This window comes from Zeus faber (assembly GCF_960531495.2).
Source record: "Zeus faber genome assembly, chromosome: 6".
Lineage (NCBI taxonomy): Eukaryota > Metazoa > Chordata > Actinopteri > Zeiformes > Zeidae > Zeus > Zeus faber.
This window is the reverse complement of record NC_137201.1, coordinates 4741126-4812088: the sequence shown is the minus strand read 5'-3', so window position 1 is coordinate 4812088 and position 70963 is coordinate 4741126. Positions and strand designations below refer to the sequence as shown.

The 70963-nt window shown below is 43.4% G+C and overlaps 6 protein-coding genes across 11 annotated transcripts in view; 4 read left to right on the top strand and 2 right to left on the bottom strand.

The window, feature by feature from the left end:
- Positions 1-264, top strand: part of spata2l (spermatogenesis associated 2-like) — a 4160-nt gene extending 3896 nt beyond the window's left edge. The window contains exon 4 of the mRNA XM_080002473.1: positions 1-264. This exon is cut by the window's left edge and continues 1222 nt beyond it. The gene's annotated coding sequence lies outside the window, so the exon portion shown is untranslated.
- A 902-nt stretch (positions 265-1166) lies between these two features.
- pdf (peptide deformylase, mitochondrial) lies at positions 1167-3732 on the bottom strand. Of its 2 annotated transcripts, XM_080003035.1 has the most exons (4): positions 3677-3732; positions 2928-3080; positions 2408-2831; positions 1167-1620 (listed from the first exon to the last, which is right to left on the bottom strand). In XM_080003035.1, exons 2-4 carry the CDS (start codon positions 3033-3035, stop codon positions 1472-1474), a joined length of 681 nt encoding a protein of 226 aa, XP_079859161.1. In that variant the 5' UTR covers positions 3036-3080; positions 3677-3732; the 3' UTR covers positions 1167-1471. The 2 variants fall into 2 exon arrangements, with proteins under 2 accessions (XP_079859161.1, XP_079859160.1); XM_080003034.1 differs by having other exon boundaries at positions 2408-3080.
- Positions 3733-3878: 146 nt separating this feature from the next.
- Positions 3879-12790, top strand: LOC307232146 (uncharacterized protein). 2 transcript variants are annotated; one of them, XM_080003041.1, is made up of 7 exons: positions 3879-4116; positions 5098-5276; positions 5452-5553; positions 5737-5838; positions 6486-6599; positions 7543-7651; positions 11025-12790. In XM_080003041.1, exons 1-7 carry the CDS (start codon positions 4017-4019, stop codon positions 12770-12772), a joined length of 2454 nt encoding a protein of 817 aa, XP_079859167.1. In that variant the 5' UTR covers positions 3879-4016; the 3' UTR covers positions 12773-12790. The 2 variants fall into 2 exon arrangements, with proteins under 2 accessions (XP_079859167.1, XP_079859166.1); XM_080003040.1 differs by having other exon boundaries at positions 5098-5324.
- Positions 12791-17942: 5152 nt separating this feature from the next.
- On the top strand, positions 17943-28769 carry tat (tyrosine aminotransferase; the record flags this gene model as incomplete). The annotated part of the gene is made up of 12 exons (XM_080003023.1): positions 17943-17986; positions 18726-19006; positions 19595-19699; positions 19803-19870; positions 20168-20326; positions 21004-21142; positions 21741-21793; positions 23973-24125; positions 27019-27147; positions 28190-28273; positions 28443-28541; positions 28629-28769. Exons 2-12 carry the CDS (start codon positions 18733-18735, stop codon positions 28767-28769), a joined length of 1404 nt encoding a protein of 467 aa, XP_079859149.1. The 5' UTR covers positions 17943-17986; positions 18726-18732.
- Positions 28770-50919: 22150 nt separating this feature from the next.
- Positions 50920-57880, top strand: LOC307231267 (aldo-keto reductase family 1 member B1; the record flags this gene model as incomplete). Its single annotated transcript, XM_080001896.1, has 10 exons — positions 50920-51003; positions 51320-51496; positions 52353-52469; positions 52750-52827; positions 52916-53032; positions 53871-53983; positions 55472-55559; positions 55740-55823; positions 56425-56507; positions 57823-57880. 10 exons carry the CDS (start codon positions 50920-50922, stop codon positions 57854-57856), a joined length of 975 nt encoding a protein of 324 aa, XP_079858022.1. The 3' UTR covers positions 57857-57880.
- Positions 57881-57956: 76 nt separating this feature from the next.
- klhl36 (kelch-like family member 36) lies at positions 57957-67520 on the bottom strand. Of its 4 annotated transcripts, none has more exons than XM_080003067.1 (8): positions 67245-67520; positions 66681-66878; positions 66029-66151; positions 62103-62324; positions 61633-61938; positions 60649-60906; positions 59709-59866; positions 57957-59109 (listed from the first exon to the last, which is right to left on the bottom strand). In XM_080003067.1, the coding sequence occupies exons 1-8, from the start codon at positions 67302-67304 to the stop codon at positions 58563-58565; spliced, it is 1872 nt and encodes a 623-aa protein (XP_079859193.1). In that variant the 5' UTR covers positions 67305-67520; the 3' UTR covers positions 57957-58562. The 4 variants fall into 4 exon arrangements, with proteins under 4 accessions (XP_079859193.1, XP_079859195.1, XP_079859194.1 ...); XM_080003069.1 differs by having other exon boundaries at positions 60649-60876; XM_080003068.1 differs by having other exon boundaries at positions 66681-66875.
- Between the last annotated feature and the right edge of the window lie 3443 nt (positions 67521-70963).

Sequence of the window (70963 nt, the reverse complement as noted above, 5' to 3'; positions counted from 1 at the left end):
GTTGAAATATTGCCTTTCAATCACGATTTTTTTTTTTTTTGTAGAACTTATTTCTTTCCTATTTGGGGCCTGTTTATGTGGAGTAGTTTTATTAATTTCTCAGTGGCCATATCACCATACCATGATCAACCTTTTTAAAACCTATGTGAGAATGTGACTTTTGAGAGTGGCTCATTCGGATGTATATGTAACTGGATGTTGACGCTGTAAAAGGAAACGTGTTTTTCAAAAGTTCTTGTTGCCAACAAACAGGTTAATAAAATAAAAGCCAAAAGGGGAAAGTTACTGTCTGTCATTTGTCTAGAAATTAAGATTTTCCAATTTACCATCAATGGGCTTTTATAGGAATCTGTTTCACTCCCGCCTGGGGGAGAACAAGCCGAGCAGGGGGACTGCCAGATTTGAAGGTACATCATTTTACATGTAGTGTTGCGACCGAGCCCTTTCACAGTCCAAGAGAAATTGGTTCTCTCATCACTCTAAAATTCATCCAAATTATGTTTGTCATTGTGACTTTTTCAGATGTACATGAATATTGCATTCACTCAAGTTTGAGTGACGCTAATGTCTTACGCTAGGTCCCCCGTGTAAGGAAATAAATACAAGTTTTTATTACCCATTTTTATTATCTGGCACTTATAGTGAACTCTCAACTCCATTATTTGATCATTGAAGTCACTAGTACTCAAAGCGTCTGTCTGGAAAAGCCACGCCTACATGAAAATGCCAGTATACTGGCGTTAAGATTGTATATGATACAATTTATGTAAATGTGTTCTTTTTGGTAATAGATTTTGACTACATGGCTGAGACCATATACTGACCACATGGATATTCTTTTCGCATTTTAATTTCACTTACCGTATAGGATATTTTGTGGGGATTAAAATTACAAAAAACCCTCTCTTAGCAATGTTTGAAAATGCTGATAGCAAATGTTTGCTCAAATAAAATCAAAATCCCAATGAAAGCCCTGTAAATGAATGAATGGATGTGGCTGACTCTTCCTTGGCTCACGCCTGCTCATGTCCCTGCTGTAACTGTTCTCTAGACTGGTAATGACATGAAGGCAGACAGACGCTCTATTCACATGTATATTAGGATGTGGACCGGTTCCTCAGGGCAAAACAATATTCCAATTCTCATGTGAAATGTCCTCTTCCATCAGCACTGAACATTCTCTTTTTATTTCTGATAATACGAGAAAAGAAAACACAGGAAAAGCATGTTTTGGTACCTGGCTCCATTGAAATGTGATTTATATATGTCAATAAATGAAGCAGTCATGATGATAAATACCTTTGTTTGCAAGTTTATCATAATTAAGGCTTCAGACTTGAGGGCATACGTGACAGATTTCCCATCTTCCACTAGTGTCTGGTCTGATAGGAACCTGGAGGTACTTCTCTCATGTACCACTCACCAGAATCCAGCTCTGGTTCCCACCCCTAGTTCATGATAACGGCGCCCCCTACTCGTGCCAGTTGATGTTGATGAAGGTTTTACTGTCCATGCGGTCCACGTAGAGGACCCCGTCCAGGTGGTCCATCTCGTGCTGGAGGATCCGGGCTGGCCAGCCGCTCACCTGCCAGGTGACCGGTTCGCCCTTCTCATTCAGACCTGCGAGAGGGGGGAAAGTGGAGGGCCAGGTTTTGGTGTGACCATTTAGGAGAGTTAAATACTGAACAAGTTTTGGAGCTTGCTCTACAGCTTTCTTCATGAGATGTTGTTAGTGTTTTGGAACTAAATGCCAGGGGATTCTATACCAGAATTTTTTTTTATTTTTTTATGGTTTAGGTTAAAATCTCAATGGACTCCCAGATCCATCAGTGATATGCATTGCCCTCTCAAGGGTATTCAGGTATTCATTTGTCCAGTCGTTTCCGTGCGGTTCCCTCGAGAAATCTTCAATTTTGAGGTTTCTTTTAACCATCTGCCATCTGAAATAGGTGTCAGTAGGAAACACCAGACTCCACTGTCTGGCATTCCTAACAAAACGGGTATAAAATCACCTGGCAGCTCACAGCACAGTGACAGCAGCGACGTCTCCTGATGGCGGGCGGTAGATCACTGTCAAGATGTTTAACTCAACTGTAATCTACTAAAGACTGAGAGGATCATCAGCTTCAGCTAAGGACACTGCTTCACATGCAGGAACCCACAGAAGTTAGAAGAGGAGGCTACCACAGGTAAGACTCTTAACCTGCTCCTTGCCATGGCAAGAAACGTGTCTGTTTGGTCTGTCTACTGTGAGACAGACAGCATCATTGCAAATGCAATAAAGATGGATAAGCACTAAGGATGACATTATTTCCGGTTCTGTTGCATACGGGGATGCAATTTTTCCCCCACTGAGCTGGGACTTGTTTCTCCGAGCGTAAATTGAATTATTTAAGACTGCGTGTACCTGACACCTCCACCGAGAGGTAGCGCGGCACCGTGGCCGAGAACCCAGAGATGCTCTCGCAGGCCTCCTGGAACTGCACCGTCCTGCTGTCCAGCACCCGCAGCTGTGGGTTGACAAAGATCCTCAGCGGCTGGACGGAGAGGCCGCGGGCCTCCCTGGACTCGGGCGAGCTCTCCGCCAGCATCTTCTCGGGATACTCCAGCGCCACAATGCGGAGTGGCACGCCGACCTGCGGCGCACTCAGCCCCACGCACTCCAGCCTCCGCATCACCTTGACCATGGTGTTGATGACCTGCTGGACCTCCGGGCCAGCGATGGCCGCGGGGTCGACGGCCGCCGCTTGTGAACGCAGCACAGGGTCCCCCACTTTGCAGACGTGGCGGTAGGGAGGAGTGGGAGGGGGGTTGACTTTGTGTTTTAAGTACTGGAGATAGGAGCGCACCTTGACATTAGTAGAGTACGAGCGTCTGGAGGATATCGTGCTGTAAAATGACATGTACGGAGAAGGGGAGCCACTGACAGTTGCTAAAGTCAAGGCCCCTTTAGTGTAGAGAAGGGCTTTTGATTGACACAGTCCATAAGTCCTCCTGGAAAGCTGCAGCACGGATCCAATGAACAGAGTGTTCATGGTTGAGTCCTAGCCGGGGGAGCTGTGTCTCCAAAATAAACAGTGCTGTAAAGGGCAGAACTTCAAGTTAAATTTGGATCATCAGACTGAAAACAGTATGATGCATTAAAGCGGTAATCCATAAGGGTTGTTTGCATTTGGTAAATTACACTACCAAGTCCAAGAATAAGAGAATTAAAAGTGTTATTTCAACATCTAGGCTCTCTAGAAAGCATGTCTTCTTCTGATCGATTGATTTGTTTTGGGTTTTTGGAGGTGACGGGGATCTTTCTTCGTCTGAGGCTGGTGTTCCTTTTTGTGAATTTTAATCTAGATCCAGCACACCTCACTGACCACACCTCTTGTCAAATTGTGGCTGCCTTCCTCGGCGTGCCCAATGAGTACACGTGCATTAAGGTTGAGAAAGGCGGACCCCGCCACCAACTGTGGAGACGGCAGATGTGCATAACACACGTGCATTGAATGGCTAATCTTAGTCATTTGAAAAGAAAGAAAGAGAACAACAATCCCGTACTTGATATGTACCCCTAATTTATTTAGCCGGCACTTTATTAGAAACCATTCAACCCTTATAGATTACCCGTGATTGTATAAGCTAATAATAAAAAGAACACGTTAAAGTTTGTACATGTCTCCGTTACCTCACAGCAGCCTGGAGGCCGCCATGCTGCGAGAGAAGAACGTCGGTCGATTGTCGGCCAACTTCACAATAAAAGCGTCGACGCTTGGCGGCCCAAGCATGCGCAGAAGATATGGCGCCCTCACGAACACAAAACCCGTATTGTGAAATGACGGATTTCGACGCGACACGGAAGTAGTCTGCAGCCTTTCCAGCAGGAACGGACGAACGTAAACAAACGGGGCGCCCGAGAACTCCGTCCCGAACATGCCGCTACATGCCCGGACAGGTTGTCCGGACACGGGCCGTGAAGAAGGATGTACCTGGATGGTCGCTGCTCAAACGGTGCCGTCTGAGTCTGGATGGAAGCGGAGGAACAGCCCAGCGCACACAGCCTCCCAAAGCTGCGAGAGATGATCGTTGAACACGCCTGGGTTCACAAGATAAGGGATATACTGGAAGGTTTGCAGGCTTGCATGTCGTCATAATGTAATGTGTCATAAATAAATAAATGACTGAACATAAATGACCATATTATAATTTTTTTAAGGTGATTTTGTATCAGTTGCGTGTTACCAGTTGAAATAGTCTTAAAAAGTCGTGAATTCTCACGAATTGAATGCTCTTCATTTTTTAAATTAAAATGTATTCATTCAACTTTTTTTTTTTATACTAATATTAGGCATTAGATAGTCTTACATTTGAATTTATGGGCTCTTAATTTCAACATAAACGTATCTGATTTATTTATCCGTTTTTTCTTTGTTTTTTGTTTTGTCAAAATGTGTCTTCTGCGTCAAAGTTAACATTGCTGACGTCCTAAAACCCTCAAAGTCTGGTTAAGTGAATATAAAGAATGATCTAGTTTACAACCTGCCTCATTTTCACCTAATAAGAACTTAGCTCTGCCCTGTGCTAAACATTGAGGTGAGGATTTGTCCAAAAATCAGGCTTAAATTCCATTAAAGATTGAATTCTTTCTAATACGTTCTAATTTAAGTATCAAAATCTGTCTGATACCCGCATTCTTCCTGTAAAGCTATGGTGTCATATCTGTGGCATCTATAGTCCAGTTACCATTGACTAATCACACTTTGTAAACAGTCCTAGTATAAACACCTCACCCATCCTGTGTCTCGCAATAAAGAATAGTTTTGTCGTTTTAAAGTGCATATCCATTCCCATTGTTCCGATTACTTTGTTGCAAAGTCCCATATTTGATTCCTTTTTTTTTTGCTGACACTTTATAAGAATCAGCCATTTGATAAATTTGCCACATGTACTGTATGTGCTCCTCTATATTAATGTCCTCTGTGCTGGTTGCACCGTTGGTGGCGGGGTCCGGCTTCGCAGGAATCCTGTTTCTCCTCATTTCTGTTGATAATTGAGCCATGTCAAATCGGTTGGTGAGTTGGTACCATGTCCAGTGTTCTCGGTTCTCAGTCGTGGAGCCTTCCCTGTTGTTCCCTGATGTGGATCTTCAATGCCTGACCCTGGAAGAAACTTGGAGACTGCGAGTGGCATCTGCACAGGTGTTGTCCATAGTAAAAAACAGAGACTGCGGAGGCTACAAGAGGGTCATATCCTTCCTGGACGCCACACATCGACTTCTGCCCGGACTGGTAGTACCCATCAAACACATGAAGATCATATTTGGGCTCAAGACGATGGTATAACATGGCATGTTGTGTTATGTGACTCCCTTATTAAATGTGGTCACTTTTTGGATATTAATTATTTAACCCCTTTATTATCAGTTCCCCCTGTTTTCCTAATTTATGTTCATTCTGCTTCCAGATCATTATGGGGATGCTAAGGCAGAGACAATGCATTGTTTCCACCATGGTTCAAATTTTACACTTTTTTCCCAGTAAACTACCGCAATACCAAGATCAATGTGTGAGTAGCCCACTGATTATTATTATTTTTTTCCAAGTGCTGTTTAATTGAGACTATTTAATAAACGGTTTGATCAAGAGTGTTTATTTACATGCTGTTTAATATCAACATTACCAAAAATGAGAGACCCAGTGACAAATTGTATTTATTTATTTCCTTTTGCACCTTACTTCTTTAATCTAGAGCAACTACAAAATGTTTCTCATGAAGAAGAACCATCTAGACTTCAAGACCTTGGCTCAGAGTCTTGCTATGGACAAGGGCAAGCGTGAAAATTACATTCAGGTAATACTGATTTCTACAAAAACAATATTATATATATATATATATATATATATATATATATATATATATATATATATATATATATATATAAAAATATATAATATTATATAAAAAATATTAAAAAATAAATTTCTTTCCAGCAGGTTGTGCTACAGACCCAGGCTATGATTGTTTTTGTAGCCAGGTTTCCTCACTTTTTTCAAGCTGAAACCAGTTTACCTCCGACAAAATAATGTAATGACAGCCATTGGCTTGGCTTGGCTTGCTGTGTGTTGTGTTATTCTCCTGGCAAACGGGTTGTGAGAAATCTGTAGGGAAAACATTAATGAACCTTTGTCAACATTTGAGCCTTTATTTGACATTTTTTCAGGAGTGTTGTGAAGTCAAATATTACCAGAGTCATAGTAGAAGGTAATCTGTAAACTTTACTTTGAACGTTATCTATCCCAGGCAGAATCAAACCCATAACCTGGCTGTTAATGTTAGTGTCACGCTATAAGATGTGATAGATTCACTTAATTTATTCCATCTTCTACCTTTTTATAAATTAAAATGAACAAAACTTCAAAAAGGGGGGAGCAGTATTATTTCGTAAAAAGATGTGTTGTAATTTGTACTTCTCAGGCTGATTGCTGTTTGCCTTTCAGAACCATGTGGAGGAGGAATATGGTGAATCTTATGCCCAGAAAGTAGAGGACAGACTTCTATACTACCTACAGGAGCTGGAAACAATGTTACCAAGGGCAACCTATATCGATAAGGTGTGTGTTTGTGTGTGCGTAGCTATTCAACAGCAGCTGTTAGATCTAGGGCCAACTATGGGCTTTGTTAACCAGTGCCAATCAAGTAAAAATACATTTGAATTGTAAATGTTATGAAGTAGTTCATATTAAAATATCTCATATAGAGTAGTAAATATTATTAAATTGAATACATTTGGTTTCAAGCTTTGGTCTATAAAATGGATTAGGGTTAAGGATTGGGTTACGTTATCATTTGCTAAAAAAAAACAACCAACATTTAAGTTGGTTGTCAGCTTGAGATACAGTTCTACAAAGAAGACAAAGAATTAACAGAATTTTTCATGATACAACCAAATCCGCGCTAGTCCACAGACTAAAAGAATAAGATTTAAGAATATAGGGACCGGATGTGTTTCAGTTCCTCGTCTTTGCAGCTGAGCGCCACGGATCAGACTCATTTTTTTCCGAATGGTTTTTTTTTTTTCCCCTGAACACAAATCATTTTCTAAATAATATTTGTAAAAATAAAAAACACTAGTTGTGTTTTGCTCAGAAAAATGCTAAATGTCTCACCATATTGTTCAAAATTTTCTTAACCTGGGAAAAAAAAGAGGAAATATTATAATATTATATGTGTGTGTGTATATATATATATATATATATATATATATATATATATATATATATATATATATATATATATATATATATATATATATATATATGTATATATATATATATATATACACAACATACATAAAGGATGGCCTGTTGACTAGTAAATGGGTTCAAACTCAATTTGACACCAGTATGGTCCTTCATGTCGCTTGGAAAGTGAAAAAGCCAACGGTCAATTTCAATAATCAATACATTATTCCATTAAACAAAACAAAAAAATGATTTGAATGTGCCGATATGGACAATGATTGTGTTTCTTTGATGTGAAACGTGTATTCATCAGCTGTTGAAGAAGGCTCATCCCCCAAGCCACGAGGAGAAACTACTTTTGGAAGTGATTGCCCACGGCTCAGTGCCCATGGAAACCTCCCTGAAGAGGCTTCTGCTCCGTGGTGAGACTTAAATCTATCTGAGCACGTGGAGTTCTGCATATTAAAGCTAAATCGAGGGAGACTTGAAGGGAAAAAAAGCACATTTACAAAACACACTTTGTGCTGATTCGATTCGAACACCGACATGCATACTGGTGATTAACAGCCCTAGGGTTATTTTCCAGGTGGCAACAACAACAATAAGACTAATTTAAATAATAATTTTCTCCTCCTCATGTTGAGAAAATTTGAATAACATGGGGTTAGACGGGGTTAGGGTTAGATGTATTTTATCTTTTCATCATCACCATTCTGTAGTCATTTAGACTGCAAAATCATATGTAATGGTATGACACCACTGAAGTTAAGCATGTACATTTAATGTTAGTTTTTGAAATTCTTTTTGACTTTTATTGTAGAGAGGGACAGGAAATGGTGGTTAGGGAGGGACAGGCAGCAAATGATGGTGAGTCTGGCCTGCAGGTCACTGCAAGGTGTTTCTTCTATATGATACATGCACTTATCTGGTTGAGCAACCTGGATGTTGATATGAGTGTTAATATACAGCGATCAGCCACAACATTAAAACCACTGACATGTGAAGTGAATAACATTGCTTATCTTGTTCTAGTGGCACCTGTCAATGTGTGGGATATATTAAGCAGTAAGTGAACAGTCAGTTGTTGAAGTTGATGTGTTTGGAAGCAGGAAAAATGGGCAAGCGTAAGGATCTGAGAGACTTTAACAAGGGCCAAACTGTGATGGCTAGACAACTGGGTCAGATCATCTCAAAATCAGCACTGGGTTGTTCCCGGTATGCAGTGGTTAGTGCCTACCACCACGGACACCTGTGTCTCTGTGCCAGAGGTGCCTGAACACGGCACTTGGGTAGCGCGTGGTAGGCAAAATTTTCACGCTGCTGTAGCACAAATTGCTGAAAAAGTTAATGCTGGTTATGATAGAAAGGTGTCAGAACACACAGTGCATCACAGCTTGCTGCGAACACAGTACTTCACCATCTTAAATAGCTGTGAAACTTAAACTGACTGACCTGCTGACAGAGCCGTTCAAAAAAATCTAGTGCGAGTGGAAGGTGGAGAGAGAGAGTGTCTGAAGATGAGTCCATCATAAAGAGGGATACTCCCATAGAAAAGCCTCGTGTAGCCGCTGGGCTTTTCCATAGAAACACCTGGTAAAACTACTGTACATAGAAATGTTTTTGTAAAGAGTGCAATCAAACAAGGTGTCCAGTTGGAAAATAACCCCCCGGGATGGCAGTGTCCCTCGTTACTATGGACGACTCTTCAGACACTCTCTCTCTCTCTTCCCCTTCCACTAGATTATTTTGAACGGCTCTTTTGTAGGAATGAAGGGAACAGAGTCTCGCTGGGTGATGAGCCCTTTTTTTTTTCCCAAGTTTTACGTTACGTTGTTCGTTTAAGTTGCCATCTCCTACCACCAGCAAATGTTTAACCCTCCACGTAAGCGATATCCTATGCTCTTCCCTCGTTGGGAGGTGCCCTGGCTGAGAAGGAGCACACCTACTGTCATGTCAGGTTCACAAAGTGGCGGCACCCATGCACAGGTCTTACTGTGAGGTTTTATTTCAACAAGTTATTTTACTATAGTACTGGTTTTATTTATTGTGAAAGTTTTTTTAAATTTTATATATACATATAAACGAAAATTTATATTTGAATTATCTACTGTGCCGGACATCTCCCCTCCAATCAGATGAACTTATGCAAATTATAACAACCCACCAATGAACTTGAACCTCTGTCTCCCCCCACAGTCATACACACAGAGCGTTACAGTAGTTATTTGGGGCAGACTACTTTAACAATTTGTTGTTGTTGTTGTTTTTTTTTTACACCTTTTAACTTTCAACATTTTTTTGTTGAATATAAAGATTCCAAAACCTTACCGTTACCATGGCCCCAAAACCGTGATAAATACCGAACTGTGAGCCCATTATACTGCTGCATCCCTAATGTGGGTGGCTGGGGTTAGGGTCATACATCCAATCCGATCAAGCATCTGTGGGATGTGCTGGAACAAGCAGCCCAATCTATGCGGGCCCCACCTCGCAACATGCAGGACTTAAAGGACCTGCTGCTAACATCTTCGTGCCAGATACCACTTGAGGCCATGTCTCAGTGGGTCAGAGCTGTTTTAGCAGCATAAGGGGGAGCGTCACAATATTAGTGGTGGTTTTAATGTTGTGGCTGATCAGTGTGTATCTTGGCCGGTGACGTCACACAGGGCATCGTCTCACTGATTGCCACAGCGCAGTAGCAGGGTGGTAGTCAGTCGGCAGGTCAGTCAGTTTTAGTTTCACAGCTATTTAAGACTCGTGAAGTACTGTGTTTGTGCAGGTTGCACAAACTCTAGCTTTAACAATACAAAATAAAATCACTCTTTTTCTAAAAGACGGCATTTCTCCGTATTGGAGTGACAGGGGCCGCTCCCTGTGAGACGGAGCGGAACACTGACGGAAATAAATCAAAAATAAAAACACTGTATTTTTCTAAGAGATCACTCTATCTTGTCACATTCAAGTTTGCAGGCAATTTCATATTTTTAGGTGCCCATGGCTAATTGCATTAAAGAAATGAGTCGAGCTGTAATTCAAAGAGAAAAAATAAATATACACACACAGTCCTCACTTAACAATCTTCCTGTTTAACGACTGTTCGGTGTTACGACCAGCTCTCTGACCAGTCTGTATTGTGTGCTGCTTACAATACCGTGGCGTGTGCATTGTGCTCAGCGTCAAGCATCTCATTGCGCATTACCCTTCATATACTATATACACGCATCTCATCACTGTTCTCAGTCTCGTTCCTGCAGTCTGTCAGTATTCACTCGCCACGGCCCCTTCCCGTGAAATAACACGGGTCGTCGCTTATCGACCAAGTCGCTGAACGACCTGGTCCTAGGAACAGAACTGGTTTGTTAAGTGAGGAGTACCTGTATATATAAGTAAATAATTACCCCACACATTAATTCACTGGGAATGCCAAAATGCAAGTTTCTCTTTAAGTGATTGTCGCTCTTCAAAACAATGATTCGGCATATTTGTTCAAAGCTGTTTAGGGTTGTTTGCCTTTTTGGTCATCTGAAGTGCAAATTTAGTCAAGCATTTGTTAAGCAATCATTTACTGCTTATTTTTTTACTCACTTAATTTTGGGTCACCACTCAGATTTGAATTTCCCTTTGTGCATTCTAGGGGGTTTTGTCAGCACTCTTATGTACAAACCTTAGGACAATTAATACTTGCATACAAAATAACAATGAATTATTTACCCCATTGCTATGCTCTGTATTTCAATCCATCCATCATTTTTTTAAATTTAAATAATTATGTACTCCTTTTCTAAATTTATTTAGATTATGCAGCCTGTTGTCAGATCAAGGTTGCCCAGAAATCAACAAGTGGAGCTAAAATTCCTGGTGTTGGTTCCTTCAAGGCCATGATGAATGGTACCTCCTCCATGGTTCTACCAATGCAAGAGGGATATCGAGCAACTACAGAGATGGTGACAGAGGGATTCAGAAGAGAAGATGCAGCTGTCCGGGACATGTCGCCTGTCAACAAAGACAGCCCTCTGCTGTTGGCGGATGATGATGAGACTCGAGATGATGGACATTGCGGGCTTCGAAGTCAGCAAACCGCAGAACAAATGGGGGAGGCGATTGTGGACAAGGTGGTGAAGGTGGGTGGAGATTGTGACAAAGAGGAAGGCCCAGTCAGGAAGGAGGGGAAAGGGGGGGGAAACGCAGTTGAAAAGGGGAGCAACCAGAGGAGTAACAAGCCAAAGCGAGTCTCTGTCGCCTCCCGGCAGTTCTGCTCAAGACATCAGCGGTGGGTGAGGAGCATCCTGCACGAGTGCTCTGAAGAACCACAACCTCAGAGGGATATTCCTGTTTCCTCCAAGCTCTTTGAGTCTTCTTCCTCCTCCTCATCATCACAGGACCTCACCCCCTCTAACCTTGTCCCCTTTGCCTCAGTCCAACATGAGCCACCCTTAAGGACTTGCGGTTCTACACGGTCAATAGCTCACGTGCCTGGACAGATAACCCTCACCGATAGCTGTTCCCTTTCCTCATCCGGAAGCCTTGCAGTGGCCCCTGTCCCTGCTGCTCAGCCCCAACGGGTCTCATCGCCATGCTTCAATCTATCAAGTAGTATTGATGTCCCTTGCACCAATTATTGTCAACTAGAGGCCCCTAGGGGCTACCACACCTCAGGCCAAGAAGAGATGCCCTTCACAAGTCTACAAACTGTGATTCGACCAAAACCTACAGGAATGACACACGGGCTGACCCTTGGTCGATCACTAGCACTAGACCGACCCAAATTAACCCCGTTTGAGCATCCTGGAAAGACCCACCTCAACAGACCATCTGCAGCCTCCCTGAAAACAGTTTTCGCACGTAAGATTGCCTGTGGGTCATCCGGCTGCCCACCAACAAGTCAACGACTTCCTTCTAGACTTTCCAGAAAGTGCAGACGACCTCCTGCCGCAATCAGGCACAATGTGCAGGCTAGTTACCCTGCCAAACTGCCTAGTTTAGATGCTGCACTTGGTCAACCAGTTACTACATCTCGGCTCTCTGGGCCGGATCTGTCACCACTCAGGGTCCTCAGACCTTCATCTCAAGTCCTCGACCATTGGCAAGGACTGCGGTCCGTGCATAACCACACAACTGTCATTGCCCACGCATCCTCAATGTTGACGAACGACCAGGCAGAAATAACAGAGACCGTTGGAACCCACAAAGCCCCCCCAGACTTTCCGTTGTCACAGTTCCCAGGGCTGCTGCAGCCCTATGTGCGGCTCACTAGACTGAGCCCACTGCAGTACAGGAGACTGATACAGGAGAGGAGATCCCGTCAGACCAGAACGCTGCAGTCTGTAAAGGAGGCTAGTAATGATGTGGACGAGGAGAAAGTAGTTGGAGGTGAGTGTCAGCTGGCCTACTCTCAGTTTGATTTGAATCTTCTCTACTCCAGTGACGACTCTTCGGGCAGCGAGACAGAAGCCTCAGGGCATTCAGACCCTGACTACATCCCTCGCTTTAAAAGGACCTTGGGCTGTTGGAACTTCAGTCAAAGCCAGAAAATAAATAAATGAATAAATATACAAATACAAAAGGCACACATGGCTTGACTTGCTACTTGACTAACATTTTTTGACATTCGACAAAAAATATTGCACCAAGGGAAATGTTGAAGGATTCAAATGGGGAGATTTTTTTTCTTTTCGCTGATCCATTCGATACTGTAATTGCCTCACTTAGAATTAAGCTCCGTCATTGCCGTTAAAAACAAATTTACAAAAATACTACAGTACAAAGTCTATAGTACACCGTTTGTAGCCCTCACGAGACCTAACTTAACCTGCATCATCCAATATCCATGTCAACTGATGAAATTGTCTGTACTCCATACAGGTTTTAGCGAGGTATTGTGACATGCCCATGAAGACATTGCCAAATCTCTAAACATGGCCCCTAGGGCAAGATAAAGCACATAAGCATTCTCCAAACAAATGCATGAAGTGAACAGTGCCTGCCTTCAACTATGTGGCAACTACGGGGTCACTTGGAGATACAGTGCATACATTACTTTAAGTGGCGGGGGGGGTCTTTCACTGCTGAAACATGGATGATGTTATTGCATTTCGGTGATTACTGACCAATAGGGAAAAGGACCACCCCCCCTGTTTGCTTGGAATAGCAAGCCAATCACGCACCCCTCTCCTGACTCCCATTTGACCTCAGCAGCAGTTAGTTGCATAAGTGCAAGTTTTACGGTAGGACGCAATGTAGGGGTGCCGAGTGTTCCAAGTGATGGCTGCTCATATGAACAACAGTCCATTTAAAGAATTGGTTTGAGGATCCAACCCAAACATACAGGCATACCAGCGTATCCCCCACTCTTTGCTCTGTGCTGTTTACAGACTTTTGCCAGGTGAAATTAAAGGGCTGTTAAAGGTGAAGGTAATCGGAGGACGCAAATCTGAATCACATGGGGGGAAGAATTTCAGAATATTTAGTGATAAGAAAATTGTAATCTACGGCACCATCACTATGATAGCTGCAGGGTACGGCTACTAATATCAGTGTATGGTTTTAAAAAAAGATTTGTTTCATTAGATCTGGTTTTGCTATTGTTATTACTAATGTGTCTATTTTCTTTATTTAGGGCTGTAAACAAGTCTATTCCTCTGCTTTTGATACTGATATTTAATATGAGCAACAATATATTTTTTACCTCCTGACTCAGATATACAAATTAAAGTAGGAAATACTTCCGCTCTTTTACTCATTTGATGTAAAGGAGTAAAAGTATACTGCACCATTGACCGTGTAGGAGGGAGGAAGGGATCCTAATTGAGGAAACAGATGTACATTCTCGACCAACAGAAAGGGGTTAAAAGAAAAAGTCAGTGAGTGGAGTTCTTTGCCAAACCAACTCAGATTCTGTTGTCACCTCTTGCAAGTGATAATAAAGTCTTATATCTTCAGACCTCGACTCTCTCGAACCTCTCTCCTTCAGTTTAAGTGTTAGATGCGTTTTTTTCCACTACATATTTGGCGTTGTCGGCAGGATTGAAGAACAGGGACCCGCCGGCTGCTGGGCTGCGGGTCGGGGACCGGCAAGGGTCACACAAAAACAGGTGGCCACCCAACTTGAAAAGGAAAGCATTGTTCTTGCCTATTAATTTAGTAAATTTGTGTGATCATTGTCTGCCCGATTCTCACGCCCGGTGGTAGGTGTTGTGTCCCTCCAAAAAGAACCAAAAGCATATATGTTAAAGAAGGAGGAGAGAGAAAGAGAGTGGCTTGGAATGAAGTTGCATGCACACACAACGCTCTGTGATTTATACACATTGTAGCGGAGTGTGGAAGCGATCCTGTATAGATCTCTTTTATATCTGGTAAGCAGGATGAACACTGAACTCATAAAATAACCGGACATGAAGATGCTGACGAAAGCTGAAGCAACGACTACAATAATGCCCAAAACCCCCCACAAACATACAGCACACCAATACATGAAGATCACCTGATCATCCGCGACAATGCATGCTGAAAGTTTGTTTAATTTTGTGCTATGTATTCGTTGAAGTACTTATATGATGTTTGTCTAGGTCATGGGTTGTGGAGAGATAATGATTTAGATGTTTTTCGCGATTTATAGAGGAAACAACACATGCGAGGCTCTACTTAAATAACAGGCTGCCGCTTACATGACATTTATAACTGAACTCATTATGCTATGTGATTTACTAAGTTAACTTGTACTCATGTTAAGATGTTTTGCAATAATATGCAATTTGATATAAGTATGCTAAAGGTTTTTATGTTAACTTTTAATTTTTGTATTGCATGTTTTTATATACGATTATGTATTTCATTATGGGTACCAACTCAGAGGATTGAAACACTTATAGGGTATCGCACATTTGGTAACCTTTTTTAACTTGCTTAAGTAAAAGGTTCAGGTTGAAAACCCTGAAACAGGTTGAAATTCCTGTGATGATAAGAAAGCAAGATGTTTTTTCCAGGTAATCAAATGTGAATACTGTTCGTTTATCTAGCAGTCCGGCAAGTAGTCATTTGTAAATTTGGGTTGCAAATGGCTTGTACTGTATTTATTTATTTAGTGCATCCTAGCTACTAGTTGCGAAAGCTTGCTTTATTTCGTTTTGCTCCTTTATCAGTATTGCATCAGGTTTGTTTACTGTATGTTCCTATTCGGCCGCTAAAGGGCAAGAAATAACACACTCAAAACAAAACAAAACAAAAATTCTGTCATCAGAGTTTTTTATATGTACGGCACGGGAGGGATAAAGCACAAACACATTTGTGTTTGTGCTTTATCTTATCTTTGTGAAAGGTCTTTGGTGTTTGTCTTTACCGTTTTACTTTGTTTATAGATTTGCTGTTGGCTCTAAGGATTATGTGAATGATTTGTTTGCATTTGCAAATGTAACAGTATTTCAGGTCTGAAACACTGCTGACATGCTGCTGCTGGATTTAAGGCCATTGGTGGTATTCAACCCTACCTTTTATGGTTTGAGCTATAATGTTGGTGATGTGAGAGTTCAAGGTTATTCCACTGTTCATCAATGTTTGAGGTTGGTGTCGGTGAAATGTGAGCCTAGTCTTTCAGTTTTTCAATGCATGCCTTTCAGTCGAGGCCGTTTTAGAGTGTTGGTTCCCGTCATTTATTACTCTTCATACCACACCCTTGCTGAATGCTTTGCTATTGAGAAACTTACCACTCTGCTGCAACTTCTCAAAAAACATTCCAACTCCCTTTTGAAAACAGGAAACTCACATTATTGGTGGTGTTGGCACTGGCTCTGGCGGGTTATCTCCCAAATAGGAGCATTTCTGTGTGGAGTTTGCATGCTCTCCCCGTGCTCACATGGGGTTTCCTCCACCTAACGTCAGTAAGGACCCCCCTCAAAAACATGCAAAACATCATCGTCTGACCAGCGATGAACACTCATCACCAGGTCCCCGGGCGCGTCCACGAATGCTGCCCACTGCTCCTGGCCGTGCCCCCGGAGGAAGGACAAGCCAGGATGGGTTAAACGCAGAGGCCTCATTTCACCTGCCACCATCCAAAGTGTGTGTGTGCGTGCATGTGTTGTAGTGTGGTGTGGTGTGCTGTGTGACGATTAAAGATTGTTCTTCTTCTCAATATATCTAAATCTATGTAATCACGTAAACATATATGCACACACCCACACACATGAAGAGCACAACCTCATAAAACCCCAGTCACATATGTTTATTTTCAGCCACAGTGTTAATTCCCAAATACAGTCCAGACGCAGCTATCAGTGTTTAGGCCTCACCAAGACGCAGCTGCGGAGAGCAAGAACAACATCCACTCTTTTCACCCGCCACAGAGTTCACCTTATCTTGAACACGTACGAATCTGTGACGCCAAACTGACCATATATTGTTTCTGACTTCCGAAAAGAAGCTGTTCGACTTAGAGAGCTGCTCGAGAGCACATCTCTGATCCAACGACCCTTGTACAAGTAAAACAAGCGTCTGTCTGCCTCTTTATTTAAGACCACCAATTGACAAACTGCAGATTAAAGCAACCCTTTAATTTCTGTATCAGTGTATGTACTGAGTTGGAGTTCCAGCACTGGGAGAGATGGGCGAGGCACAACCAGATCAATGCAGGAGTGCAGCAAAGGAGACAGCGGCCAAGTGGACCCCACCCCAGACCGGGCCGGACTGCTTGACCTGCCCTTTTAGTCATTTCTTTCACTGACCAAGTCACACCTGTTGTCTTCGATAATAGACCACAAGGTAGTTGTTAAAAAATATATATTCAATATTTCTTATATTCACGTAATTAATTGAATCATTCTTTGCGGTATTTCTATTTGATATTTTTTGGGCAGTTTTATTTTGTGGAGAGCAATGTGAGCATATGACCGCAGGCTGGATTTGAACTCGGGTCTCTGCAGGTGTTTAGCACTATGGTACATGGTTTTCCGGCTGATCCACCTTTGCTCATGTCCTTTTTGAAAGTAGGCCTTTTTCTGATTCATTGATTCGTTAGATAGGATAGGGCATTTATTGACTTTTATTTTTTCCTGTCCTTTTTTTTCCTGAAAATTCATCCATAGCGACAGTTTTCTGACCAGAGGTATGCTGGATTATCAAATAATCAGACTCACAGCGGCTGCCTTTCACTTCTTCTTATTCCCTATAGTATATAGGGGCACACACATAAAGGGAATACATTGACATGTTTCAGAAAAAGTGCCAGTTAAAAAAGTATCAGTATGGGATTTATTTTATCATAATAATCAATAATCGGATTACCACTTTAAGCGTGTGTTGCACATAGTCTATATCGACCTCAAGCAAAATACAGACGAGTGACGTTTACAGAGCAGACCGGTCATGCGGTCATTTGCAGACCTTCATGAACAAATTGTAACGTTGCGTGCCCTGCGGGCGCATGAGTCGCCCGCACAACCAGTTCCTTCCATCATGACGTATGGAGTGCGTTTTGAGTGAGTTTCATGTGATCTCCCAACGACTGGGGTGGCTGCTGGGAGAAAAAGGCGGACGACGCCGTTAAAAACCAAACGCGTGCACGATTTCGGTCGAGCAGTGACGTGACGGAGGTGTATGGCACAACCCTCATCCTCCGCCAATGGGACTATTCGCTCGGTTCAACACCCATTTCCACGGAGCGCGTATAAAATAAGCCACTTGTTTCTGGGAAAAAAAAATCACCCCAAAGATTTTTGAATTCTTAAAGGAAATTTAAGGTAATAAGAAACGACACTGCTGTTGAGGTAATCAGTTTATCTTTGATACAGAGGACATCTAACAAAAATTGCTCATTCCTAATATTAATTAATTTGGATAACTATAGGTGTGTCATATGTAATGCATGCTTTATTTCTATGCAGCTTGTAATGCATTGTAATGTGTAGTGTATTTTCATGTTATTTAGCACTTAAAGAGCAATGCACTGGCTTACAGGTTATGCATTATTTATCCATGTGGCACCATGGCAAAAGTTGTGCAGCTTGGCATGTCAACACAAAAATAGATTCATTGGCTCCGCTTAAAAGAATGCTTTAATTTGTTAAACCTATATATTTTTTAGTTTTTCCCAACTTCAAATTTGCATCTTTATTTCTCAATTTTAAGTTGAAGAAACCTAACCCTTTACAATTGAAAGTTAAAAAAAAAAAAACTGGAAACAATGACTATTCTTTCCAGTGTACTGCACAATTTTTTTTTTTTTAACTTTTATTTTATTTTTTCATGTAAACCCTTGCATAGTGAATCTTGCCTTGAATATATATATATATATATATATATATATATATATATATATATATATATATATATATATATAATTTTTTAATTTTTATTTTTTTTAATTTGTCAAATGTATTGTGTGATTGACAACATTCTGGATGTCACCTCTCCTATTGTTGCGTTAAAATACTCATTACTACTCCTTTACTCATGAAAAGGAGGGATATAACCTCTCTCTCTCTCTCTCTCTCTCTCTCACATCAGTTCCAAGATGACTAGCAAGTCCTATCTGATGCAGATGAACGACAATGGAGTACAGGGCAAAAAGACTCTCAACGGCAAGAGTGTGCACGGGAACGGGCTCCCCAAAGGCGTGAATGAGAGCGGTGTCGGCATCTATCCGGCCAAAGTCAAGAGTCGCCGGCAGAGATGGGACGTCAAGCCTTCTGTGATGGCCAACAACACCCTCAACCCCCTCAGAGCCATCGTCGAAGGGATGAAACTCACGCCCAATCCAGAAAAAGCCATGATCTCACTTTCCATAGGTAATTTTTTTTAAATCTCATGCTAGGATAAGAATTATAAAATATAAAATAACTGTTCATGAGGTGCATAGCTGTTATAAGCACATTGTTGACAATAACTGCTCATTTGTTATTTGTGCAAAAAGGGGTCAAGAAGCATTTGTGTAATGTTTTCTAAGAACCTTCGACAAAATGAGAACTTTTTTGGGGGAGGCATATACTCACAAGAAATAAAACCACCTAACTTTCCTGGCAGCTGACCCTGACATATAGATAGACCCTGACATATTCAGTGGACATATCAGTGGTAAGAAAACCCATCAGTGATAAATAAACAAATAAACAAACAAACAAACAAACAGACAGACAGACAGACAGACAGACAGACAGACAGACAGACAGACAGACAGACAGATAGATAGATAGATAGATAGATAGATAGATAGATAGATAGATAGATAGATAGATAGATAGATAGATAGATAGATAGATAGATAGATAGATAATAAAATTATAATACTGATAACAGTTACCGCCTCCGAATCAGTGCATCTCAAAGGGAAATGGTGGAGGTGGTAATCATACTTAACCGCTGTTTCTGGGTCTCAGGGGATCCCACTGTATTTGGGAACCTGCCCACTGCCCACACAGTCCTCCAGGCCCTGAAGGATTCTATTGACTCCCAGAAGTACAATGGCTATGCCCCCTCTGTTGGTGAGGCATACTGTACATTAACACCCTTATTCTGTTCTTTCTTTCACACCGTGGTTTATATATTTGCAAGCTGATTTTTCTTCTCCATCTGTATGCGACGCAGGTTACCAGGGGAGCAGAGAAGCTGTAGCAAACTTCTACAGGTGCCCAGAGGCCCCGCTGGAGGCAAAGGTGTACATTTCTATCTTACCCCTTTATACTACTTTGTGGGTCACGCACTCAAGCAGTCTGTCGTTGGATTGGTCCATTTAAAATGGCAACCATCTTTGAAACTGGCTGTATTCCTCACACATCGGTCCACCTCTGACAGAAGCCTTCATGGCGTTGTTTTTCTAATACCAGATAGAATTTGATTGTTGGTTCTTCTGGTTTTGCTACATATGTCTTTCTTTATGTTGAGTCATACTTAGTTGTAATAAGTTGTCCTTTCTTCCACGCTGCTGACACCCCACCCCTTCCCCACCCTAGGATGTGATCCTGACCAGCGGTTGCAGTCAGGCCATCGACCTGGCCATCAGTGTCCTGTGCAACCCAGGGGACAACATCCTGGTGCCGTGTCCCGGCTTCCCCCTCTACAAGACCCTGGCCTTGTCCTTGGGTATCAAGGTCAAACTATACAACCTGCTGGTGAGATCACCTTGCGCATCCAGGCCGGCGGTAGTCATCGGGGCATAGTTAGCGGTAGTCACCATTGGGAAACAGATCTCTATATCCTTTAGCAAGCTAAAGAAATCCAAATAAAACCACATCCCACCACATCACAGCACAGCATAAGTAGGGTTTAATCCTAAAAATGGCCGCCTGACAAACTTCTTTACTCATTGAGAGATGATGGGTTTCTGTAATTTCTTCTTCTTCTTCTTCTTCTTCTTCTTCTTCTTCTTCTTCTTCTTCATTCAGCACTGAAGCTACAGAACAGGTAGTCAAGCAATATCCCATGTCCCCCAATAGCTAGAATCCGGCCACTGATGGGAGGAGGAGTTTGGGGTTGGTTTCAGGGCACTAGGTGCACGGGGGTGGTGGGTGAGGTGTGAGGTGTGAGGGGTGGTGTGAAGAGAGTTTGAATAGTGCTGACACTGGGGGGCCAAAAGCTCCGCTGGTGGTGGGAACGAACCTTGGAGGACGTGCCCCACTGGGGTTGTCAGGTGCAGTTGGTGTGGAGGAGCGTTGGGGGTCAGACATTGGAGCGCATTTGGCAGCAGTTAATTATGCAAAGATCAGTAGCGTGTCCATTACATTTTGTTTCATGAATACAAATAACTGCTGAGGGCACCGGTGGGGCCCCTCTCCTTCTTATTACACAGCCGGAAAAGTCCTGGGAGGCTGACCTGCAGTACATGGAGAGCATGATCGACGAGAACACATCCTGCCTGGTGGTCACCAACCCCTCCAACCCCTGCGGCTCCGTGTACAGCCAGGAGCACCTGCAGAACATCCTCAAAGGTGACTCAGTGCCGCTTTCGCCGCAAAAAAGCTACTCACAACCTGTTTTCCTTTGAAGGGGACACGGTGGCACAGTGCATTGCACTGCTGCCTCACAGCAAGAAGGTCCTGGGTTCGATGCCTGGGGTGCTGTTGGCACCGTGCTCCGTTATCTCCCAAATAGGAGTCTTTCTGTGTGGTCCTCCGGGTTGGGGGTTGGGCATGGGGTTAACAACCTTACCCCATTAAAAAAAAAGCATGTTATGGAAACGACAAGAAGGCACCATTCTGGTAAAATGGGGGGGACTCATCACCCAATGTTCCAGGAGGAACTGAACTTTCCTTTGAATGTTATTTAAGGCAAATTTGCCAGTCAACAATTACAGTCAACAACTTATTTGTTGCCTTGAAAACATGTACAAAGAAATATTTATCACACAGTTGACCCATCACCGCTAACCCAGGAAGTTGCTGTCATCAGCCGAAGTCCCAGGCATCCCGGCTGATTTCACTCTGTGCCCAAACTACCAGGCGGCAATGACCTCCCATCACCTGGCGTGTCTCACTGAAACATTTCCATGCATTTTTGTTTTATTCTTTTTTTTTTTTCCTCCTCCAGTGGCTTCAAGACACCGCCTACCCATCCTGGCTGATGAGATCTACAGTGATATGGTGAGCGCACACCTTGACTACACATGAAATATCACACACACACACACACACACACACACACACACACACACACACACACACACACACACACAGACACGCCCACATGCCCACACACCCACACACACACACACACACACACACACACGCCCACACGCCCACACCCACACACGCCCACACACACACACACATACACACACACACACACACAGACACACACACACACACGTACACGCAGCTCCAACATAACTGGCATGACTGGCGTGAATCGCATGAGTCCCCCCCGGTAAAGGTCGGTCAGTTTGAGTCAGTTGGTTTGAGTTTAATACCAGCGCGGCACATTCTTCCCCCTGGCCGTTGCAACGGGGGGTTTAGATCGAGTGGTGTTTTCCCTGGCTCAGCACAGGGTGGAGATTAGGGGGTAACCGCCACAGGGGTTGTGAATGGGGTTCCGGGGAAATGCAGTACAGTAGGGGTGGCAGGCTTTGGTTTTTGGGGGTCACCCAGGGCAAGGGCTACATTGGAACTTCGGGACACGGGGAATAAGGGGCAAGGGGGAGAGGGGAATATTTGCAGTGCTTCCACAAAACATATACACAATACATGCACATAAATGCCCAATTCAGCTGCTTTGAGAGCATGCGTGTTTCATGATCCGGCGGAACCAAAGCTGAGGAGGAATCAATCTTATCTTGCTGTCGGAAAATGTTCCACAGGGTTCTGAACGAATTCATGTGTGGAGTGGAAAAGTTCCGTTCGGAGGTTGTCGAGTGCTTCTACATCAAGCTCCCCGGCCAAACACCACAGCAAGCAGACCAGAATGACTATGCACTTTTTGAGGCGCATATGGTTGCGATCAATGCTGATGTGGAGCGGGGGGGAGAAGGGTATGTGTCCAGCAAATGGCTGGACACATACATAACATAACAAATTGAGCAGGAGGAGGGCGGGTTGGAGGAGTGGTACCTGAGTGGGTGAGGGCCCCCTCGTAAAAAAAAGAAAATGAAAGAAACAAAAAGTATGTGTCTTTGTGTCTTTCTCGGGGGGCCCCAGGATAACCCTCTGCCCAAACCACAGGGTTTCTTGGCCCCCTTTCCAAGGTCCCGCTCAGCTTTTTTGCATTCCATTTAGACATTTTACCATTATCACCGCATCACTCCCTGGTTCCAGGGCCAATAGGAGGTGGAAGATGGGTCTTCTATTTGGGCCCGCCCCTATTCCCTTCCCTCCACCCCGCCCCACCCACCTTCCGTCCAGCCCGCTTGGTCCACGTCAAAGCTAAGACTAATGAAAACCAGTTCACTGTAGTCGCTGTTGTGGCTTTCTCTCTCTACTTATTCCAACTCCTCTTTTCACCAGTGTGTCTCTTTTTCTGTGTGCCGTGGGTCTTCCACTTTATTTCATTATATGTTGATTTTTTCACCTTTTGTCTTGCTGACCTGATAAGGAATTTCATGTATTCTGTTGATGGATTTGTAATAAAGAGAAAAGCTGAAATACGAAACATGGGCTTTTTGGAGCGACTCTTACGCTAACTCCTACCGAGTGTCCAAAATGTTCCACAATTGCGATGCGCAGCTGCTGCAACTTTGCGAGTTCAAAACCGTCAGCCAAAGGCAAGGGAGTACAAACAAAATGGGATTGGAATGTTAGCTTAGCCGTGGCCTTTGCATACACTTTCAAAATTCGGCTTAGTGCTGAATCAACATAACTAATGTAGAAGAAACAGTCTTTATTTGTCACGCAACACAACACATGCTTGCACACACACACATGCTTTAATGGTGGCCGGTGAAATGGATCCTCTGCTTTTGACCCATCCTGGCTTGTCCTTCCTCCGGGGGCACAGCCAGGAGCAGTGGGCAGCATACGTGGACGCGCCCAGGGACCAGGTGATAAGTGTCCATCGCTGGTCAGACGATGATGGGTGCATGTTTTTGAGGGGGGTCCTTACTGACGTGAGGTGGAGGAAACCCCATGTGAGCACGGGGAGAACATGCAAACTCCACACAGAAAGGCTCCTATTTGGGAGATAACCCGCCGGAGCACGGTGCCAACAGCGCCCCAGGCGGGAATCGAACCCAGGACCTTCTTGCTGTGAGGCAGCAGTGCAATGCACGTGCCACTAATGTACATAGTGTAGCTACTATTAACGTTTGCCCCTGTTTCTCCTGCACTCCAGGTTTTTCCAGGCTGCGATTCCCACTCAATGGCGTCGCTGAGCAGCGACGTTCCCATCCTGTCCTGCAGCGGCCTGGGCAAGCGCTGGCTGGTGCCCGGCTGGAGGATGGGCTGGATCCTTATCCACGACCGCAACGAAGTCTTCGGGCCCGAGGTACATCCCTCGCCCTCTTCCGCGCGATATTATCATCTAAAACGGGGATAGAATAAATAAATATAAAATTTATATAGATATAAAAATTTATTCAAATGTATTTAAATTAAATTAAAATCAAAACAAAACTAAAACGTTTGAGGAAGGCCGAGCTCCCTGAGCTTTGGTCGCTGTGTTGATTGCTTGGCTATGGTCAGTCTGTGGGCCATGCTTAATCAGTGAATTTTAAGTACAGTGGTACTTCGACTTACAACTGCATCTACTTACGACTAATCCAAGATACTAGTAGCAACAGTCGCGAAAATCCATTTTTTTTTCATATTTACTGTGTTTGTGCTGTGTATTTTTTTTATTTTCACCCTTCATGATGAGTCCTAAGAAGAAGATGATGGGAAAAAGAAAAAGGCAATGACTCCCATTGAAACTAAGGAGGAAATCATAGAAAAAAATGTTTTAACATACAACCGTTCCTATAGAATGAATTACAGTCGTAAGTCGAGGTACCACTGTACCAGAAAGCCATAAGCTCTGGTAAAACCAGATTTATATATATATATATATATATTATTGGTTTATATCAAATATATAAACAAAAAAAAAATTAGTTCATATTAATAACGCTTTTTTGTTGATTGGCAATGCTGGATTGTATAATATTTCCTTATTTTGAGTAGACACAATGGCGTTTTGTAACCCAGAACATTGCCTATTGTGAAAAAAGACAAATAATGTCTTTCCTTTTATTCAGATTTTTCTATTGAAGTACAGTTTGAAAGAGATTGTAGATGTCATTTTTGTTTTATTTGATGCAATCAAAAAAAGCTATTTATTGTGCGCTGTAGTCAGCTTGTGTATTTCTGATTATACTATATAGCCTATTTGCTGTGGTAAATGTCAAGTAATAAAATATCCTATGTACAAAATTCTTACAGTTATAGCGTCTTATAGTTTGATATAGGTAGAAATATCACTGTATACTTCATTATGGGGGCACTGGCATAAGCGGCAGTGAGGTTCTGAAACGCACGCACAATACAATGAATAGCTTTTATTGACACTAACTGCACGACGGCTGGGGTGAGGGGGAATCCTGGCCCTGCGGGTGCCGGATGCACCACTGGTCCGTCTTGTCATCGCTGTCAGGGAGGTGAAGCATCTACGTTTTGTATTAGCATTGTTACCGGACATTTTGACCAGGAAAATTTTACCAGGCAAAAAAACGGCAATTACCAGAGCCAAACATCAAGGAAGTGATGTAAGTGCGGTAAAGCGTAACACACTTTTCCCACAGTTTCGTACCCAAACAAAGAAAGTTACATAGTGCAAGAACAGGCATTTGGCGGGGTGGGTGGAAATGAAGGAGGTGCCATTCTCCATATTAATAGTCAGTGTATTATCAAAATTATTTTGAAGCTGTTATTTTACGGTGAAAAAGTTACATAGTGTTGCAGCACCGCCCACTGACTATGAGTGACTATAGCCACAGCCAACACAGCAACCAAAAGCAGCCAGCTCAGTGACCAACACAGCAACCAAAAGCAGCCAGCCAAGTGACCAACACAGCAACCAAAAGCAGCCAGCCAAGTGACCAACACAGCAACCAAAAGCAGCCAGCCAAGTGACCAACACAGCAACCAAAAGCAGCCAGCCAAGTGACCAACGCAGCAACCAAAAGCAGCCAGCCAAGTGACCAACGCAGCAACCAAAAGCAGCCAGCCAAGTGACCAACGCAGCAACCAAAAGCAGCCAGCCAAGTGACCAACGCAGCAACCAAAAGCAGCCAGCCAAGTGACCAACACAGCAACCAAAAGCAGCCAGCCAAGTGACCAACGCAGCAACCAAAAGCAGCCAGCCAAGTGACCAACACAGCAACCAAAAGCAGCCAGCCAAGTGACCAACACAGCAACCAAAAGCAGCCAGCCAAGTGACCAACACAGCAACCAAATCAGCCAGCCAAGTGACCAACACAGCAACCAAATGAATGTACGTCGTGACCAAGATCGCTCGGCCTTACTGAAATGTTAAGCCTAAACTACAATGACAATTTTTTAAATCTCCAATGTCCAAACGAGGACAGTCCAAAAACGAATTAAAATACTATCATGATAGCAAATTAACAGAATTAGCTCCATTTATTTTTGTCTTGGTTTCAAGTGTTTTCTTTTTGATTCACCAACTTATTTCATTGTGCATTGTGACGCACAATGAATCCACTGGATGTTGCTATAACCAGCTCAAACCACTACTGTAGCGTAGTCAGCAGATTTCCAAGGGCCGTCTGTTTTGTCCCACTGGTTGTTTGGCCTTGGCCATTTTCTTCTTGTTTTATAAAATCCTAATTGATTCCTAGAACGAAAATAAATTCTATTGAGTCTTTTTTTAAAATACAAATCCTAGAAATTCCCATGAAACTGAATGTAAAATGAATTGACATTAACATTTTCCATCCTAGCTAATTAAATGAATCTTTCATTTAAATTTAATTCATGTTTCATTAAAGAATTCACCACCGAAACATAATTTAAGATTTTAACAATTCTAATTTATTTGATGAAATATGAAATATATGGTACAGTTACCCACAATGCTTTGATGCTTTACGGTTAGCTTTGATTTGGAAAGTTTGAGTGTTCTGATATGAGGTCAGGACAACCACAGATCACAGTTTTTATACATTAATAAATAATATGTATTACAAAATAAACACACTTCATAGATTTATGATTCGAAAGAGTTGACGTAAAGGTCCACTCAAAATGGCCGCCGCGATCCAGTTTTGGATCGGGACCCACCACTTGAGAACCACTGGTTCCAGATGTGTATTTTGCTGCTGTCGAGTGCAACTCAAGCTCCAAGTGTATAAAAACGCTGTAAATGTTCGTCTCCTCTCCAGATCAGACAGGGCCTGGTGCGGCTGAGCCAGCGCCTTATGGGGGCCTGCAGCATCGTCCAGGGGGCGCTAGAGAGCATCCTCAACAGCACGCCACCGAGCTTCTACAACAGCACCATAAGCCTCCTCAAGGTAAGTCACAATATTGTTATATATTGTGCAGTTATGCATACAGCATAGCCCTATTTTTTTTTTTTATTATATTTTGTAGCTCAAAATATATGAGTTAATGCAAATAAACATGGAGCATGACTAAGATAGTGAACAGATTTCTCAAAGTATAGGTTTGCTAGTTTTAAACCTCATTTAAATGCTGGTTCCCAATATTTCTAACTGTAGAACAACCTCACTGAATGTTGTACCATTGAGAAACTTAGCACTTAGTTGCAGCTTCAGCTACATTTTGCAATTGCCGCAGTTCATCCAATGCGTAATGTTGACAACAGTTGTTTGCCAGTGTGAAGAGGTAAAGGGCCGATTTGCGGAAGTGCAAAAGAGTTGTTTACGATCATTTTTTGGGGTATGACATATTAAGACTGACAATATTGTGAGGTTCCCATTTTCAAAAAGGAGATTTAACATGTTTTTTTTAAGGCTTTAACCCTATCCCCATTGGACTGTATTTAAGCAGAGTGAAAAACTGAAGCCAGGTTGTGCTATGAACAGTTATACATTATTATGGGTAAGGCTGTATATTTCAATCAGGCCTGGTTTAAAAAATGGAAAACTAAACACTAAACTAACCTATGTTTTTAAATGTTTTTGGTGGTCCCTTAATATTAAAAAGTATTTTTTCTATAGTTTTTCTGCCAACCTCCACACCTTTGTGTTCATTTCCCCGTAGAATCTGTCAAAATCACCTCAGAGGTTCGCGTTTGTCTTGAATGGATTGCGTGGTAGAAGATTAGTTAAGTTGAAAAAGGCTTCGCTGTGTCCCTTCAGCGCAACATTGATCAACTCCACTCCCCATTCTAAGATATAGGAGTCACATCAAGGTAGCCACTAACCTCCTGCTGGGGAGCGTTACCAAGAGTGTTGCTATTAAGGAACTGTGTATGTAATTAAGGATCTTAAAACCATTGCTTTTCATCGAGCTGGTTAGACTAGATACAATCTGACAGCATGACTAGGGAGGTGGTTTAATGGTTTTGACCCCCCCACTTTCCTCACCCAGTCCCACTCGGAGATTTGCTACAACGAGCTGTCCACTGTTCCCGGCCTCAACCCAGTGATGCCCGCGGGGGCAATGTACCTTATGGTCAGTACATAAACTCTGCAAACTGTCAATGTGCCCTATTTACTTAACCGCGGTTAAGTAAATCGGACAAAATGTCCCGTCCCTTCTCCTCACGCAGGCCACGCACACACACAAACTGTCTCACTCTCTCAAAATAGCCGATTCATTCCAACCCCGTCGGTATTTACAGGTGGGCATCAATACCGAGACCTTCCCGGATTTTAAGAACGACGTGGACTTCACTGAGGCCTTGGTGACGGAGCAGTCAGTTTTCTGTCTACCCACCTCGGTAAGGCCACCTGCCCCCCCATCCCCCACCGCCCCATCACTCACAATCACCACAACCTTTCTATCTCTTCTGTCTCTCTCTTTTCAGGCTTTTGACTACCCCAACTTCTTTCGCATCGTGGTGACCATTCCAGAGGAGATGATGGTGGAGGCGTGCATGCGGATCCGACAGTTCTGCCAGGACCACTACCGGCCGTGCAGCAGGGACAGCAGTGAGCTGGACCAATGACAGGCCTCGGACCGAGACAGAGCTGGACCAATGTCAGGCATTTCTGAGAGAGGGGGTGGGGGGCGGGGGGGGTGAGGTCCATCCGATCCAGCAATCCCTATCCAAAAACTGAAAGCAGAGTGGGTCATTGGGTAAAAGTTTGTTCCACCATGATTTTTATTTAAAAAGAAAAACAATACAGGGAGAAATGATTGAGACATTACAGAAAGCAAATGGCAGATGGGAAATTTCTGCCTGGCCCGCCTACGTCAATGTAATTTTCTAATATTTATATTTTGTACGGGGAACTTATTTGAACCTATATTTTGCTTAATCGTCTTTGTTTATTTGTGTTGTGTTCCTATGAGAACATAATATATACGATTACCTCCATAGGGAGGAACACATAGATTTATAGAGATACACAGTAAAAGACACACACACACACACACACACACACACACACACACATATATATATAGATATCGATTCATAAAAAGCCAGCAGTGTTTTTGCATGCCAGACAATTTGCCATAATAGCAGGGATCTCCTCAAGAAATTGTCTTGTGTCTTTGCACACTGCGTCAATAACTGGGTTGCATGCTCTCAATGGAAACATTCCAAATATATACAATATTATGTATGTGTGTGTCGTGATCCTGTGACATCAGCCTTGCAATGCAATATTTTGATATGGAATGTACTTTTTATTGTTACAGTCATGTAAAAAAAATTACTTATTTGGTACATGCACACACACACACACACACACACACACACACACACACACACACACACACACACACACACACACACACACACACACACACATACACATGAACACACGTAAGACAAAATAAGATAAGACTTCCAGAGGTGTTCACCTGTGTCGTTGGGTATTTCTAGTTTACAGAACAGGATTGTCTGTTGCAGTATTCTCAGAAACCACGGGTGGCAGTCGAGAGAAAGTACCGTGTGAAGCAGGAAGTATTAAACAAAGAAGAGTGATAGACAGCAAACATGGCTGCCCGCATACTCAATCTGAGCTTGCTTTTGCAGAGGAGGAGTCGCTGTTCAAGGTAGTTGAACTGACAAAGGCGCCAAAAAGGAGCTGGTCTGTCCACCTGTTCCATGTGGAGACAGGAGGGTTGAAGTTATCTTTTTCTCAGCATTTTATTACAGAGGAACTTACTGAATGGTTCCTTCCGTTCAAAAACAGAGTCACAATGTGTAATGTCTGTAAACTGCACATGAATACCAATAAAAAAAACATTACCTTTTATTTGTAAACTTAACTTTCCTGTGACCATTTGCGTAAACTATTTTGTCTCTAGGTCAAAAAGTAATTGGTAGACTTAAATATCTGAATTGTGCTGTGGATAAATTTTGTCCAACATATTGGAAATAAAACAGCAAAACACTGACCTCCCATCGCTTCCAATGCATTTACAGTGAATGCACTAAGTTTCAAAATCTCAGAGGTGTGCGACATTGCGCATGTTCCCACGCCATGGTGATTTATGTCACATTATGTCACATGCTCCTTGTGCTTGGGGAAAATATAAATCTAGCTTAAACCTGGCTGTAGTTTGTCTTGTGGCTTGCCCTGCCAGTTTTTGCCACAATATATTTGTTACTCAAGTTTAGATTTCCTGTTTGGTTTAGTTTTACAGTTAAGTTTGGTCATATTCAAGGCCTGTTCTACCCCACGAATTAAACTGCTGTTTTGGAATCCTGCTTCTGCCTTAGTGTCTACATTTGGGTCCTAGCTCTGAACCATTATGGTACAAACCAAACAAAAAATGGACCCAGCAGATCACCTTCAGTGTTGGCAGATTGGACGGTTTTTCCGTGACTTTTGATTCCATCTGGCTGGAAAAAATAGTATTGGGCAGATACATAAAATTTGGGCAGGTTTGTGAAATACCTAGTGTTTTTCTTTTTCTTTTACAAGATGGAGCAATTGTGTCCCCGTGCCCCGTTCCTCCAAATAAAATGCTTTGCTAAATCAGCCCATTCTCCTACCCAAACTGCCCTCCGCCAAAGTGACTGCACAACTAATGATCCAACATGTTTTCCATATTCATGGTCTCCCCTCCGACATTGTGTCCGATTGTGGTCCTCAGTTTTCTTCTGTTTTCTGGAAGGCTTTCTGCAGCCTTCTGGGTTAATCTGCCAGTTTATCCTTCGATTTCCATTCAGACCAATGCCCGGACAGAACGGGCCAACCAGGATCTGGAGAATGATGGGCTGCCACCACCCTAGCACACCGTACACCTCATTGTCTCCACGCAATAAGTCCCCACTTAGAGTACTAGAAATTACACCACAGCCTGGGCAAAGATGTTTGGGGAAAGAACCAAGGAAATACCAACATAAAGAGAGAGGCAACCCATCCATGTAGTCTTGTCCTCAAGCCAACACCCAACACAGGCAAGGCTGAGAGGATGTGGAGACCAGAGCTCAGACAAAGAGGGAAGAAGACAAGCCTGCTGGAAACAGTAGAGGAGAACAAGATCGTCAGCCGCCAAAGTTAAAGGGGACGTCCGATGTCACTGCACTACAGCCAGCGGAGGGGAAAGAGGAAGTACCACCACTCGAGATCCCGCTCACAGCAGCTCTCCTCACTGAGGACTAGAGTGCTAAAATCCTCACTTATCTGTCAGGAACTAGAGAGGTCAGAGTGTGAAGAAAGTTGTCAACCGAGCCTCTTTGACTGGGAGTTACAGTTGCTGATGCTAGATGATTAAAAGTATTAAAGCATGATGTATTTCAGTAGCAATGTTTTATCTAATAATTTTCCAATGATTAGATAAGTGATTCATGGTAGAATGCAATGATTAGAATGATTCATGGTTAAGATAATGATTTAATAACTATAATCTACCTGTGTAACAATAGTTAGGTTCCAGAAATAATAAGGTGATATCGACGGGACAGTCGAAGCCTAGGGTCCTTTAGATGGAGGAACAGGCTATTTCTGGGAATGTAGACAAGTAGCTGATGAAAATTTGGGTGTCCTTGGCCCGGCCCACTCGGTTCCTACTAAAATAGATAGAATAGATAGAAATCTGACAGAAAAGGAAAAAGAATGGTATGCTTTATCATTTTACTAAACTTCAAATTATTATTTTACTTTTTTGTTTGGTTCTTATTGTTATTCTTCTTCTAAACCAACTGTATGGTGTTGATTGATTGCCCCGCTGTAATGCTAATACTAAACATTAGTCCTGCTTTTAAGGTAAAAGTTTTATAGTAATGTATTATGGAAAGAACACCATCACTGAAGTTTTAATAATCCTCCTTGTTCACTGTAAAAGGTTAGGAAACTGCGCACAATGGTTAGTCTAGCCTCCCATATTAAAAATATCTCCTTGTGGCAAAAGAATATTTGCCTCTAAATAAGTATTTCAGCAACCACGCCAACTTGCACTTGATTAGAGAAGAGCTGTTGTTAACTGAAGTGGCTTCCAAGACGCATTCTATTGTAGGTCACTTATAGGATATAATTGGAGCTGAGACAGGGGAAGTGTAGTTCTTGATGATTTTGATGTGTTGATGAAGAAGGAGTGACCGCTGACGCTTACTTGAGTAAAATAATAGGTTTATTACAAAAGAAAAGCATCAGACCGGACTTGCCATGGTTGCCCGGGAGAGAACAAAGCCGGATGTATTCTCTGTCGAATGAAACTCGGGTGGGTGCTTTTATGCTTGTCCAGAGACAATGTTGACCATCTGATTCCCCTACATAGGTCACCGGTCACATTTAATCTCCCTTATCACCGGAACCCCTGACAATGGGCTCTCTCTCTCTCTTGAGACCCCTTGCACCGTCTGTTAATAATTATCTTATACAATGGGGACTGTCTTGGGACGCCACACATTCCAAGATACCTCAGAAGCTTTAGGAAGTAGACAGTTGGCAGCTGGATGAATCTTCTCAACATGGAGTATTTTTAGAATCCTGTTTAGTTGCAATGCCTGGCTAAGAATCTAACCTGTTAGAAGGAGGGCTAGTCCGGAGCGCTGCAGGAGCTATTTTGCTGGGGGACATTTTTGGCGTAACATGGGGCATGCATAAGAGAAATAGAGATTCCTCTATTGGTGCGGCGAGACAGACAAGCAATGTGTGTGCCTCTCAGTGCAGGAGCATTGGGACCGAAGTGTCGACTCGCATAGGAGAACTGCTGGTGGGTCCACCCAACTGTTGGTGGACAACAACACCTCAGACGAGAACTGTGAATTCCGGTGGGAATAGGTCTCGTCCCTGGGGCCTTACTCCCCGATCACACTGAAGGAGGAGTGACCTACATGAAGCCCTCTAGGGCCATTGCTATCTTTCCATCACTGCCACTCGATGGCAACACCGTCTGGTGGGTAAGCAGTCCGGGGTGCCTGGAGGGGACGTCCAGGCCGGGAAGCATGCTGGCGACCAGCAGGCCTACAGCTAGCTGGCGAGGCTAGAGATTGGCCCCGGGTGAGGAATCCCATAAACGACATGAAAACCGGGTCCACTGGGTTCATGTTTGGTCAGATCTTGCTGTTAAGGGACGTGGTCAGGATGAACCCAAACATAGGACATACACGGTTTTTGGGAGTATGTACAGGGGTTTAATGTGTTGAGACAGGGCAGGCAGGGACTCGTGACGGGGAAGGCAGAGATTCACAACCAGGCAGGGAATTAGGAATCAGGAATCAGAAACCAGGAGCAGAGGAGCCGGCAGAGAATCAGGAACCGAGAGTTCGGGGCACACACCCTGGGAGACATGCAGGAACATAGACGCTAAACACATGCAAGAAGACATGCGAGGACACATGCAAGGATCCGATCCCGACAAAGTGAATGGGATCAGGTTGAATACAAAAGGAGTAACGAGAAAGGTGGTGAGATAACTGATTGGGGACAGGTGTGCAGTGACAGGGATATGACTTGACACCAGACACAGACAGAGGGAGCCAGAGAGGGACAGAGGGACCTAGAGACAGACAGACAGGGAATCAAGGCAGGGCAGGATCCTGACACTGTGAAGACCTTGTTTACGGAGATCGAGTTTGGCCAACATCAGGCTGAATAACTTGGGACATTTTCTGAACAAACAAAAGTTCTGTTGTGTGAAATTAAATGCAAGCATTCACTTCTGCTGCTTCTCCTCTCCACCAACAAACATGAAGTGTTTGACCTCCAAGTACCGCTAACGCACAATTGAGAAAAATGTTGTGCACAGTTGAGGACCCTAATCAACTATGCTCCTCTGGACCCGCATTCGGTGATGTCACTGCATCAGACAAAACATCAAACTGAATGACGGCAATCTGAATGTTTTTCTGCCCCAACTGGGAGCTGTGGGATGATTGATCACCTCAAGTCCTGCTGGAAATGACACCTGAGTGATCGCCAGGGGGCTGCTTTTGTGTGTTTGCAGCTGTTGTTTTCTCAATCTGTCTATCCTGATAGTACACAGATTATTAAATGTTTTCTAATAAAAACGACATTGTAGTAAGAGTATTGGCACATTCAAATTTAATAGTTATTTTTTTAGGAAATGGTTCGAATAGTTTGTAAATTATATTATTAAGGGGGGACTGTAGCTCAGGCGGTAGAGCTGGTGGTCTAGTGATCCAAAGGTTGCTGGTTCAATCCCAGGCTTCTCCTGCTAGCATGCTGTAGTGTCCTTGAGTAAGACACGTAACCCCTCATTGCTCCTGATGGCTGCGTCCGTCGGTGTTTGAACAATTGTAAGTCGCTTTGGATAAAAGCGTCTGATAAATGTGTAAATGTAAATTAAGTACAAACAGAATTAGGCACAATACAGAAGAAAGTGATTGCTTCATTGATTGTGTTTACTGTGTTAATAATAGCCCTTCTAGGTTTTAGATAAAGTTGTTTACTTGATTGGAAATGGCAAATAACCATAGTTAATTCATAATTCATGCAATTTATTAGAAGTTAGGGAAAACAAATTGACCATGAGATAATGGATAGTTGATCAAATGTTATTGATCAACGCCAGTCAGGCTTCTATCAGCTTGATGACTGCTGAGATCTCAGGCTTATTGTTTGCCGTTATTAATTGTACCTTTAAGGGTTTAAATAAAAATAATATAAACAAATCAGGAATATTGTATTGAACACTACATTTTTTTATGTTTCGGTATGTGAATCACATTTTTATCTTACCCCCTCTGGTTGCTTGACTTATCATTGAAGTTATGTGGAGCCTCCAGTAATGTTTTTTTCTGCCGCATTAGTATGTAAATGTATTTTCGGCTGATTTTGAGTTTATTAATGGCAGCACATTAATCCAAATGATGATGATGTTGATCTAGATGTGTCGTGGATACAAAGGACTTCCTAAAAGACTTAGATCAAGATGGTTACATAAGGTTTTTTTCCTTATAACTTCAGCCGGCAAAAAAGAATGGTCAGTATTTGAGTCATGACATTTTTTTATTTAATTTTATTATTTTTTTATTTTCTCCTCAGTTTCGCACCCTGGCATGGCCTTTTACGCTGTTGTGATTATTGTTGTTTTTGAATCGTGGAATGAGGCAATGCTTGCCCAGCCATTACTAACAATGGCTCATGAGAAGGATTTATTATCCTCAGATGGAGTTGATTGGATGCCTGAGGCAGTGGAATGTTTTGTTGCTTTCAAACAAGCCTTTGCAACTGCTTCATGTTGTGTCTTGCTAGATTACTTTAACTGTGGATGAGGGACATGGGTTTATGTTAGCTGTGTTGTTGCAATGTTGTGGAGATTAATTACACCTTGTTGCATATTATGATTAGAAACTTGGTGCCGTGGTTATTGGGTTGATAACATGCTACAGCCTTTCTCTTGCTTCGTAGCAAATCGGCTCATTCCTCTCCGGTAACTCATCAACTGCAACTTTCACTTCGCTCATGTCACTTTGAGGTGGTGGACCACTCCCCCTCCAACTTCTCTTCTTCCCTCTGCGATGGAGATTTACCAGGACTGCTTGACAACGATAGCCGTTGTGGCTTCGCCCCGCCCAGATCTTGCCACTGAAGCTATTGAAACATTCAACTATGATGATTTTAACTCATGAGCACAACTTTTAGGAGGGTTTTCGTTTTGTCTGTCTGTCTGTTTTTTGTATAAAACAATGTTTGTCTATTTTGTACAACTGGTTGTGTTTGTGTTTCTAGATATTGTAAACTGTCTTTTGTTTGATTTTGACTGCATGAATATGTACAGGCCAATGTGATGGTGCTGTGTAGCTGATTAATGAGATATACAGAACATGCATTTATGGTAAGACCCATTTGTCAAAAAGGAGGATAGTTAGAGAATTAAGTAAACATTATGATTGTGCTCATAACAATGCAGGAAGAAGCGTTTCTACTGCCAGTTTCTGCATTCTATTCCAAGTGCTCATTTCAAAAACCTCATGATGGACTTATCAAGCTGACGCCTTGTCATTGTTAAAATATTGTTTGGTGATAATTGACATGTTTTTCTTAGTGGAATCCCAGTGAAGGTAAGCTTGATTGAGTTTCATGCCTGCCATTAGTAATGATGGGAATGCAAGGATGATCACTTGTTGTGACTGTCCCAGCATTAAGTGATGACCGGGAGACCAAAGCAGTAAGGTCTATCTTCTTTCGACAAAAGCCACACATGAATTACATCACGCAAACCAGTACTGAGCGATTGTCCAGTTAGTATTTATCACTTTTAGATTTTACTTAATTAATGGATTGTGTAGACGAGATTATGTTCAGGCAACGTTCAAGAAATACATCCTAGGAAAATTTGGAAACCCTTCATGATTGACACATTGTTGGTTATTTTGTAGCCTAATCAATATTCCATGAACATTATCCCCTACATATTAGACATTGTGATAATATTCTGTTACGCTAGGGTGCATGCATTTATTTTGGTACTAATACTGTAGTTGTAATACTGTAAACATAACTGTTTAGGAATCACAGAATTATTCCATACACCCCATTTTTACAATCATGGACCTAGACAAAACAATGTTCTCAAATTCCTGGGACCGTTCAAGATCATCCTGACCCCTGCAGCAGCAGTTAAGGTGGCAGAAATACCAAGATGGGGCACATTGCATCACATTGCAAGAATGTCCCCAACCTTCCAGATAACCAGATAAACATCAACAAAGGGGAATCATATGACTTGAACTGAGATCACGATACCAACAGAGTTAAGTGCCGGTAACCTCTGTCTAGACAAAGAGGATTTGCCACTACAGTCGCAAAGACCTGTACCTAAAAAGAATGCCCCATTAACAGGAAAAGATTGGTCAGGTCTGTGTGATAATCTTTCTCATCGCCATCTTCCTGTTGATCACCCAACCCTGGAACACAGTTCCACAGCAGGACATAAATAACAGCCGTTCCCCCAACCCACTCTCACTTACACCAGATCCAGAAGAGCCCCAAGTGAGAAATCAACATTCTTTCACTTACATGGTCCACCCATGGTTAAAAGTTGCCTCCACTAGATGATTGTAAACCACCTTGTGATGACGGAGATGTTGAGACGTTCAGATGTGAAGATGTTTGTCTAATATTGTTATCCTTACTTATAGGATGTGTTAGTTATTATGTTCACACAATGAATTTTGTTGTCATTATTAAGTGATAACCATTGCTTAATCTGCATCGCATTATGTATTTGTGAAATCTCTCCATGTTAATTTATTGCATAATCTAATAAATTTAATTTTATTTTATTAATTTAGTCCATAATTTTTTTGTTTTCTAGTTAGAATTATAGAATGGCTTCACAAAGGATTTTTCCCTAAGTGCAACTTGGGTTTTTCACTATGTCATAGAATAGTGGAGATAAATCCTAAATGATCTTTTACTTTTCTCTCGTTAAATGTAGGAAGAGAGTTTTGGCCAAATTGAGTTTATGTCCAGGGATTCTGTCTGGGATGTTTTTTATTTTTATCTTTTATATTTTTGGTTCTGAGTTTGTATTAGATGCGTGTTTTTACCAGTTGATTTCAACGAGATAGAATAATTGTATTGTATTGAATTTATATGTCATTTTCTGTTTCCTTTGCCTCAATTATATGAAATCTTGTTTTATTTTGTATTGTTCCACTGGGAACAACGGGAGGGAGTGTGAGAGAAAATGCAGATGATCAATGCTCATGAAAGATATTGCTTTACAACCAAGTGATGTCTTAATGCTAAGAGGCATAAGTTTTGTTTGGTGACTACTCCTGACTCCTTTTATCAGGAGATATAACATTCCTGCCCATAAATGACACAACTGTTTTAGTCATTATCTCTGTTTTTCTAGCTCGTAAAAGAACCATTTGTGTAAATGCTCAATGTATGCTTTCATTTTATGATAGTGTTTGTTGTCCTTCTTTGTCAAAAAGGTTTTCAGGGGTTAGTGAAGGCAACAGCAAAGCACATGGCTAGTGTCAGGATGGGGCACAACCTTTTCTTGTATATAAGCTGGCTTCTTCAAATGTAAAACTAGAATGTTGAGCATCAGTTCTGAAGTGCATCTGTATCTTTCTCTTTATTCTGCAGAATAAATATCTTTAATACTCCCAGTTTTGGTCCTGATTGCAAAGCAGGTTAACCTCACCGACCACGCAGTCAGAATTCACATAAAAAAACACATAACTCATCAGAGAACTGCAGATTTACAAAACACTCATTTTAATACACAATTGATATTTTCCTTGTCATTTTCTAAAGATAATTTAACAAAAAAACAAAAACTATTTGCTCTCACCTTATCACTAGTCTCATCAGAGGATAGTTTTCCCTTGCATGTCTTCACGTGTACTGCAAGAATCTGCAAAGGCATCACTTCATTGCACTGGCAACATTTTTGAAAAGTGCTGTAAGTCAGGAGGCAGAGGAGGGGTGTCTAGGGTTTCCTAAAGTGATACTATTTAAAAAGTAGCTTTTCCGCCTGCTGGCACAGCTTACAGAGCTTTGACAGAATACTCCTCTGCTTCTGGCGGGATGACAGTGAGCTTTCTTCGGCCGCTGCCACCTTAATTGAGAGGAAAAAAAATGCTTAAAGAATGACCTGTTTTGTTGTCTGAACATATTTTTTGTCAGTCTGCCATCTCTACAACAACAACAATCAATGCCCCATAAGGTTTTACGCTCATCAAAAATAAATGGGAGAGTGGGATGTGATAAACAGTAAATATGAAAATCTGTCAGGCAGGAGCCTTGAAATCTTGCTTAACAACAAAGTTGTCTCCCTCTAGCTCCCCCTATGTCTCTCTGTCCCTCTCTGGCTCCCAGTCTGTGTTTCATGTCACCTCAGTTCCCGGTCACTACACACCTGTCCCCAGTGTGTTATCACACCACCTGTCTCCACTTCCCTCGTCACTCCATTTGTACTTAACCTGGTGAGCTTCACTCTGTGCTTGTCTCTGCCTGTAGTTTTTGCCTAGGTTGCTGCATGTGTGTTCCATGTCCCTGCGAGCGAGCGAGAGATTTTTTTTTGATTTTTAAAGCATCTTTATTTTAACATTTTCTCTAGTTCAGTTGCAGACAATACAACAAACACACTTTGTTCAATAACAGAGCCCTACACGTTAAAAACAGACTGGAAGCACAGGTCGTCCTCCACCAGCGAAGAGATGGCATCATTAAAACACCACAGCTTGATGAAGACGTCCAGACTCTACATCAGTCTGTGAAAGTTAAAATCAATCAAGACTCTGGCCCTGACCAACGCTTCTTCCTAAAACACTTTCCTTTCCCCTCAGTTTGTTTCTTCTCGTGAGGTAGATGGCCATCTTCGCTTCCCCTACTAGAAAATTAAGCGGTCGCCATTTCTCTGCGTTGGCCCTGTAATACCTCACCCCCAAAATAAAAGCATTTTTGGACCACTCCTCCTTAAAGATCTTAAAACTTTCCTTTAAAAGACTAAAGAGCTCTAAAAGTCTGTCGCACTCTGCAAAACAGTGAAAGATGGACTCTGGCAGTTTACAGAATGGACATTCATTTGCGACCGTGGGATTAAAAACAGAAACAAAGCTATTGACAGCTATGGCTCCATGTAGGACTCTCCATTCGAGGTCCCCCGTCCTTTTCTTGGAGGGAGCTTTGTAAAAGCTCCTCCAACATGGCTACTCCTGTCCCTCCATCTTGAGCCGTCCGCTCCAGACAGTGTCCTGCTGCCCCTCCAGTCCCTTCCTATTTAAAACAACCACACACTCTTTGTAAAAAGCCTTCCCGCTGGCTGCGTGCAGGTCCAGTTCTGCACAAAGCGCCCTGTGCAGCAGCTTCCCGGAGGACCCCTCCAGGTTGGGAGTCAGAGTCATCTCCGGGAAGGGATCCTCCGGGTTCGGCTCCTCCGCACCTTCGCCGTACTCCTTCAGCAGGGCCAGCTCCTCCTCCGTGAGCCTCTCCCTCCACCTCTTGAGCACCAGGTGTACGATCCTGGTGGACTTCACCCCCAGCCGCTCTGCCATGGCCTCGCCGTCCTGCAGGCCGCTCCCTGCCGCCGCCACCACCTGCCTCAGGGTCAGGACCCCCGCCTCCCTCAGGATACTCCTCAGTCCTGGAGTGGCCCCGTCCTGCACATCCAGCCTGGCTCCTCCGATCACCGGCTCCTCCAGGAGCCAGTGGAGGGAGTCTGCGGCCTCCCTTTTCCTTTTCTTAAAAAAACCCCATGCTTTAAAAAGCTCCTGATAAAAACGGGGTAAGCTTGACGTGTTTAAAAGACTTAATTAAATGGACCTACCAGGCACACAGTACGTTTGGTCCTGATGGACTACCGGGTCCATCACCTCCCTCAGCCTGTTGGCCAGCGCCCTCGACAGGATTTTATAGTCCGTGCACAGAAGGGACACAGGACGCCAGTTCCTGATCTCCTGCAGGTCTCCTTTCTTGGGTAGGAGAGTGATGACTGCCCTCCTGCAGCTGACTAGCAATAACTTATCTTTAAAACCTTCATTAAAAACCATTAAAAGGTCCTCCCGTAACTCCTCCCACAACTCCTTGTAAAACTCTACAGGAATCCGGTCGATGCCGGGGGCCTTACCCCCCTTCATGCTCTGCAGGGCCGTGGAGAGATCCTGCAGGGTCAGAGGTTCCCCCAGCACCGCACTGACGTCTTCTGGGACCCTGGGCAGATTCCCACAAAAGGAGTAAAGCAGTTCTTTTTGCTCCTCGTACTCACTTTTGTACAGTTCTGTGTAAAAGTCCACGGCTCTCGTCCGGATCTCCTCCGGCCTCCTGAGCTCCTGTCCTGTGTCAGATCTCAGGGCGTGGATAAACCTGCTCTGCCCGTTGCTCTTCTCCAGGCTAAAAAAGAAACTAGATGGTGCGTCCATCAGTGCTGCGCTCTGGAAGCGAGAGCGGACCAGCGCCCCCTGCGCCTTGGTGCCTAGTCTGCGAGAGCAGCTCTTTTAGACTTGAGATCCTTAATATGATCTTGATTTCCAGTGGGTTCCACTACACCCTGTAACTCCACAATGTCAGTCTCCAGATCCCTCATAGATCTGGTGATGTCCCGTATGACATTGAGAGTGTACTGTCGACAGAGCTGCTCTATCTCCCTCTTCCCATAGTCCCACCACAGTCTTAAGGAAATAAAATCCTGCTTTCTGTTTCTAAAACCTTCCCAAAAAAACCTAAAAGCATCCTTAAAGTTGGAGTCACATAGTAGGGTGGTGTTAAAATGCCAATATGCACTTTTGGGCTTAACATTGGCGATAAAAACACGGCAAACAACCAGAGAGTGATCGGTAAAACCAACAGGCACCATTCTACATTCCTTAAAAATGTTAAAATGGTGCTTAAAACAGTAAAACCAGTCCAGTCTGGCCAACGATAAAAAGGTGCCTCTGCAGTGCACCCAGGTGTACTGCCTTCCATCCCCATTGGTTCTCCTCCACACGTCCGTTAGCTCATTCTCATATGAGAGCAGCCTCATCGCGTTCTGTGATGCTCTGTGAGGCTCACAGTGGTTCCCGTCTAAAAGGTCGTTCTCAGTGCAGTTAAAGTCTCCTCCTAAAAACCAAAATTCCCCAGTACGAACTTTGCCTAAAACCCCATTTAAAACTTGTAAAAAAGTGACTCTGTGTGGTCCTGTGGTGGGAGCGTACACGTTTATAAAGACAAACTTATGATGCTCAAATGCTGCCCTCACCACCATCAGTCTGCCCTCCACCACCTCCTCCACCTCAAAGGATGCTGGGGCAAAGCTCTTAGAAAAGAGAAGAGCCACCTGGTGGTGCTCTTGTGGCTTAGCACCACCTTCCCCCCCACTCCCTCTTCCAGTCAGCCTCATTGACAGAGTCACTGTGGGTCTCCTGCACCAACAGCACATCCAGCCTCTTCTGCTCCATCAGCTCATACAGTAGAGACCTCTTAGCTGCGTCTCTAGCCCCGTTCGCATTCAGCGTGCTGATGTTATAGTCACTCATTGTAACGGAAAAGGGAATCAGCCTGAACAGCAGCACCCATCTCCACACCATCCTCTCCATTGTTCAGCTCCTTCCTGATCTTTTGCACTATTTTCTTGAGCCTGTACACCTCCTGGTCCATAAACCCTCCTCTCCCCTTACTCCTCATCTGTTGCTGGGCAGCGTTTGCCAGCAACTCCTTATCTGAGAAGAAGTCCTCCACCTTTATCCCTTTCACGTTCTTCGTTCTGTGCAGAAACGCTTTTATTTTGCCCTTTTTCTTCTTGACGCCTAGAAAAACTTGCCCCTCACTGTCTGCAGCATTGTCCTCCTCCATCCAGGACTCTGATTCCGAGCCTCCCTGCTCCACCTCCTGACTTACCTTCCCCTGGCTTGCTGTCACTCTCTTCGCCTGAGAGTCTCCCCCCATTTTGTTCGCTTTCTTTTGAGACGAGGGACTCTCAACCGATCGTCCTCATCCCCCATTTCAAAGTCACTTCCTTCCAGTGCCGCCTCCTCCCCAGCTACGTCACCTGCACTCTTTTCACTTTGTTCTGTAGCTTCCTTTCCTTCACCTGTCCCCTCCTGTCCCCCCGCGCCCACCTGCCTGTCTTCCGGACCCTCCTCCTTCCCCTCCTGTCCTCCCACCCTTACCTGCCTGCTTTCCAGACCCTCACCTGCCTCCCCCCGTGTCTCCACGCTCACCTGGCTGCGCTGTCTACCTCCACCCGTTCCCTCCTGCGGCTCCACATCCCCCCCCCCCCCCCTTTTTCCCCTGCCTCTCACCTGCCCCCTCCTGTGCCCCCACCTTCACCTGTTTCTTCTCATTTCCTTTCCGCCCTCCACCTGTCTCCCCCTGTGCCCCCACCTTCACCTGTCTTTCCCCTACCTCCTTTTGGCCCCCACCTTCACCTGCTTTTCCCCTCTTTCCTTCTGGCCCTCCCCCACCTCCTCCTGTGCCCCCTCCTTCACCGGTTTTCCCCCCTCTTGACCCCCACCTACCCCCACCTTCGCCTGCTTTTCCCCTTTCTGACCCTCACCTGCCCCCTCCTGTGCTCCCTCCTTGTCCTGTCCACCCTTCTGCCCCTCACCTGTCTCGCCGCCTGCCTTCTTCCCTGGACATGCCCTGACCTGGTGTCCCTCCCCACCGCACCCAAAGCACTTGGTGGTGTCAGTGTTGACAAACACCACGTAGTCGAACTCATCCGCCCTGATTTTGAAAGTTACGTTCAGCTCCATCAGCGTTCATCAGGACGTGTCTCCTGTGCAACACCACATGCTTAAGCAGCGGCGACTTGCACCCCGACGGGACTTTTTTAACTGGCCACACCACCTTCCCGTGCCCTGCCAGTTCCCTAGTGAGGGTCTCATCGTTAATAAACGGCGGAACGTTCGCTAGGTTCACCCTCTTCGCCGGTGTGGAGAGAGGCAGGACGGGAACAAGCATTTCGTTCACGCCGCTCGCTACCACTGCGTTCACCTTGTCCACACTATCCAGGAAGATCACCACCGCGCTGTTCATCCGCGCTGCGGACACAACGCTGCTGTAGCCGACAGCCTTCCCCACTGCCAGGCTGCAGTCCTCCACCGAGACCGAGGAAGACACGGCTAACTTAATGCCGTGCTTCCTCTTTAGCTTGGTGAGGTCCGACATGGTTGCGGACCCGCACCACCACCACCCACCCGCTGTGCGCACACCCTACAACCAGTTGAAAACAAAAAACTAACACCGTCACCAACAAATAATTATAAACATACAATTGATAGAAAAGTTAGAGAGAAATCACTCACTCTACCAAACGCTCGCACGCTCCGCTCGCTCACGCCTCCCATCACTCAGAGAGAGAGAGAGAGAGAGCGAGAGAGAGCACCCATTGCTCGTTAGAGCAATCAATGAGCAAACAGGTAAAATACACACACACGGGGAGAGCCTCTGTCATGACATGTGTCTATCTGTTCCCGTCTTGTTACATCTTGCCAGTCTCCAATAAACTGGTTTGCAACATCATCACTATCAACTGTGTCTCTGTGTAAGAGGGCCCTGAAAATGCCACCATCATGGTCACCATCTTCAGGAAGAGACACTGTTTGTCTTCCCATGCCCAATCTGGAAGAGCTCAAGCTCCCCAGTTGGCCAAGGTGTGTGGGAGGTTTTTTTTTGACAGGAGATAGAAATTGAGAGCAGTTGTCTTACTGGTTATCTTGTGGTTGGTCAAACACCTCTTTTTACCACAACTGAAGTTTGATTTGAAATAACCTGGAAAAGAGCTGTGGTTTAAAATGTAGGTTTATATAAGTTTAATAATAATCAAGTGATCTGATTACAAACCAAAGACCTGTCTGAAGGTCAATCAAAATGCATATTTGAATTTAAACATTTTTGCGGTTAAACAGATGGGACGTGTGAAATTTCATTTACGACGTGGACTTAACAAGAATACATTTTGTCATGATTTTTAAAGAATGCAAATGAAAATGTGACAGAATAACGAACCTTGTCATCTCTTGCTGCACAGTTGCATTCCTCGGGGCAGGGTGCTCTGTCTCTGCCTTGTTGCACAAAGACACCAGGTTTCTGGCTGCTAACTCAACTATACCATGGCCCTAAATCAATTCAGGATGTAACATTAATGTAATTCCCTCGAAGCACGGGCAGACACAAGTGGTTTCCTTGCTACTAGTTTATTGGTTGACTAGTTTGAGAATTCCACGTGAAAACTTAACATACAGTTGAAAGAACATATAAACAACATGTTAGCGTAACATAAAATAATAGCATGCACAGCATGTGGATAAACATTTCACTAAATTAAAATACAGACAAACGAACACAATACCTCGTTGGCTGCAAGCTACAAGGAGGGAAATAGACTTTGAATCTTCATTGAAACCATTTCCTCTCCTGGCGATTCACATCTTATATTCAAGGCCTTCCTGACCAGTTAACTTCTCACCCACACATCCACCACGTTCGTGCTAACTGCTTCTGGGTGGAATAGAGTAACCGTCGCAAGTTAAATCAATACTCACTAACAACTTGATCTCATTGATCTATTGTGGGCATACAAATTATGACAAACGTAACCAATATAATTTCAACAGTTACAACAGTTACAATTTACAGTTCAGTTAAATTAGATGCAAATGTTGTCTTACAGAAGGTTTGTTGCCTTGGCAATTCGGATATTGCAAATTTCCTCCTAAAACATTGTCTTTTATTCTACCAGATGTTTTCATGTCCTGATAAAGGCTAGTTCCTTCAATCCAACCCTCATCTCGGTCACTTGCCTTCCATGTCAAAACATTTTGGGTCTTGCTCTTAAGTACTGCTGTTCATGCATTAAATGTTGTCAGATACTGTACTTTGCAGCAACTCCTGTAGGCGTTTTCCAGTCGTTCTTTCTGAGTTTTTTGCACTCCTTACTTTAGAGTTTTGTCCAGAGTTTTCACAGTTTTGCTCAGAGGTTTCAGAAAGTATTTGTCTTTTTTTAAGAGGAAAGTGGCTGACCTCTAAAGCAGTACGTTTTTCCCATTTCTTTGCTGCTTTTGGAATTTGGGCTTCTGTGAGACTGGAAGGGAACCCCAAAAAACATACACAATAAATACATGTTCCCTGTATTGCTTATGGTTTTTGTTAGCAGTAATTCTATTTCAGGAAGTTTGTATACATTGATATCTGTAGAATGTCTATCAATTCTGACAGTGATGATATTGGGTTTTTATTTTGTAGTGTAGTGTAAGTTGTCCTGAGAAGCTTATATATGTATGATGTTTAATACCCTGCGCTTTGTCCACTTGTCTTCTGGTAATACTTTAACTAGATTTTTTTCAAACTTATTAAAGTTAGTAGCAGGTTATAGTAGTAAAATAATACCTGTAAATTTGTAACTTTGTATGGTTAAGGGTTTGTATCTTAAATTAATTTCTCACGTGATCTGAGTCCTCTGTAAACTTGCGCATGCGCACATACATGCGCTGCATACATCTGTGCGTGGCGCCATCTTGGTAAAGCTGCGATTGTTGATCACAAACTTCTTCCACAATACTGAACCGCCGATCTGGATGAAACTCGAACGACACATAGCATATAACATAGCATACATAGCATATAAATTTTCTCTGTGTGTTCGTTAGATCCATGACATCCGTAAGGTCTGACGTCAGTTACATCTGCACGTGCCAGGGCCATCTCTTCCTACTGCCGAAATAATCTAGGGTTATACTTGCCCCAAGTGCGACGGTGCGTGACGCAAACGACAACACCAGGGGATGGTGCCATGGTGTGTGGGGACCTTGTGCCAGCAGACCTCACCCAGCAGTTATTATTACCCCCACACCTTGTGGGGGTATATTTGAGGTTTTGTTAACTTGGCGCGAGGAGCACTGAGGGGCGTTTCCTGGAAATGCATTGGAAGCGATGGGAGATCAGACCTTGGCCGTTTTATTTCTATTATGTTGGACAACACTGATCTCGAGCACAAGTCAGATGTGAAATTCAAATTCTACCAAAGTCAAAGTCATCTTTTTGATGCTGACTAAATTGTATACGCAAACAGCTCACCCAGATTTGATGATTTTATTGTAAATGTATTGCGTCGTTCTAAAGTTCAGTTTACAAATTAAAGGGAACATTTTTATCATTATTCATTAGCAGTTTGTTTTGCAACGAGGTAGAAAAATACATACACACATTGTGACTCTTGAACTTAACTGTCCAGTAAATTCCTCTGTCATGAAATGCTGAGCAGGACATAACTACAACCCCCTTCTCCTGACTCTGCATGGAACGGGCCCGCAGACCAGCTCCTTTTATCCTTTTCTGCTCCTTTGTCGTTTATTTTTTTATTTTTTTGAACCACCACCTCACAGACATCCCGTGGTTCAAGTTTCAGCCAAATTTTTCCACATACGGAGGAGTATGGAGTACAGATACAGAGTGAAAAACGGATGAAATTTGACCAAAAGTAGCTGAACATTCGTGTATCGCCAACAAGCCAACGTTCAAAAACTTCGGGTCAGTTGGTGGAGCGAGATGAATCTGTGGAGTAAGACGCTGTGTGACATCATCATCCAATTACTTATAAATGTGCAGGTTGTGGTTCTGAACGTCCGTTCGCGTCATGTGCGGCGTGTGGTGTAGAGTCAATCGCTCTGTAGTGGTTAGAGGTTACAAACTTCACGCGCGTGTGTCTGTGTCTGTGTACCGTCTTAAATGGTAGATGTCTTTGGAGATGTTCAATTGATATTTTGTCTCTTCGGTCTTTTTGTTATTGAAGACTTTTGAAGAGAATATTGTAGATAATCATGGAAAGACATCAACCCTTTTCCGGTTTCATGGAATCGTAACCCATCCGAAAACTTTGTGCCTGATGCTTTTCATGTACTAGGAAGGCATGGGAAAATTAGTACCCGTGAAATTGTAATTACTCACAGAAAGACATCAATGCTTTTTGGATTTTATGGAACCGTAACCCATTAGAAAATGTTATCCACAGAAAGGCATCGCCACTAAAAATACATCACTAGGTCATTGTTGCCCTACATGGCATCAAACAGTCAAGCTTCGGTAACTACATCCTTATTGCCCCACACAACACCAAATGTCACTTGTCCATCACTATTTCTACAGACAACACAGTGAGTTATAACAATGGGAAGGTTTGGTTTAGAGGCAAAGATAGATGGTCGTTTTAAAGAAATTTCATGTACATGCAGCTACATAGCAGACTTAAAATTAAAAGGGAGAAGGTGTTTAATAGTGACAAGTCCTTCCAGAACAAGTAAAATTCCAAATGAATGTTAATGTTAATACACATTATTTGTATTGCATTACAGGTAATTCGTGTATACAACTCTATTCTTGAATTCTATGTTGTTAGCACAAGAAGTGTAATAAAGTACAAATTGAAAGTAACATGCACTGTATATATTATGTTTGTGAAATAACATGTATTTATTGTGTTTGTTATATAAAATAATTACAAAATATGTGTTTATTCTTGTTCCAGATGCTGAAAAATTGCCGAAAGACTCAAACATCCAGCCTTAAAAGTCAATCACACTGACTTCACAAAGGCTGTGAAGAAATCTATGAAACATAAATTGAACAAAGGTGTGAAAATACATTCAAAAAATAAATATTTAAATTAGATATATGAAAAAAGTTAATGTAGATCAGAGGCCTTAAAATATAACTGTTGATTCCCCATACATGTGAGCATTACAGTGTTAAGAGACTAATTTCATCAGAGTGATTCACAGTTTAGAGACTCCGGGAACAAGCAGTGTGCGGCTATCAGTTTAACAAAGATTCTCAAGATTACTCAAAGATTCAGTTCATTCCAACAAGTGACGACAGAGTTTGTATGAGTCTTCCACTCTATGTACTTCAAAGAAAAACTGCATGTTGTCACACAGGGAAGTACGACATATATAGATAGACCTATAATAGACACATAATAGATAGACCTAAAATGCAGATTTTGTTGAAATGTGTCTAGCTGAATTTGTATCTAGATACCGAATATTGACCAAATTTGAAGTTCGACACACAACGTTATAAAACTTGAAAAAACATTAGGATTCGTAAAGGAAGGAACACGGACAGACTTTGCCGTTATCCGATGTGCACTATTTTCCCGCACAAAACATCCGGAGAATTACCATCAAAGTATATTACAACTGGTTTTTTTTTTGTTGTTTTTTTTCTATTTTTTGGAATTACTGAAGATTGCCATTTTAGGTAATAAACAATTATTACAAGTGTGATTTTTTTGGACAACTGTTTAATAAAATAATTATCTTATCTGTCTTGTCATCTTTCCTAAAAATTTCCCAATGCACTCTATTTTACTAAATAATAAAGTGTTTGACTTATATATGTTCAACTGGTCTAACATCTACAACTGAAGAATTGGAAATTATTGTAATTCCTGTCGATATAAAAAGATGTGTTTTACAGAACCTTGAGAACTGAACTTGTAATAGCTTTTATGTAAAAATGATTGACCTTTTGTTAATTATGACACAATACACAAGATAAAGCGACTATTATGGCCGGACAATTAACAATTTGTCCGTTATGGAACATCTGCAAAATGTAATACGTAATTAACACGACTAAAATATGTATTGCTGCTTTATTGTGTATTGCTGCCACATGTATTATTATTATTATTATTATTATTATTATTATTATTGTTGTTGTTGTTGTTGTTGTTGTTATTATTATTATCAATAATAATAATAATAACATTTTACAGAGGCTTTTAAGTATGGCGGTTGCCAGTGCTGCATTGGCTCATTTGTTCCTAGATCTTGCAGTGTGGACATAAAAGAAAGAGACGTTCCTCGAAAAGGTCTTAGAACTATGACAAAGTTCCTGCGGTGCGAAAAACGCCTTCTGTGACCAATTACAGTTTTCAGGGTTCTGTGAAACACAGCACGAGTTACAATTTTCCGAGTCTCCATTAAACGCAGCATCGGCTCCTGAACCAAGACTAGTTCCCTGTCTGCGCATACGTGACAGACAGACAGACAGACAAACGAATACATGGAGGGGTAGATGGATGGAAAAAGAGAGACAGGCAGGCAGACAGACAGACAGGCAGGCAGAAGATCGTGTAGCATTGCGGCACTGTCTCTGGTTACGAACAAGCGTAAATATATGGAACGCTACGCATAGCAACCACCATGCAGTGTACAACGCACAGGTCGCTGGATGCGAATGACGTCACAAAGTGCCCCGCTCTTCAAACTAATCAAGGTGCGCCAGTGTTCTTCAACTTCAGGTAAATTAGCAACAGTTTTTCAATCATTCCTGCACCAAATTTACATCGAAATTGATCAAACTTGAACCACAAGATATCTTAAATGTGAAAATTAAAAATGATTTACTATTATTATAATTATTAAAATAATAATAATAATAATAATAATAATAATAATAATAATAATAATAATAATAATAATAAATATGAATTGTCCCCCATCCTGATGAAAACGCCGATGGCACTTCCATAAGCGCATACATATGTGCATGCATAAACGTATGGTACACTTAAGGGTCCCAGTTTGGGGGTTTGAAAATGTGGTCAACCTACTTTAGCCCCATGAATGAATGAATGGAAAAAAATGCCTGTGTGTACAAGTGAACCCATGCAGTCATAACAAGTCATTACCATTTGTTGGTAAGTTGTTGGTACCATTTGAGGTTACAAATCCTAACCATCCTATATATACAGTACATAATCTCCTCATTTTCAGATCTGTACAGTACATGACAGCCTGCATGTGTGTGTGCGTGCGTGTGTGTGCGTGTGTGTGTGTTTGTTCATCCGCGCTACAACCACTATGACTAAAATCCTTTGCAACAACACACCCTTCCCTCTCTCTCATTGCATGGTGGCCCTGTGTGTACACATAAATACTTACCGTGGTGAAGTACCTCAAGGATTTTGTCAAATCATTAACCAGTGATAAGACAGATGAAAACAAGAGGGAGGGAGAGAGCGAGAGAGAGAGAGAGAGAGAGAGAGAGAGAGAGAGAGAGAGAGACAGAAAGACAGAGCAAAAACAGGAAAGGGAGGAAGGAAATTGCTAAATTGTAAGACAAGTGCAGCTTTGGGTTGTTGTGTTTTAAGGCCAGAGAGGAATAAAACCGTGACTGGGGTTGTGGGCTGTGACGTTGGGCACCGCGACGGGTTGCGGAAGCAGTGACTGTCAATACTGGAAGGTCTCCTGTTCGTCGCCACCCTCTTGATCAAACACGCGCCTCATGGAGGAGGACACGCGGGTTGCCAGGACCATAGAGCTGAGTGACGGCACACGCATGCCCTTACTGGGCCTGGGCACATGGAAGGTAGCCTAAACAAACATGACTTTATCGATCAGTGTCCTGCTGTTTTAAAATGCTCTTTGTTTCTTTCTCTCACTCTGTCTCTCGTGTCCTTAATCGCACTTATTTCTCTTCCTACCGTTCTTTGAATCTCTCTGCTTCCTGTTGATTTATTTTTACCGACTGTTGTTGTTTTTTTGTTGTTGTTTTTTTTTTTAAACTGGCCATCATTTTCCCACATGTACCTGCTCTACTACTGCTGCTGCTCCTGCTCTGCCCTCCCCTCTAAAGGATTTCTTCATTAGCCTAAGTGGGTTTTTTTCTCCTCATATTTTTCCAGTCCTCCCACTTGGCCCGCACTTCGATCCAGGGGGCAGTGGAAGCAGCGATTGCGGCAGGTTACCGCCACATTGACACGGCGTACAGCTACCGCAATGAGGCGGACATCGGTCGGGCGCTGCGCTCCAAGATGCAGCAGGGCGTCATCAGGCGGCAGGACATGTTCATTGTCAGCAAGGTTGGGAGGATGGCGGTCGAGGGCTCGCTGTGATCCTTTAAGCTACACTAGTTGGCATTTCTGTGACAATATGTTATCTTTTCATTGTTATAAGCTTCAGAATTGGCTCCAATTTGACATATCATGACACAATGAGACACTTTGGATTTTGCAGATTCTTGGGCAGCTTTCACACCTACATCGTTTCGGACCTTTTTCTTTAGTTTGGACCCTTTTGACAGATAGTGCCGGCCACCAGGGGGAATTACATTCACACGCCATCACAAAGCTCCTCCATTGACTCAGATGACTTCTGGCGAAGCCAACCCACGTCAATTGTGTATGAGGCACAATGTATGAGTCTGTGTACTGGATAGTACACCAGCACATTAAGCGTTATATGGTACAACCATTGGGAAGAGAGTTACTACGGTAGCAGACACCGTTTATAACCCCAAAAGGTTTTCTAAAAGCCTGAAAACCAAAAGGAAACATGACAAACAGCATTAAAAATTCTAGAAGGAGATTGACATCCCATCAGACCAACAGAAGAAGTTAATTTTGTTTTCTTCAACATTCATCAGTTGCATCTCATTGAGCAGGTGCATGCTCTGATACAAATTTTTAGCTGAAAAGAAAGTTGGGGAGATAAGCCTCTCACTCTTGAAATCATTGCAACACTCGGAAGTGACGGAGGTTTGTCTGCAGATCTTCAAGTGCTGTGAGAAAATAACTCAAGGTCATGCTTTATCCACATTCAGTTCAGTTAATTTCAGTTCAGTTCACATGAGATTCCAAGTTACTGCCATTGTGTGTGTGTACTTTGTGTATGAACCACTGTTGACTTTAACCGATCCACTCCCTGTCCTGTCCTCAGCTATGGTGTACCCACCATGCCCCAGAGGACATCCCTCTGTGCTTGGAAAAGTCCCTGAGTAACCTGCAACTGGATTACCTGGACTTGTATCTAGTGCATTTCCCTGTAGGCCTAAAGGTTAGGACCTATTAACAAGGCATCCAAATATAACACATGTAATGCAGTCCTATATTTTTACATTACTCACCTGGATGGACAATATCCTTTCATAATCTCTTATAAATTCCTTATACAGTATAGGCATATGGAAGCTACCATACATAAGACATTATAGTATAGAGTAACGTATGTGTCCAGATAATTTACATAAATAAATGAATAGCCATACACCTTGACGTCCAGATGTTCCCATGGTGTGTTATTTTGTGTTTTTCATTAAAAATGATAATCTCTTTAGAAAGTCGGCGATGAGCTTTTCCCAACAAAAGATGGAGAACTCTTGACCACTGACATTGACTATCTTGACGTGTGGAGGGTAAGACGTTCAGACTGATCTCAAATTATGGAGGGAAGTTAACTTGACTTGAACCCTGATGGTGTTCCCCGCTTGTGGTGTTGTGCAGGGGATGGAAGCTTTGCAGGCCTCGGGCAAGGTGAGGAGTATCGGGGTGTCCAACTTCAATGTCCTCCAGCTGGAAAGACTCCTGGCCCTGTCTAGGGTCCCTCCGGCGGTCAACCAGGTACAGTGTGGCTTTACCAGAGCTTTGAGAGCTCACCAGGTGTGCCATGAAATATTTTTCAAATTCCTCTTAAAAAAGAAAGAATGGAAATGATTGTTGCAAGATCAAAAGTGTGAGGATGCAGAAATGAATCTATCTAATCTGATCTAATGAATCATTAGTTCCAACCAGAAGGCCAGCTCTAGCACAACAAGGTTCGCTCTGAAAGTGAGTGACGACTCTCTCAGTAAAAGCTCATTGTTCATTTGACTCAGTTTGTGTAATGCATGGTAAGTGAGGGAAGACTTCCTGTGAGAGTTGAGAATGAAATTCTCACAAGAATCATTTCATTCTGTAAAAAACATTTATTTGGGTAGAATGCAGAATGCATTCTATATCAATTGTGCCAAATGTGTTTGGCCTTCTTCGTCTTGGACTTTAACTTAGTCCTCAGTAATTATTTTCAGTTTGTGAGTAGAAGATTAACTCGCTCACCCACTCTTTTGATGACTGACTCCCGACTGCCGTGTCACTTAAAAGATTTGTTTGCTGCGAACGAACCGTGCACGAGTCCTCAGTATGCCATAATAAGAAGACCTGGAATATATGTTTCTGATGTTTTTTTAATGGTAAAAACAATAGCGGCGTGCCTGGGATTATTTAATTGTAGAAAGTGTGCCGTAGAAGAAATAAAAGTTTGGGAAACACTCATCTAGCCTATGGTTATCGAGCCACAATTGGCCAGACACCTCCTGCTTTTCTCCCCATTAGTTATAAATGGAAATGACAAAGGCCCTCATTGGAATCACCTCACCTTTCGACTGCATCGTGTTGCGTTGCCTATCCTACGTCCATACAGGTGGAGCTGCATCCCTACCTGGCGCAGACAGAGCTGGTGGAATTTTGTAAATCCAAGAACATTGCTCTCACCGCCTGCAGCCCCTTCGGCTCCCCGGCCAGACCCCCGGAACTGTGAGTCTGCGTGAACTCCACTCTCGTATCTACTCATATGCTGCTTCACACCATTGAGGAGAACTTTATTTATTTAGAAGGACCAAGAAGTAAATAAAGTTAATAAATAATCTCAATATCAACCAGGAAGGGAGTTCCCAGAATCTCGGGAGGAGCTCATATGTTGCACTGCTCAAAAAAATAAAGGGAACCACTTAAACAACACATCTTAGATCTCGATGAATGAAATATTCCAGTTGAAAATCTTTATTCATTACATAGTGGAATGCGTTGAGATCAAAATAACATAATAGTGATCAATGGAAATCAAAATCATTAACCCATGGAGGTCTGGATTCAGAATCATACTCAAAATAAAAGTGGAAAAATCAGATCACAGGCTGATCCACCTTCTGTGGAAATTCCTCAAGACAATTCAAAATGAGGCTCAGTAGTGTGTGTGGCCTCCACGTGCCTGTATGCACTACCTACAACACCTGGGCATGCTCCTGATGAGACGACGGATGTTCTCCTGAGGGATCTCCTGCCAGACCTGGATCAGGGCATCACTCAACTCCTGGACAGTCTGTGGTGCAACGTGGCGTCGCTGGATGGAACGAGACATGATGTCCCAGAGGTGCGCGATTGGATTCAGGTCTGGGGAATGGGCAGGCCAGTCCATAGCATCAAGACCTTCGTCATGCAGGAACTGCTGACACACTCCAGCCACATGAGGCCGAGCATTATCATGCATCAGAAGGAACCCAGGGCCCACTGCACCAGCATATGGTCTGACAATGGGTCTGAGGATCTCATCCCGGTACTTAATGGCAGTCAGGGTACCCCTGGCTAGCACATGGAGGTCTGTGCGGCCCTCCAAGGACATGCCTCCCCAGACCATCATTGACCCACCACCAGACCGGTCATGCTGGTTGGATGTTGCAGGCAGCAGAACGTTCTCCGCGGCGTCCCCAGACACTGTCACATCTGTCATATGTGCTCAGTGTGAACCTGCTTTCATCTGTGAAGAGCACAGGGTGCCAATGGCGAATCTGACAATCCTGGTGTTCTCTGGCAAATGCCAATCGGGTTGCACGGTGTTGGGCTGTGAGCACAGGCCCCACTTGTGGACGTCGGGCCCTGCTCAAACTTCTGACAGTTTGAGCAGAAACATGCACACTAGTGGCCTGCTGGAGGTCATTTTTTAGGGCTCTGGCAGTGCTCCTCCTGTTCCTCCTTGCACGAAGGAGCAGATAGTGGTCCTACTGCTGGGTTGTTGTCCTCCAACGGCCCCCTCCACGTCTCCTGGTATCTCCTCCATGCTCTTGACACTGTGCTGGGAGACACAGCAAACCTTCTTGCCACAGCGCGCATTGTTGTGCCATCCTGGATGAGCTGCACTACCTGAGCAAATTCTGTGGGTTGAGACACCGCCTCACATTGTAATGATTGTGTTCCCGTAATTTTTTTGAGCAGTGTATAATATGCCTTGCCTGGCTATTTCTGCAGTCACAGAGGGGACACTGATCCAGAGAAACTGCTGGAAGAACCAGTCATTGGAAACATAGCCAGGAGGCAACGACGGAGCCCTGCACAGGTTAGTCAACTTAGAACGCCATTATATACTCTTCGTCAAGTTACTATCCTCATCCCTACTTCTTTTATTTTTTAGGTTTCTCTTTCGCACTCAAATAATTGCTGCCGCCAGCAGTAATCCTCAGTCATTAAGTCAGTATTGCTACAACTGTATATTAATGCATTCCCATTTTCTTCTCAGGTACTACTGAGATACCATGTGCAGCAGGGTGTATCAGTCATCCCCAAGAGTGACAAACCTCACCACATCCTCGAGAACACAAAGGTAGCATTCACCCCCAAACTACCCCTACCCATGTAGCAAAGTTGTGAGATACACTTACAGTACTAGCGTAGTGTCCAGTGTTGCCATACTACTATCGCTGACTAACTGCAGTATATGAAATTGTGTTTTTTACATTTTTGTTTGCCCTCTCATCATTTCGGACCCAAAGCATATTTCACCAGGTGTAGTATGCCACTGTGGTACATTTCACATACTATTTAATCCATACTGTGGTGACGGGGACTGAAAAATAGTATGGTAGTATGCAATTTCCTGCACAGTATCTGGCTTCCCCAGTATCTCAGAGCCAATTGATGACGGGTGCATGGGGAGAGCTAAAACATGGCATTCATCAATAAAAACATCTTACCCCTCTCATTAGTTGGCACTGTCCCCTCAAGAACCCAAAGTCCAACTTTGTGTCAAAGTGCATTTGGCGCCTTTGCTCCTGGTGGGCCTGGCTTATGATCTGCTGTTGCTCAGAGTTCACAAAACCTTGAGTTTGATAAAGCAATACCTAAATGCAATACCTCCTGTGAAACAAAACTACAAGGGAGAAGAAAGCCCTTTCCTCACCCTGTTTGTACCGTGGTGTGCACAGATCTTTGACTTCAGTCTGACCGATGACGAGGTTGCGGCACTGAGAGGACTAGACCGTGGATGGAAAGCCTGCGTCCTTGACCAGTAAGAAAAAAAGCTATTCACAGCAAAACATTGCCATTAGTTTGTCATTTATCATAGCAGTACTTGAAAAGGTGGACTGAACATTTTCAGTGTATTTGAAATGAGATACACAGGCCATGAAAGCCTTATAAACTACACTGATCAACCACAACATTAAAACCACCACTAATAACCACTAATATTGTGTAGCTCCCCCTCTGCTGCCAAAACAGCTCTGACCCATCGAGGCATGGACTGTACAAGACCTCTGAAGTGGTTCTGTGGTATCTCGCACCAAGATTTTAGCAGAAGATGCTTTAAGTCCTGTAAGTTGTGAGGTGGGGCCTCAATGGATTGGGTTTTTTGTTCCAGCACATCCCACAGTTGCTCAATTGGACCCTAACCCCGGCCACCCACATGATGTAAAAGAAAACATGATTCATCAGACCAGGCCACCTTCTTTTATTGCTCCATGGTTCAGTTCTGACGCTTACATGCCCATTGTAGGTGCTTTCAGCAATGGCCAGGGATCAGCATGGGCACTCTGCGGCTACACAGCCCTATACGCAGTTTACTCCAAACTCTGCGGCTACACAGCCCTATACGCAGTGTACTCCAAACTCCAACTGTGATGCACTGTGTGTTACAACACCTTATCATAGCAAGCATTATCCCTTTCAGAAATATATCCTACAGCGGTTCTTCTGTGGGATCGGACCAGGCGGGCTAGACTTTAATCCCCTTGCGCATCAACGAGCGGATGGGCACCCATGACTTTCACCGGTGGTCTGCATGCCAGGATTACCCCAAAAGACCCGCTGTTTTGAAGATGATCTGACTCAGTTGTTTAGCCATCACAATTTTGTCCTTGTCAAAGTTGCTCAGATCCTTACACTTGCCCCTTTTTCCTGCTGCCAACAAATCGACTTCAAGTACTGAGTGTTCACTTGCTGCCTGATATATCCCACCCCTTGACAGGTGCCATTGGAACGAGATGAGCAATGTTATTCACTTCACCTGTCGGTGGTTTTAATATTGTAGCTGATCTGTGTATATCTACCGTTCAAAATGGCAACCTTTAGAGCACTATTTAGTTACAGCAAATTTGTGTTTGTAGTATGTCAAAAAGCATAGTATGCTCAAAAAGTGTGCTAAAAGCACCAGGCTGACATACCACATTCAGGGAAATCCTGCACACTATGCTGTCTGTTAAATTAATTCAATTACAAGGGACTTTGTACATTTTTGATCCAAATGTGCAAAGTCCTGTGACATGACAATGACATGTCCGCCCTGTTGATATATTTTCTGATTCTGTTCCTGTTCTGCTCCACAGACTCAAGACACATCCTTACTATCCCTTTGAATGAGGAGGCTGAAAAAGCAAGAGAGAGAGAGACTCTGTAAAGGGCCCCTGTGACCATTTTAATGTTTATCAAAACTTTCAAAACTATGAAAACGATAAAGAATGTGAAAAATGTGAAAAATTTAAATAATGTTTTTTATGAATTACAACATAGATTTTACTCTGTTGGCTTGTGACTTCACATTAGAACCTTGTGCAGGAGACGCACTAATGCACTAAGAAAGCTTTTTATTTTTATATGTAAAACACACGTTAAAATACACAGATTCTAAATACTATGTTAAGCATTAGAGAACATGCTCTTTGTGGGAAGCAGCCGATGCCTCGGTGAACAAATCTGCAAGGGCCTTTGATGATGAATCTGTTGATGATTAACCCGGAATGCAGACATGAGGAATGATTTGTTTTTTGTTAGACCTTGCAGGGACGCCATTCTTCACCCCATTGAGCCTGTCGACTCTGGGACTAGAATGTGCTTAAACATCTAGATTCCAGCCTAATTCCACACTGTCCGCCTTAAAACTTTAGTAGAAACAGCTCCCTACTTAAACATCAACTCAAACACTTTTTAGCTGCTTATCACAGACAGCCTGATTATTACAGTGTGTACCCCAGGAGCCTGCGATCAATATTTAGAAACACGGATGTAAGGAGAAAGAACAGGTCCCCCAACACCCTTTTCTTCAGGTGGTTGAGGTCGGGGCCTTCTTCTACGCCTTCTTCTTCCTCCCCGGGGACTGAGGCGGGCGCGGCAAGGGCCTCACGGCGCAGACGCAGGCCGAGGCCCCTGCTATGTGCTTGGGCAGGTCGGGGCCCCTCCCCCACTGGTTCTTGGCCGGGTCGTATACCTGGGTCGCCTTGGAGAAGGCCATGGCTTCCCAGCTGTAGCCCCCCAGCACATAGATCCGGCCGGCCCACGCACCCACCCCGGCCTCGCTGCCGGGCAGCAGCAGCGGTGCCACCTGGGTCCACTGGCCACTGCGGGGATCCATGGCCTCCACGGCCAGGATGTCGAAGCGCTCGGCTGTGTCCTCACGGTCGTCACTGCCCCCAATGGCATAGATCCGGTGGCCCAGCGAGGCCATGCTGTGCCAGCCGCGGGCCTCTAACAGGGGCGGCCTCTCTGCCCAGGTCCCGCCCCCCATCCCCAGCTCGTAGCTCAACACGTCGCGGCGGTACGGGCCGATCTGGTAGTTGTGGCCACCGGAGATATAGACCGTGCCGTGGTGGAGCGCCCCCGCATGGCCGTAGGTGCATCTGCAGGAACAGGGACTTAATTAAAAGAGATTCCCATCCGGATCCCAAAGGACGAGACAGTAGACACTTGAAATTCATACCCTTTGCTTTATATCTTTTATATTCTGAGATTAGAAACACAAATCAGAGCTAGAGCTGATGTGTGATTGTCTCAGCAGGGGTTGTAAAGCTTTTTTATGTCCCATAATTGGATCGTGACAAATCCCCCCACCCCCCAAACTTGTATTATTATTTTCAAGCCAGCAACACAAATTTTATGCATTACAATTCACATTTAAGCCGATAAGCAACAAATTGAGTTCTATAACATTCGTTCTGACTGTACTTCCCAAACTGACCTAATTTTCCACATTGCATAGTAACTGCTTCATGTGAATTTAAGTATCGCATCGGCTATTTCAAACATATTTGACCATTCTTTTGTAGAAATATATCAATCAAATATGAATTAATCAGTCTTCAGTCAAATATCCCCCAACCCTGTGTGCTTAACAACCCTCCCCTGGGGTCGTGACCTCAATGTTGAGAATGTCTTGTATAGTGTTCTTGTATAGTAGTTTTATTCAAGGGTGTGTACAACTTGCACTTTGGGCTCCTACCTGGGCAGCCCCTCCACATAGGACCAGTGGTCCTCAACAGGGGAGTAGACCTCCACGGAGGACAGGGCGCCCGCGTCGTTCCTCCCGCCCACGGCGATTAGGCGCTCTCCCACTGCCCCCAGAAAGAAGTCCACGCGCCGCTGGGCCATCGGAGCACACTGCCAAATGCATCATGGGAAGGACGGGGGATCAAAAGGAAAATAATTGAAATACTAAATGTGGTGATTTTCTGACAATTTTATCATCCCAATCCCACTCTCGAATGAATACTGAAATCTCATTGTTAGAATATTCTATGCTTAGAAAATTGTATGCTTGTCCTGTCTAGATAACTAGATATCTAGGATATGATTTAAAGGGCAACTTGAGGCTTGCAATGTGTGGAGAAATGATGTAACTATTACATGTAAGAATTATTTTCATTGATTTTTTTTAACTTAGAATTACGGACTCATTTTGTAATGCAAAGGGGTCACGTCCACCTAAAAATCAGACATTACCTGCAAACTTGAACGTGAGGCAACAGGCATGATACAGGAAAGAGATAGTGTTACAGTGCACGGCAAGTAGAAGAGATGGAGAGACGCTTAGACTGTGTTTTTATTTTATATTTAGATTTATTTTCATTATTTTCCTACTTGTATAAAACGAAAAACGTGACTAAGAGAGGTTTGAAATGAAATTAATACAAAAGAATAGCAGGTAGTTGGTCTTTAAGGTTTAATTTGTAAATAAATAAATAAACAAACTCACTTTTTCTAAACCAAAACTAAACTCAAAATACAATCAGATCTTTCAAAACTAAGTGAAATACTGTGGTGGCAGAGAGGTGCTACAGCAGCAAAAATCAATAGAACATTGCAAGTCAAGTTAAAAATAAAGATTTAAATTAAATAAAAAATATGGACATATAACTCTCCGAGAATAGTTCCTGCTCTACCATCGTCCAGTCGTTGTGCCGGGGGTCATATCGGTGCAGCAGGTTGCAGGCGGCGTCGCCCCCATTGTCCCTGGAGGAGCTGCCACCGGCCACGTAGACGAAGCCCCCAAGGACAGCCAGGCAGTGGTGGCTTCGCTGGGCGGGCAGGCGCGTCTCTACCTCCCAGCTCCCCACCTCGCCATCCAGCCAGAACACGCTGGACGTCAGCTCCTCGCCGCGCTCCGAAACCTTTGGAGCGCGGCGAGTCAAAATTGGCAACTGTTGAGAAACGCAACGTCCACAATTTCCTTGCTCCTTGGGGGACAAGGCTGCAAAGTCACAAAATATCATTAAGCGTGGTTGACATTCAAATGATTAAAGTGGCAACCCATCAGGTCGTCTGTGTCGGACGGATTACATAACGAGTTCCAGAATTCCATTCAAAACTGTGACTTTTTTGTCAACAACTGGGTATACCCTGGTCTTCGCTCTCACGTCAGGTGGTGGGGATATTTTTTCCACGGAGGGTGCTGTTCTGTATGTGAATGTGCATCCATTTCGACAGTTAACTGACCACAACGAGCTACACTGCTTTGTCAAATTAACTGAAGCTGCCTTTCACTCACGATGCATTCTTGAAGGCGGAGCCTGCCACCAATATTGGAAACAGCAGGAGCACATCAAAAACGAAAATACATTGAATGGCTGTTTGTTAAAAGGTACCAGCTAAATAAATATGGGATAAATTGAAATATAGTATTTTTAAACAAAATAATCGTACAGTTTACCACGTTAATGAGGCTTTTCAACGTTGCAAATATGACTTTAAACCAGAAAAAGCAACTAGTAACTAATGAAAAGAAAACGCCACTTTTTTCTTTTTTTTTTCTTTTTTATAAATCAGATGACACAGCCGCCAATACGGCTGTGAAACCAAGTTTTACAGGTTTAAAAAAAATGTGCTACTGTAATGGGAACCCGTATCGTGTCTCGTACGTTTGTTACCTCTCCTCCAACCAGCAGCAGGCGTTTGGTCGCTCCCCTCGGAGCGGTGCGCTCTGTCTGCAGGAGGGGCTGGGCATTGGGGCTGGCGTGGTAGGCCAGGGCCTCCTCTACCAGTGCCTCGCAGGCAGCCTCCCGGGGCAGCAGGGCCCTCACGGAGGCCAGGACGCAGCCTGCCAGGTCTCCCGTTGCCATCAGTGGGAAGCGGACACGGTGGAGGAGGTCCGCCGAGTGGGCTGTCCGGCCTGGAGACTGGCTCAGCCACTGGAGCGCAGCTTGGAACAGGGCCAACTCGCTCTCATGCTGCACCTGTTTTTTTGGGACATGGGGGTTACAGAGAATGACATTGTTTTTGCGAGTCAAGATGTATGGACCATTGACATCCGATCAGACTTTGGGATGTAATAAGATTTCTAGGGCGAATCTTGGTGTAGGCCCTATGTAGTTGGTCAGGTCACAAACCAACGCAGTACCTGGTCGCTTGAGAGGTAGGAGGCGAGCTTCTGTGGCAGCACGTTCTGCAGGAAGTCGGGGGTGATGGAGAGCGTGGCAAAGTGCTGTAGGACAAATTTGTCAACGGAGCGGTCCAGCCGCTCCAGGCTGTAGAGCAGAGCCAGCTTCTGCAGGTACAGGTAGTTGTCGTCGCTCACCTCCCTCTCCAGGAACTGGCAGCAGAAGTCTACCACCTGCCACACCTTGACAAGAGGGATTTTGATAAGTTAAGGCAGCCAAAGAGGCTAGTAAGTAATCAAAAGAACCAGTATCTTTCAGTGTAGATTTCAGAAACAATACTTAGAAACAATACTTTATTTTTGAGTACATTTTAAAAGCAGGTAGTGTATTTCATACAAAGTTACATTTAGTCCACATTTCAAATACGGGTCTTTGAGGTTTGAATGTTTACCAATAACAACTGATCCTGAGCCACAATACTGCAACTTGTACTGTGGACTAACTTAGGGTGACCACATTTTCAAACCCCCAAACCAAACCAACACCTAACCCTTAAATGTACCGCACAGGAATTAATTAAGTGCTATTTTATCTTATCTTATCCTTGCTGTTGTCAGGAACACAAACATTTCATTGATAGAATCGTTTAATTGAGTAATACAAGCTCCATTAGAATGAGGCCATATCTTTTTGTGTTGTTGAAGTAGCGTATTTTAAAGTTTCACATTAATAGGAAATAAAATAAGCTTGAATTTACAGAAAGTAACCAGTGCCCAAGTAACAATTTCACCTGATAGGTTCTTACTGCCATTCAAATTGTGAATTTGAGAAGTACTTGGGTCAAAATCATTTTAAAGTATCAGCGCTTTAACTCGAGTATTTTAGAACGTTTAGATCCTTTTGACTCTGTTTACCTCCCCTGTAGGAATTTGCTAGGGAAATTGTTTTGTTTGTTTTAATGTGTGCATGTAATATCATGGCTACAAATCAAGTGAACTTCAGGTGCAAATCAAGTGAATAACATTTTTAATACAAAAGCAGTTACTGGGTATGATGATGTATATCGATTTTGCACAAATGTCCCTGTGATTACCATGACAAAATAAATAATAAAACAAAACTTCCATAACACCAAGCCTTGATCACCACATTCCATATGGAGAGCAGATTCCTCATACATGCCCCCCTTTCAAGGTTCCTTCCTTTCCCCTATAACCTCAAGGCCTAGGATTAGAAGAGGCTGTCATTTGAATGTAGACATTTGAAGCCATTATGAAACTGTACAACACCAAAACCAACACACACACACACACACACACACACACACACACACACACACACACACACACACACACACACACACACACACACACACACACACACACACACACACACACACACACACACACACACACACACACCTCAACACTAGGGAACTTTAAAGACAATTTCAGTATGTTATATCTCGCAAATATTTGTGAAGCGGGTTGGATCTAGATATATCAAAACAATTTAGTTGAAAAGCAGTCTTAATGTACCTGATTCTATGGAATTCTACTGATTTCTGCCCCAATTAGGTTTTGTATACAGTACAGTATACATTCTCTAAAAGATACAGTGGTGCCATCTTTTGGCCAGCTAGTGTAATAGTAGTGTCTGTGATGGATTAGTGATCAAACAGATTAAAGGAGAAAAGGCGGAGATATAATTTAACTTTTGTTCATGTTTGGCAGAAGCTTAAATGTGGTCCCTCCATTAATACTTTTCCTGTCACAAATGCAGTAAAATTTGAAGGACAGTAGATTCAATTAAATCATGTTTTCAAAGCAATATGAGCCAACTAAAAGAGTTCCAAAGAAGCCAAATAGTCAGCAGAATCTGAGGTGCATCGGAAGAACTGCTAAATGAAAAGAACAGTCTCAAAAATCATGACAGCATATGAGAAACTGCATCAGGACAACAGGGGTAGACAGAGACTTAACAGGGTAATGGGTAAATGCCCGAAAAGTACAGCCTTCAAAAAATGACCTCAGAACTGAATCAGCATCTCTGTGACACAGTCTGAACAAAAACTACACCTTGTGAGCTCCATAAAGCTGGAATTGCCATTCAAAAACAGCTTGTATCAAACCTCAATGTGCCAAGACCCCCGAGCAATGGAAGTTGGCAACATGGCCTCATAAAGTCGTCTTTCACCGGACATCTGGAAGGGTTTAGCTTTGGAGAAATCCGAAAGACGCCTTCAATCCACAACGTCTGTGGCCAGTATTGGTATGTACAGTCATCTTACTGGAATCATTGGGTCCAAGTACCTACACTACTCACAAAAAGTTGTGGATATTCGGCTTTCGGGTTATAAAATGCACTATAACCTTTACAGGTTAACTTAATTTGACCTTCTCTAAACTTTTGAATGCAAATGACCAACTGTTCAATGTTTCAGTAATTTTTGCACAACTTGCTGTTCTCTAACAAGGAGCTGAATGGCAAAATTCACAACAGGTGTTTGATCCATGAATTGACCAATACATTTCCTGGTTCAATTAGAATTGGTATTTAAACAGTCCTCTTCATCATGTTGTTCACATTTTGACATCATGAGACCAAGACAACACCTAACAACTGATCAACAGTACCTCACCATTGCGAGGCTTCAAACAGGATGTTCTCAGAGGGAAGTGGCCACTGAGCTTAGAGTGTCACAGAGTGTTATCAGCAGGTTCCAACAGAGATACAGAGACTGGAAGAGTCACAGAAAGACATAGAAGTGGACGTCCTTTGGCCACATCCCACACTGATGAGCGCTTCATTGTGAACAGTGCCCTGCGGAACCGGATGATGAATGCCACTCAACTCCAGGCACATTTAAGGGAGGTGAGAGGCACCCAAGTGTCACGTCAGACCATTCGAAACCATTGACATCAGTGTGGTCTGTGTGCAAGACGACCTGCAAGGATACCTGACCACACCACCAGGCACAGGCATCATCGTTTCACGGGCCAGGGAGCATTTACGCTGGACGAGGGACCAGTGGCCTCAGTGCTGTTCTCTGATGAAAGTCGATTCACGTTGAGCAGAAATGATGGCCGCCAACGATGTTGGAGACGTCAAGGAGAGCGCTATGCATCAGCCACTGTTGTCACCAGACGAGCCTTTGGTGGTGGTGGTGTTACAGTGTGGGCAGGTGTGTCTAGTCAATACAGAACTGCCCTACACTTTGTGAATGGTACAGTACAAGCCCATACTACCTGAATAACATCATTCATCCAGTCATTGTGCCCCTGCATGAACAACACAGGCCTCATTTCATCTTCATGGACGACAATGCTCCAGCTCATGGAGGTCGCATCATTAGGGAACGGCTGCTGGAGGCTGGGGCACCTCAAATGGAGTGGCCTGCACTTTCTCCAGACCTGAATCCCATAGAAAACCTATGGGATCAGCTGAGTCGCCGTGTAGAGGCTCGTAACTCTGTACCCCAGAACCTCAATGACCTGAGGGCCGCCCTTCAAGAGGAGCGGGGTGCCAGGCCTCAGCAGACAATAAGTCACTTGTGAACAGCATGAGACGTCGTTGTCAAGCTGTAATTGATGCTCAAGGGCACATGACAAGTTATTGAGACATTTTTGTTGTGGTAAACCCGCCGCTGTTGTTGGCTTTTGTTTCAATCAATTGTTTGAGATGAGGAAATCACCATTGCATGCTTCTACTTAAATGCCCTACTTTCATGATATAATATCACTGTAGTGTGAACTTTTTACATTTTCCATAAATTTCACCCAAAAGCCAAATATCCCTAACTTTTTGTGAGTTGTGTATGTTAGGTCCTTGATATCAATGTATTTCTAGGTGTTATTTTGTCCACCCCCTGCATATGGTGGGTAAAATAATTTCTCCCCCTAAAGGCACCATCAAGGAGCTAAGCACACAGAGGAGGTTTGTTTACCTGAAGCAGGTGAGCAGTCTCCAGCACAAACTCAATGTTTCCGTCGTCCAGTGGCAGCTCGCCGCTGTACAGGAAGTCCACTACAGCTTTGAGACCAGTGTAGGACGCCCCCAACAGCTCCACCTAGATAGATAAGAAAATCAAGATCATAGATAGACGCTTTACACCACTCCAGCCGATGCTTGGCATTGCGTGTGGTGATCTTAGGCTTGTATGCAGCTGCTTAGCCATAAAAACCCAGTTCACAAAACTCATTACGAACAGTTGTTTTGCTAACATTGCTTCCAGAGGCAGTTTGGAACTCGGTAAGCACATGTGAGCATGTGTGGTTGCGCTGTTGCTGCTCCTAGCTGTTTCCACAATAACCTAACTTATGGTTCAATGGGGCAGGAATTTTATTTGTTGGAAAGGTGGCATCTTATGACAGTGCCATGTTGAAAGTCACTGAGCTTTTAAGTATGACCCATTCTATTGTAATGTTAGCCTCAGGAGATTCCATGGCTATGTATATGTTTTACAGTATGCACCTGTTAGTAATGGGTGTGGCTGAAATAACCAAACCAATTAATTAGAAGGGACATACTTTTGGCTATGAAGTGCACACACACACACACACGCACACGCACACACACACACACACACACACACACACCTCAGCCTGCCGCTCCTCTCTCATGCCCAGGGTGAACATGGCGTGGAAGTAGGGGCTGGAGACAGCCAGGAGGGCGCGGTGGGCGGTCACACGCCGTCTGTCGGCCACCAGCACCACATCACACAGCTGGCCCTGCTGTCGCTGCTGGTTCAGGCCCTGCAGCAGCACCGTGGCCTGCTCCGGCCAGCCAAACACCTGCTGGCCAAAACATACAGGAGAGTTTACGGAGGCTTGAGCTAAATTCAAAATGATTTCCAAGCGATCTACAATTTGCTTTGAGAGAGGGAATAGTGCCGAAGGTCAAGACAAAACCACTTGGTCCCCGTCAGTAGTTCAGTGTTGGAACGCTCAGGCTTGATAAGAACTATATGGCCAATATTATTTTATCAGTGTTGATACTACTAATAGAGGATGACTAATGACTTGGACACTTTGAGACTGGTTAGGGTCATGTGTTGAAAATTAACATTTTTTCCAGTTACACTCCCAAACACGGTGTGAGCGTATTGTGAGTAATTGTGTACCCAGCAAAAGACCAAACCATTGTAAACAGCCAGTACAAACCTTGGAGGATTCACTGATTTGCAGCGGCCGTGACACATAGATCTCCTTTGTGTTGTCCATTGCGTCCTCTCAAGCTGGCATTAGGAGGGCGGGTTTAATTAACTGACCTAAGATGGCATCTTGACAAACTGTGAAAGACACCAGACAGACAAACAGACAAGCGCTTGCCATAAAACCAGGCGGCAGACTTTTCTTTTTACTGCTGTCACCCGTACAAGAGACGTTATCTCTCTGTAGCGACCGCCGCATCAACTCTTCCTAACAAAGTGTCCTTGTCCGCGCATCACCAGGGGCCGCTTCTGCCGTTGTAACGAGACTGGTCGTCGCTCGACCATGTATCCCGGAAGTCGAAGCTGAGAAATCAACCAATCGCAATCCGCTTGGGGTGTTGTTCAAGAGTGGCGATGTTACAAAGGGTTGTAGAAGCCAGCTTTCATTTTCCGTCTTAATACTAATATGAAGATGATATTATCAATCAATGTGTATAACGATATATATATATATATATGCTAAGTATGACAAATACCACACCTACTTCAAAAGAGTGCACAGAATCAATTGTTATTGAATTTGATGGTTTTGACAGTATAATATTGTCTTCCAAACTTAAACAAACGGGGAACAAACCTACACCTGCTGTACAAAAATAGATAAAAAATTACTATTATAATAAAAAAAAAAGAAAAGAAAGGAGCAGTTGGCACAAGAAAACAAAGAAATTCCACACAGGGCTCAGTTAGTCTTCTGATATGCTTTGTAACAAAGAAAACGTTCAATGTATTCGTGCGGGGGAAGAGTAGTATGGTGGTAAACACTGACCTTTGGCCTTTGCCTGCATCTAACTATCCATTTTCATCTGCTGATAAAAACCTACCCTATATATATATGTGTGTGTGTGTGTGTGTGTGTGTGTGTGTGTGTGTGTGTGCCATCTTGTGCCGCCGAGGCATAGACTCCACAAGACCCATGATGCTCGATGGGATTGAGATCTGGTTTCCAGGGTTTCCCAGTAGAACATTCCCCAGAGCATCAAACTGCCTCCGCTGGCTTGCCTTCTTCCCATAGTGCATCATAGTGCCTGATGTCTTCCCCAGTTACTTCCCAACACGCACCCGGCCATCAACATGATGTAAAAGAAAACGTGATTCATCAGATCAGGGAACCTTCTTCCATTGCTCCATGGTCCAGTTCCGACACCCACATGCCCATTGTAGGCACTTTCAGCAATGGACAGGGGTCAGCATGGGCACTCTGACCGGTCTGGGGATACACAGCCACATACACAGCAAGCTGTAATGCACTGTGTGTTCTTCAGCCATTTGTGCTACAGTCCCCACGTGCATAAATGAGCCTTGGGCGCCCATGACCCTGTTGTCGGTTCTCCGGTTGTCCATAGCGGGTACTAACACAGGTACTAACCACTGCATACCGGGAACACCCCACAAGACCTGTCATTTTGGAGATGCTCTGAGCCTGTCACCAAGCAATCACAATTTGGTCGATCGCCCATTTTTTCTGCTTCCAACACATTAACTTCAAGAGCTGACTGTTCACTTGCTGCCTATATCCCACTCCTTAACAGATGCAACTGGAACAAGATGAGCAATGTTATTCACTTCACCTGGCGGTGGTTTTAATATTTATATATATATACACTGTATGTATAATTTATATATTTTTATTTTATTATCTTATCCAATTTTCTTTATACTTCCACTCTCGGGGGACTCCCGTCGTCGCGCTTGGATGTCCGGAAATGGTGATTCTCCCGCTCTTGGAGAAGTAATGGTGATTAGCTGTTAATAGACCAAAATATGGTAAGATTGTTCTCCAAAGAGGATTGGTGGCAGTTCTGTGTAACAAAAATCTGTGCTCTTGTCGTCCCACTGATCTTTCACAGGACAGAGTTATTGCCAGCGGTTCTTGATGATTAAAGATTTAATAACAGTGCCATTACAGGTTGGGAAGTTGAACTCTACCTGCAGACTAACTCTGTCCTAGATGCAATGGCATACAAATACTATGGGCTGTATGCCAAGCATGCAGCATTTGAAATGAGGTTTGAAATAAATGGTAGTGTTGTGACAGCCCAGAAGGAACCGGAACGAGCAGAAGGAAGGAGCGGGAACGGATGTACTCCACCTTCTTGACAGTCATCGGCTGAGAGGGAAGGAGGTAGGAACGGGGAGGAGAAGTTCACTAGAGTGAGAGGCAGATGACTGGATTTCCGTAATATAATAGCAATCTTTGCTGTAGACACTACAGAAGTCAAATTGGAGAAGAGGAGGTGGGAGGCAGAGATGTTGTCAGGGCTCTTTGATTTCTTCCGTTTGTTCGCTGTGAACGAATCGTTTGCGACGACACAAGTGACAAACATCAGGTTCCATTGCAGGTTCTAGCTTGAGGCTCACTCTGCCTGTGCCTACTGGGAATTGCACAAGACCCTTCATCTTGCTGATGGTGGGCCGAGAAGACAGCACCACACAACACATTTATGGGCTGTGCACGACCAAGCTACACGAGTCACCCAGCCACTATTACCAATATTGATTGCACTGGGCAATTTCCAGTGACAAACCATGGAACTAGGGTTGAACAAATAAATTCCACCAATTAAAACAATGAGAACAGAGAAAGGACATGACACACACAACCCCAGCTCCACTGAAGAGATGTGCATTCAGTGGAAGAGAACAGAACCTGTTGAGTCAGTCAAACTCCAGTTCAACAGAGACAAGGTACACTGAGTCTTGCAACATATAATGATCCTCCGACCTCCTCCTTCTTCCCCCCTTCTCAGATCACAGCACACTACGACAACCTCACATCACAGGTAGGACAGAGTGGGTGAGAGTGCTTTTGGAATACACTAGATTGGTCTGAATTTCAATTCAAATATGTAGAAATGCTGCTGCTGGAAAGATTTTAAATACAAATTAAGGAGAAATTACATTTCTGTGAGTTAATAGCAAATCTGTCTGTGTGTCTGCATTTTCGTAGAACAATGGGAGACAATATCACAACTTCAGCGGTTCAAACGTTAGTGGTGGAAACAACATTCAAGTTTCAGGTCAGTTCTTTGTCCGCGTCAAGGCTTTGGAGATTAAAAATGGACATTTCACGTGTTTTCCTCTTCCGTCTTTATTTTAACAGGGCTCTCAAACCAGTGAGTACATTTGACGTACAGACATTCTCCTCAGACTGGACGCAGTGTTGGATGTAAACATTGACATGCTAACGTACAGGACTGTCCATATGTTGAACTGTTGATGACTCATGACATAACTTTATGAATGAGTGTTCTTTATAATATCACAATCACTGAGTAGATTTCTCTCTCTCTCACTCTATTTTCCCCCTCAATTTTTCTAGACAATCCTTGCCCTCCTCACTGCTAGGAAGGACTTTCTGCCATTTTGAACTGAATCAACTCGATGGATTAAATAAATGATGATTCAAGACATGAAATCAACACAGAGAATCCTTGTCATGTCAGCATAACGTCAGCTAAAGTACTACAAATAAAATCATGATGTTCATCAAATTAGTTTGAAAGTGTTTTCTTTCAAAGACAAAAATAGATTAAGAGGACCCATCATCAAGCATCAAATATCTGTTGGGAAAAGTTTGTGAGCTTTTGGGATCTTTAATCTTTCTTTACAATATCTGTGTAATATGTCCCGTGTTTAGTTGTTATGAAACCTTGTGTTGGTCATTTC

Bases quoted from the DNA above. Each gene is read 5' to 3' on its own strand.
- klhl36 (XM_080003067.1), bottom strand. From the start codon at position 67,304: ATGGACAACACAAAGGAGATCTATGTGTCACGGCCGCTGCAAATCAGT. The intron at 66,879-67,244 runs GTTTGTACTGGC...TGTTTTGGCCAG, and splicing joins AAATCAGTGAATCCTCCAAG to CAGGTGTTTGGCTGGCCGGA. The intron at 62,325-66,028 runs GTAAACAAACCT...CCTCTTGTCAAG, and splicing joins AGACTGCTCACCTGCTTCAG to GTGTGGCAGGTGGTAGACTT.
- LOC307232146 (XM_080003040.1), top strand. From the start codon at position 4,017: ATGGAAGCGGAGGAACAGCCCAGCGCACACAGCCTCCCAAAGCTGCGA. The intron at 6,600-7,542 runs GTGTGTGTTTGT...TGTATTCATCAG, and splicing joins GGGCAACCTATATCGATAAG to CTGTTGAAGAAGGCTCATCC. The intron at 7,652-11,024 runs GTGAGACTTAAA...AAATTTATTTAG, and splicing joins GAAGAGGCTTCTGCTCCGTG to ATTATGCAGCCTGTTGTCAG.
- pdf (XM_080003034.1), bottom strand. From the start codon at position 3,035: ATGAACACTCTGTTCATTGGATCCGTGCTGCAGCTTTCCAGGAGGACT. The intron at 1,621-2,407 runs GTACACGCAGTC...CCCCTCTCGCAG, and splicing joins CCTCTCGGTGGAGGTGTCAG to GTCTGAATGAGAAGGGCGAA.